The sequence below is a fragment of the Pristiophorus japonicus genome, chromosome 8 (assembly GCF_044704955.1).
Source record: "Pristiophorus japonicus isolate sPriJap1 chromosome 8, sPriJap1.hap1, whole genome shotgun sequence".
NCBI classification, from domain to species: Eukaryota; Metazoa; Chordata; class Chondrichthyes; family Pristiophoridae; genus Pristiophorus; species Pristiophorus japonicus.
Genome location: NC_091984.1, coordinates 55,746,540 through 55,818,628, shown reverse-complemented (window position 1 = coordinate 55,818,628; position 72,089 = coordinate 55,746,540).

Sequence of the window (72,089 nt, the reverse complement as noted above, 5' to 3'; positions counted from 1 at the left end):
GCCTTAGACAGACTCCTGGATGCATAGGCAACCGGTTGCAGTTTCCCGAAATCATTAGCTTGTTGCAATACACACCCGATGCCATATGACGACGCATCACATGCTACTACCAAACACTTACATGGATCATACAACACAAGCAATTTGTTAGAGCATAACAATTTTCTCGCTTTTACAAACGCATTTTCTTGGCTTTTGCCCCAAACCCAGTCATCCCCTTTTCGTTGTAAGACATGCAATGATTCTGACAGTGTGCTGAGACCCGGTAAGAAGTTACCAAAGTAGTTCAGGAGTCCCAGAAACGACCACAGCTCCGTCACGTTCTGTGGCCTCGGTGCATTCTCGATTGCCTCTGTCTTTGCGTTGATGGGCCTGATGCCGTCCACCGCAATCCTCCTTTCCAAGAACTCCACTTCAGGTGCCAGGAAAACGTACTTCGAGTGTTTTAACCTGAGCCCCACGCGGTTGAGTCGACTAAGAACCTCCTCCACGTTCTGCAGAAGCTCCACTGTGTTCTGACCTGTGGCCAAGATGTCGTCCTAGAAGACCACGGTGTGCGGGATTGACTTCAGTAAGCTTTCCATGTTTCTCTGGAATATCGCCGCCGCTGATCGAATTCCAAACGGGCATCTGTTACAAATAAAAAGACCTTTGTGTGTGTTGATGCAGGTGAGGCCCTTCGATGATTCATAGAAACATAGAAACATAGAAACATAGAAAATAGGTGCAGGAGTAGGCCATTCGGCCCTTCTAGCCTGCACCGCCATTCAATGAGTTCATGGCTGAACATGCAACTTCAGTACCCCATTCCTGCTTTCTCACCATACCCCTTGATTTCCCTAGTAGTAAGGACTTCATCTAACTCCTTTTTGGATATATTTAGTGAATTGGCCTCAACAACTTTCTGTGGTAGAGAATTCCACAGGTTCACCACTCTCTGGGTGAAGAAATTCCTCCTCATCTCGGTCCTAAATGGCTTCCCCCTTATCCTTAGACTGTGTCCCCTGGTTCTGGACTTCCCCAACATTGGGAACATTCTTCCTGCATCTAACCTGTCTAACCCCGTCAGAATTTTAAACGTTTCTATGAGGTCCCCTCTCATTCTTCTGAACTCCAGTGAATACAAGCCCAGTTGATCCAGTCTTTCTTGATAGGTCAGTCCCGCCATCCCGGGAATCAGTCTGGTGAACCTTCGCTGCACTCCCTCAATAGCAAGAATGTCCTTCCTCAGGTTAGGAGACCAAAACTGTACACAATACTCCAGGTGTGGCCTCACCAAGGCCCTGTACAATTGTAGCAACACCTCCCTGCCCCTGTACTCAAATCCCCTCGCTATGAAAGCCAACATGCCATTTGCTTTCTTAACCGCCTGCTGTACCTGCATGCCAACCTTCAATGACTGATGTACCATGACACCCAGGTCTCTTTGCACCTCCCCTTTTTCTAATCTGTCACCATTCAGATAATAGTCTGTCTCTCTGTTTTTACCACCAAAGTGGATAACCTCACATTTATCCACATTATACTTCATCTGCCATGCATTTGCCCACTCACCTAACCTATCCAAGTCGCTCTGCAGCCTCATAGCATCCTCCTCGCAGCTCACACTGCCACCCAACTTAGTGTCATCCGCAAATTTGGAGATACTACATTTAATCCCCTCGTCAAAATCATTAATGTACAGTGTAAACAGCTGGAGCCCCAGCACAGAACCTTGCGGTACCCCACTAGTCACTGCCTGCCATTCTGAAAAGTCCCCATTTACTCCTACTCTTTGCTTCCTGTCTGACAACCAGTTCGCAATCCATGTCAGCACACTACCCCCAATCCCATGTGCTTTAACTTTGCACATTAATCTCTTGTGTGGGACCTTGTCGAAAGCCTTCTGAAAGTCCAAATATACCACATCAACTGGTTCTCCCTTGTCCACTCTCCTGGAAACATCCTCAAAAAATTCCAGAAGATTTGTCAAGCATGATTTCCCTTTCACAAATCCATGCTGACTTGGACCTATCATATTATCTCTTTCCAAATGCACTGCTATGACATCCTTAATAATTGATTCCACCCACTACCGATGTCAGGCTGACCGGTCTATAATACCCTGTTTTCTCTCTCCCTCCTTTTTTAAAAAGTGGGGTTACATTGGCTACCCTCCACTCCATAGGAACTGATCCAGAGTCAATGGAATGTTGGAAAATGACTGTCAATGCATCCACTATTTCCAAGGCCACCTCCTTAAGTACTCTGGGATGCAGTCCATCAGGCCCTGGGGATTTATCAGCCTTCAATCCCATCAATTTCCCCAACACAATTTCCCGACTGATAAGGATTTCCCTCAGTTCCTCCTCCTTACTAGACCCTCTGACCCCTTTTATATCCGGAAGGTTGTTTGTGTCCTCCTCAGTGAATACCGAACCAAAGTACTTGTTCAATTGGTCCGCCATTTCTTTGTTCCCCGTTATGACTTCCCCTGATTCTGACTGCAGGGGACCTACATTTGTCTTTACTAACCTTTTTCTCTTTACATATCAATAGAAACTTTTGCAATCCGTCTTAATGTTCCCTGCAAGCTTCTTCTCGTACTCCATTTTCCCTGCCCTAATCAAACCCTTTGTCCTCCTCTGCTGAGTTCTAAATTTCTCCCAGTCCCCGGGTTCGCTGCTATTTCTGGCCAATTTGTATGCCACTTCCTTGGCTTTAATACTATCCCTGATTTCCCTTGATAGCCATGGTTGAGCCACCTTCCCTTTTTTATTTTTACGCCAGACAGGAATGTACAATTGTTGTAGTTCATCCATGCGGTCTCTAAATGTCTGCCATTGCCCATCGACAGTCAACCCCTTCAGTATCATTCGACAATCTATCCTAGCCAATTCACGCCTCATACCTTCAAAGTTACCCTTCTTTAAGTTCTGGACCATGGTCTCTGAATTAACTGTTTCATTCTCCATCCTAATGCAGAATTCCACCATATTATGGTCACTCTTCCGCAAGGGGCCTCGCACAACGAGATTGCTAATTAATCCTCTCTCATTACACAACACCCAGTCTAAGATGGCCTCCCCCCTAGTTGGTTCCTCGACATATTGGTCTAAAAAACCATCCCTTATGCACTCCAGGAAATCCTCCTCTACCGTATTGCTTCCAGTTTGGTTAACCCAATCTATGTGCATATTAAAGTCACCCATGATAACTGCTGCACCTTTATTGCACGCACCCCTAATTTCATGTTTGATGCCCTCCCCAACATCACTACTACTGTTTGGAGGTCTGTACACAACTCCCACTAACGTTTTTTGCCCTTTGGTATTCTGCAGCTCTACCCATATAGATTCCACATCATCCAAGCTAATGTCCTTCCGAACTATTGCCTTAATTTCCTCCTTAACCAGCAATGCTACCCCACCTTCTTTTCCTTTTATTCTATCTTTCCTGAATGTTGAATACCCCTGGATGTTGAGTTCCCAGCCCTGATCATCCTGGAGCCACGTCTCCGTAATCCCAATCACATCATATTTGTTAACATCTATTTGCACAGTTAATTCATCCACCTTATTGCGGATACTCCTTGCATTAAGACACAAAGCCTTCAGGCTTGTTTTTTTAACACCCTTTGTCCTTTTAGAATTTTGCTGTACAGTGGCCCTTTTTGTTCTTTGCCTTGGGTTTCTCTGCCCTCCACTTTTCCTCATCTCCTTTCTGTCTTTTGCTTTTGCCTCCTTTTTGTTTCCCTCTGTCTCCCTGCATTGGTTCCCATCCCCCTGCCATATTAGTTTAAATCCTCCCCAACAGCACTCGCAAACACTCCTCCTAGGACATTGGTTCCGGTCCTGCCCAGGTGCAGACCGTCCGGTTTGTACTGGTCCCACCTCCCCCAGAACCGGTTCCAATGCCCCAGGAATTTGAATCCCTCCCTGCTGCACCACTGTTCAAGTCACGTATTCATCTGCGCTATCCTGCGATTCCTACTCTGACTATCATGTGGCACTGGTAGCAATCCCGAGATTACTACTTTTGAGGTCCTACTTTTTAATTTAGCTCCTAGCTCCTTAAATTCGTTTCGTAGGACCTCATCCCTTTTTTTACCTATGTCGTTGGTACCAATGTGCACCACGACAACTGGCTGTTCTCTCTCCCTTTTTAGAATGTCCTGCACCTGCTCCGAGACATCCTTGATCCTTGCACCAGGGAGGCAACATACCATCCTGGAGTCTCGGTTGCGGCCGCAGAAACGCCTATCTATTCCCCTCACCATTGAATCCCCAATCACTATTGCTCTCCCACTCTTTTTCCTGCCCTCCTGTGCAGCAGTGCCAGCCATGGTGCCATGAACTTGGCTGCTGCTGCCCTCCCCTGATGAGTCATCCCCCTCAACAGTACCCAAAGCAGTGTATCTGTTTTGCAGGGGGATGACCACATGGAACTCCTGCACTACCTTCCTTGCACTGCTTTTCCTGTTGGTCGTCCATTCCCTATCTGGCTGTGGACCCTTTCCCTGCAGTATGACCAACTCGCTACATGTGATACTCACGTCATTCTCAGCATTGTGGATGCTCCAGAGTGAATCCACCCTCAGCTCCAACTCCGCAACGCGGACCGTCAGGAGCTTGAGGTGGATACACTTCCTGCAGATATAGTCGTCAGGGACACTGGTGTCGTCCCTGAATTCCCACATGGTACAGGAGGAGCATAACACCCGACCGAGCTCTCCTGCCATGACTTAACCCTTAGATACACTTAAATTGGCAACAACAATCTCCACACACCTCCTTGACGCTGCTCCCGACTGCTGCCGACGCTGGGTCCCGGACTCCCTGCTGTGCCTTTTATAGGCCTCTCCACCCACCTCCTCGACGCTGCTCCCGACTGCCGCCGACGCTGGGCCCCGGACTCCCTGCTCTGCCTTTTATAGGCCTTGCCACGCACCTCCTCGACGCTGCTCCCGACTGCCGCCGACGCTGGGCCCCGGACTCCCTGCTGTGCCTTTTATAGGCCTCTCCACGCACCTCCTCGACGCTGCTCCCGACTGCCGCCGACGCTGGGCCCCGGACTCCCTGCTGTGCCTTTTATAGGCCTCTCCACTCACCTCATCAACGCTGCTCCCGACTGCCACCAACGCTGGGCCCCGGACTCCATGCTGTACAGAGTAAATACAAGTTTATATATATAACACTTACCCCCCTCTGTCCTTACGCCCCTCTGTCCTTACCCCCTCTGTCCTTACCCCCCTCTGTCCTTACCCCCCTCTATCCTTACCCCCTCTGTCCTTACCCCCCTCTGTCCTTACGCCCCTCTGTCCTTACGCCCCTCTGTCCGTACCCCCCTCTGTCTTTACCCCCCTCTGTCCTTACCCCTGTCTGTCCTTACCCCCTCAGTTCTTACCCCCTCTGTCCTTACCCCTTCTGTCCTTACACCCCTCTGTCCTTACCCCCTCTGACCTTACCCCTGACTGTCCTTACCCCTGTCTGTCCTTACCTCCCTCTATCCTTACCTCCCCACCCGCGTCTTAACCCCCTCTGTCCTTTTCCTGCTGTGTACTCTCCAGCTGTGTCCTCTCCCGCTTTCTGCAAATTGCAGCGAATGATTGGAGTTCGCTCAGGACCACAGTTCTCTCCCATATCGCCTGCTGGTTCTGTGGCCTACTTGTGGTGGGCCAGAGGCACTTCAAGGCTGAAGGCCACTAGGGACCCTGAGCAACTGGCAGGTAAGCTTTGTAACAGTATTATTTAACATTTTATTTAAAGTATTTGCGCTGCTCGAAGTTTTTAAAAGTTATGCTGAAATGCTGCAGTCTGCATCCGGGCCCTCTTGGCTCACAGCTGCTCTTGGTCGCTCACCACAACCATCTGACATGTCCTCATTGGCAGCTCAGCAGCCTTCCACCACCGAAGCTGCAGCCTCTGGGAATGCACATTGTAGGAGCACTAGGATAGGCAAACAACCACCCAGGACAGGCACTGAAGGTTTTGCACAAGAGTGACACTTAATTCTGCAAGTTAACTATTACCCAATTATAAAGTGAGTTCTTGCATTGAACTTTTTTTCTGGATTTGGTGTTGGTGTTAAGAATTGTAGTCAGGTTAGGGTAAGACCCCTGAAGCTTGACTGCATCAATGTGATCAGGCTGTGAGGAAGGTGGTTATAAGGATGACAAAACTGTTTGGGGCTCTACCTGCAGAAGACCTGCTCCGTCATCTTCGATAAGTGCAGACGACGCACACATTGCTCCTTGGTGAAGCTAAGATAGGAAAAGTGTTCTCCGCTGTGCCCACTATGGGTATGGCCTCCTGCACAGTGCCCTCCACCTCCTGCTTCTCCCAGCTGCTGCAGCTTGTTCTTGTCTTTTTCGCTGCTCCCCCACCTCCAGCTCCACAAGCAGATCTAACAGACCAACCAGGAGTAAAATAAAATGGCCCAGAAATTGCTGTCGGAGGGTTCCTGCGGGCGGATGCCTCCGACTTTTTTTACAAAAGTACCTGGTGGTCCCGGAGGAAAGTAGACTTGTGGTCCGAGGCCTCCGTTCGCAGTCCAGTGTAGGGGCCCATGTATTCCATTAGCGTGCGTGCAGCCTGGAATCACGTGGGCCGGACCAACCAATTAAAATTGTGCAGCGAAGGTTCACCAGACTGATTCCCAGAATGGCCGGACTGACATATGAGGACAGACTGGATCAACTGGGCCTTTATACACTGGAGTTTAGGAGGATGAGAGGGGATCTCATAGAAACATACAAGATTCTGACGGGACGCGACAGGTTAGATGCGGGTAGATTATTCCTGATGTTGGGGAAGTCCAGAACCAGGGGATACAGTCTTAGGATAAGGGGTAGGCCATTTAGGACTGAGATGAGGAGAAACTTCTTCATTCAGAGAGTTGTTAACCTGTGGAATTCCCTGCCGCAGAGAGTTGTTGATGCCAGTTCATTGGATATATTCAAGAGGGAGTTAGATATGGCCCTTACGGCTAAGGGGATCAAAGGGTATGGAGAGAAAGCAGGAAAGGGATACTGAGGGAATGATCAGCCATGATCTTATTGAATGGTGGTGCAGGCTCGAAGGGCCAAATGGCCTACTCCTGCACCTATTTTCTATGTTTCTATGTTTAAAACTCCATTCACAGTAATACTGATCTCCTTTTGAATGGAGATCACTATTTCTATGAATGGGGATACCCCCCAAAACACAATAAACATTTTAAATAAATAAGAAAAACACTTCACATATTTAAAATTAATTGAAATTTAATTTAATTAAATGTTTTAATCGAGGGAAAAATAAACTTACCTTAATGGACAAGATTTTTAATATAAAAGTTATTGATTAAAATGTTATTTTGCTATCTTTTAAAACTCTTATGCTGGTAAAAGCAGGCCACATGTCTGAGCATTGATGAGCACATTTTCAGACAAATCACAGAAATATGCAGGGACTACAGAGCAGTGATAACGGGGGACCTTAATTATTCTAATAGGATATTGGTAAGGCCGCAGCTGGAGTACTGCGTGCAGTTTTGGTCACCTTACTTAAGGAAGGATATACTGGCTTTGGAGGGGGTACAGAGATGATTCACTAGGCTGATTCCGGAGATGAGGGGGTTACCTTATGATGATAGATTAAGTAGACTGGGTCTTTACTCGTTGGAGTTCAGAAGGATGAGGGGTGATCTTATAGAAACATTTAAAATAATGAAAGGGATAGACAAGATAGAGGCGGAGAGGTTGTTTCCACTGGTCGGGGAGACTAGAACTAGGGGGCACAGCCTCAAAATATGGGGGAGCCAATTTAAAACCGAGTTGAGAAGGAATTTCTTCTCCCAGAGGGTTGTGAATCTGTGGAATTCTCTGCCCAAGAAAGCAGTTGAGGCTAGCTCATTGAATGTATTCAAATCACAGATAGATACATTTTTAACCAATAAGGGAATTAAGGGTTATGGGGAGCGGGCGGGTAAGTGGAACTGAGTCCACGGCCAGATCAGCCATGATCTTATTGAATGGCGGAGCAGGCTCGAGGGGCTAGATGGCCTACTCCTGTTCCTAATTTTTATGTTCTTATGTAATATAGACTGGGATAGTAACGGGGAGGAATTCCTGAAATGTGTACAAGAGAACTTCCTTGATCAATGTGTTTCCAGCCCAATGAGCAATCTAGCAGTACTGGAGAATGGAACATGTGTCAGTGGGGTATCATTTTGGGAACAGTTATCATAATACCATCAGGTTCAGAATAGTTATGGAAAAGGACAACATAAGAACATAAGAAATAGGAGCAGGAGTAGGCTATTTGGCCCCTCGAGCCTGCTCCACCATTTAATAAGATCATGGCTGATCTGATCATGGACTCAGCTCCACTCCATGATCAAACATCTTGATCAAATATGTGCGAGGGCCATATATCTTCACTGCTGAATGGTATAGAGGGTGTGAAATTCCTAAAATGCATTCAGGAGAACTTCTTTAGCCAGTATGTAACAAACCCAACAAGGTAGGGGGCGGTTCTGGACTTGGTTTTGGGGAATGAAGAGGGGAAGGTGGAAGGGGTATCAGTGGGAGAGCATTTTGGTGCTAGTGATCAAAATTCAGTAAGATTTAGGGTAGTTATGTAAAAAGAGAAAGGGGGACCAGGAATGAAAGTTCTCAATTGGGGTAAAGCCAATTTTGCTGAGCTGAGATGGGATTTGGCCAAAGTGTTCTTGAAATGGCTACTTGATGGTAAATCAGTGTCAGAACAGTGGGAAGCATTCAAGGAAGAGATCCTGAGGGTACAGAGCAAGTATGTTCCTTTAAAAAAAAGGGTGGGGCTAACAAATCTAGAGCCCCCTGGATGTCAAGGGACATACAGGGTAAGATAAAGAAAAAAAGGAAGCTTATGACAGATACCGGGAACTCAATACTGCAGAAACTCTAGAGGAGTATAAGTGCAGGGGTGCAATTACAAAATATATTAGGAAAGCAAAGAGAGAGCATGAAAGAATGTTGGCAAGTAAAATCAGGGGAAATCCAAAGATGTTTTATAAATTAAGGGCAAGAGGATAACTAGAGAAAGAAATTAGAGACCATAAAGGAAATCTGTGCGTGGAGGCAGAAGACCTGGGTATGATTCTTAACGAATACTTTGCATCCGTTTTCACAAAAGAGAGGGGCGATGCAGACTTTGCAATGAGGGAGGAGGAATGTGAAATATTAGACAAGATAAATAGTGAGAGAGGAATTATTAAGGGGCTTACGAGCTTTGAAAATGGAGAAATCCCGAGGCCCGGATGAAATATATCCCAGGCTGTTAAGAGAAGCAAAAGAGGATATAGCAGAAGCTCGAACCATCATTTTCCAATCCTCTCTGGCTACAGGTGCAGTGCCAGGGGACTGAAGGACTGCTAATGTTGTACCTTTGTTTAAAAAGGGAGAAAGGGATAGACCAAGTAATTACAGGCCAGTCAGCCTAATTTTGGTGGTGGGAAAATTATTGGAAAAAGTCCTGAGGGACAGGATAAATCTTCATTTGAAAGACATGAATTAATCAAGGACAGTCAGCAGGGATTTGTCAAGGGAAGGTTGTGTCTGACTAAATTGATTGAATTTTTCGAGGAGGTAACCAGGAGGGTCAATGAGGGCAGTGCGTATGATGTAGTGAATGTGGATTTTAGCAAAGCTTTTGATAAAGTCCACATGGCAAACTGGTCACAGAAGTAATAGCCCATGGGATCCAGGGCAAAGTGGCAAGTTGGATCCAGAATTGGTTCAGAGGCAGGAAGCAAAGGGAAATGGTTCATGGGTGTTTTTGTGATTGGAAGGCTGTATCCAGTGGGGTTCCACAGGACTCAGTACTGGGTCCCTTGCTTTTTGTGGTATATATCAATGACTTGGGGCTAGAATCTGCACTTTTGTGATTATTGCCCAAAAATGGGCGTTATTTCTGGCGTCAGTGGTAAAAAAGGGTTTTCAGATCGCCGGCTTCTCACATTCTCAAAATACCTAGTTTTTATTTTTGAAAATAGGTGTTACCGCGAGCGATATCAAATGGGCGGTAGCATTAAATTTTTCTGGCCTGCCGTAAAGTGTGACCACCCTTAGTAACGGCATGGCAACACTGAATTCCCACGATTCTGGAGGTCAAGGGTCACCATGATATGTGCAGAAGAGGAGACAGAGAGAGCGGGAGCTTAGAGGGACTGAAGGCGTGGCTGGGTGTGGTGTGGCTGCTCTGGGAGGAAGGAGGGAGACTTTAGAGCTTCAACGCAAGTAGGCAAACAAAAATTAGCTGTTACCAGCCACATATTTGCCCGAATTTGTCCTATAATGGAGGGAGAGGAGGAGGCATCACAGCACGCTGTGGAGACTGACGCTGGAGAGAGCAGTGAGGTGGGAGAGGAGCACATTGGAGGCCCCAAAAGAGCCAGGTGGTTCTTGGACAAGCCAAATGCCTCCCTCCTGCAGGAGGTCGAGTCACGCTGGGGTGATTTAACACAGGGAAGGCGTGGGAAGCCCACCCCAAAGGCCTACCAGAGGATATGGACTGAGATAGCAGAGGTGGTCTCGTCGGCGGCCAACGAGGTGGCACCAATGCCGCAAACGAGGGAACGACCTTGTGGGATCCGCAAGAGTAAGTATTACATTGATTTACATGGACTTATGTATTTATATAATTTGATTTTTGTAACAGTCATGAGTAATTATCAGCAGATGTGAGGTCTTGCACTTTTACCGGGAATGTTTTACTTAAAGCCTGCGGTCACGCTTACATCTTTAGGTAAAGAATGATAATAATCATAATAATCATGATTACATCTGTTGGTTATGTGTTGTATCAGTCTCTGTGACAGTACCTAGTAATGATATCACGCAATGATCTCATGCCATGTCGTCCTGTCATCTTTTAAAGAAGAAGCTATCGCCAATGAGGTCCGTGCAGAGGCGAACGGGTGGGGGGCCACCAGTCCCCAGCGACATCACAGAGATGCAGGAGTGGGTGTTCACACTCATGGGGAAGCACCCCCGGACAGCCACGGATGCATCTGCAGACCCTGAAGTGATGCCACGTGAGTAAAGCTTACACCATTGCGTAATGTGAAGTCAATAGATGCCACACCAACTCATAATCCGAACAATCATATATGATAGATGATTTCTAAAAGTGTCATAGAAATAATGATGGCCTAATGAAAATCACTGCAATGCACAATGTGTTGATGGTCATGAAATGTGATGTCTGTGATGATTTTGAGAGCGGTGGTGCTTTTGTCGTGCATATGCTGTGTGTAGCGCTGGACTCATCTTGTCACCCTAGCACCCCATTTTCCTCTAATAACCTCATTTGTGTCTTGCAGCTCAGCCAGTAGCGCGGCCCCAGGCAAGACCACAGAGGCCAGAAGGTGGGGGCGTGGGGCAGGAGTCAGTGGACGATCCTACTACATCTGATGCTGAGGAGCTCCGATTGTCGCCCGTCAACCTGCTGGGTCTGTTCTCGACATATGAGAGCGCGGACTTCGAAGAACCTGAATTGCCACGCTCCAGAAGCCATTCCACCCCAAGGCCATCTAGTGGTCCTCCACTGGAGGTACCGGCCCCAAGCACCTCTCCACAGGGCACCCCATTTGTCCCTAGGACGGCACTGACCCCACGGAGGCCTCGTGGACACAGCAGGTCTGTTCCCCGAGCGCGACATGACAGCGGAGAGATGGTACAGTTGTTCAGGAGGACCGTAGACATTGGTAACCAGCTCATCGAAGCATTGGGGCATATCCCGACAGCTGGCCACCATGACTGAATACATTCCATGCATGGCGGAGTCCCTGGATGCGATAGCCAGGAACACTGCTGGCACAGGCCCTCCCAGTGGTCCCCGAGCGCGGCACTCCACCCGTAGGTTCCATACCACCACTGTGAACGACAGATTAGAGCAAGGACCAAGATCCTGCTTCTGCATCAGAGAATGTTGCCCCCGCGGCACCCCCCGCTCCTGTACCCGTGCAACCACCAAATCTGTCTTCATCCCCCCCCCACCCCATGAGGCACCGCCTGAGGAGCTCTTCGGCCAGGTGCCGTGGAGCAAGGAGGGGAAGGGGAGAAGAAGGAGGGGGGGAAAGGAAAGTGAGGTGCATGTGCGCAGGTGATGGCTGTGTTATATCTCCATCTGGGTGTTTGCAATTTGTTGCAATGTATGGGGGCTGGGGATCATGCTCCTACTTTGCCTTTGTATTCTGTATTGGTGGACATGTTGAACATGTGATTTATGTCAATGGTGGAAAAAGTGGGGTGTGGACAGGGGTTGGGTGTTATTGGCTGTGATACTTATGATTTCAGACCAATGTTGGTATTAAACTTTTGTTATTGCGCATTGTCTCAGATAGCTGGACCATTACACACTGGTGATTCCTTATCGTGAAAGGGTTTGTCGAAATCTCGACCTCAGAAAAGAATGACTCCGACACTTACAGCTCCGATGGAAGTTTCCCTTTTAATTTACTTGCTCGCAAGGGGTAGGTTTCACTCAGTCAAGGGCAAAATGAAACCTCCGCAATGGTACAGCTTCACAAGATATTTATACAGTAAAACCCAAGTTCTGGCCTCTCCCTGTGTATTGCTCTGTCTCACAGTCAGTGAATACAGATAAAGAGTTAATTACTATATCCTGGTACTGAAATGGTGTCAAGATATTTCCTTTTGTCAGGGTTATCAGAAAGCCAAACGGCCATTACTCCATGAGTCATAGGTAATGGGCTATCACCTGTCTTGTATTGTATCAGGATTATCCAATTTCCTGGTCAGTTTACCTGTTTGCTTCAAATGGATGAGGTAAAGGAAAGAGATAATGGCTAGAAGATAAGGGTGGGGTGACATGGAACTCCTGTAGTGTAGACAATAGGAGAGCACCATTGGGGGTTACTTGTCTCAGCATGACTTGTCTCCTAGCTGTCTGATAACCATCAGCCATCTAACAGCAGGTTTAGCTGTTTAAAATAAGCTGGCTGCTAAAATGCAGAAAGTTCTGGAAGGGCCAGGACTCCATTTTAATCAAAAGGCACACAAATACCGTTTGGTATCAGCTTAGATAAAAATACATTTCCACATTCCCCCATTTTGTCCTTCACAAGGACAACTCAATCCATTCTGATCTTGTACAGTCTCTCCATTTCCATTTCTACACAAGAGCCTTCAGCAGTTGTTGCTACCATAACTCTAGCCGTGGTCTCGGTAGGTAACATAGTTTCTCCAACCCTGGCACAGCAACACTTAATGACGACAAATAATAGATACAGGGCGAAGACTATCAGCAGGAATATGATCAAACCCTGTACCACAGATTTCCCCAGGGCTCCCAACCATCCTGATGCCCAACCCCACAAGGTGATACCGTCCTGGCCAACTGTCTGTTTATACTCTATTACCTTTTTCCTGATGTTTTCAGCTAGACTGCCGATATCTTCTGATTTATCTGGGATATATGTACAGCATTCTTCACCTATTAATGCGCATGTCCCTCCCTCCTTGGCTAGGAGATAATCTAAGGCCATACGATTTTGGAGAGCCACTGTTCGAATAGCTACCATTTCGTCATTTATCCCTTCAAAGGCTTGGGAAGTTGCGTTGGCTACTGATTCTACTAAGTTAGCCAGTTCCCGTAACTGCCATTCGGTCGATGCTATTCCATAGGATGGCACCATTACCTTGAATATTCCGTTTAGCCACGTTAAATCCCGTTTAAATCTGTGGCTTCCATAGGCCTCCCTTAGAGTCCTTACTGATCTGATAAGGGGTACCACATATCCTAAGTAACAGGACCCTGTCCAGTTGGCTGGTAACCATGGGTAGGCTTTATGGCCACAAATAAAGTAGGTGCAATTATAGGACGTCAGCTCCTGGTCCTTTTGTCTCATTACTCACTAGGCATATTATACCCTCAGGATTTCTTATTCTGGGAGTAATGCTTAGGAAGGGAGGCTGATGGTTATTATCATAATTGGGCTGGTACCATCCCTGGAAGGCTGTAAGTTTATACCCTGCCGACCTCCATTCTGTTTGCTCCTTCGTTTCTGGCCCCTTAGTTAGGTTTGTCCTGTTTTGCACTGTCAACCATTCTACCATTTCTGATTCGTTAAAGGGGACAGATCTCAGGGGAATACCCCCCCTGGAGTGGACAGGTACATGGGAACATATCCAACAACTCGACAAGTTTCTTTCTTGAGCATACTTATGACTCAGTGCCATAAATACGTTTACGTGCAATTCCCTTCGGTGGCGGGTCTGTACCCCTGGTGTAATCAATAATGTGAAGTAAAACCCTGTCAAGCCCAGCACCATCAGTCCCCATAGTCCATACAGTTCCTTATTCAGTCTTCCTTTTTCTGTTCCTCTGATTCCTTCGTCCCTTCCTCCTGGTCGGGTGCCCGTTTGCAATGGGATGCGTGGATCCATGTTGGTCTTTCCTTTACCTTGATTGCAGTATTGGTCGCCAGCAAGACCTGGTATGGTCCTTCGAATCTTGGCTGTAGACTGCTTTTCCTTTTAAAAATCTTGATGTAAACGAATTCCCCTGGCTCCAGGTTATGACACTTCCCTTCCGCTGGCTTGACTTGGGCTTCCTTTACCTGTGAATGAAAGCTGGAAATACATTTGGTTAGTGCAATACAATAATTCAACATATTTTCCTCCATTTTGTGGATGTCCATCTGTTTTGCAGTAAATGGTGCTGTAAACGGTAGTCGTTGGGGACGTCCCATAACTATCTCATGTGGTGACAGGCCTGTTGTTCTGTTGGTTGCAGATCGCATTACCATCAAAGCTAAGGGCAGCAGTTCTGTCCATTTCAGTCCAGTGTCATTGCATAGTTTTGCCAGCTTATTTTTAAGCATTCCATTATATCTTTCAACAAGTCCAGCTGATTGTGGATGATAACTGCAATGAAAACGTTAATTAATCTGTAAAGCTTTACACATTTCTCTTATGACAGTTCCCGTGAAATGTTACCCGTTATCACTGGAAAGCTTAGCAGGGATTCCGAAGCGCGGTACAATTTCTTTTAACAAACATTTAGCAACAGTAGTGGCATCGGCCTTTTTACATGGAAAGGCTTCAATCCATCTAGAGAACACATCTACAATAACTAATACATACTTGAATCCCATACACATAGGTAATTCAATAAAATCCATTTGTAAATGTACAAAAGGCCCCACTGGATTTGGGTGGGAGGCAGATTCTACTTTTTCCGTCTTACCCGGATTCATTGTCTGACAGGTAACACAATTTTCACAGATTTGTTTTGCAATTGCCGAAATACCTGGTGCATACCAAGTTGCCAAAATATAATCTGCCAATCCCCCTTTGCCTGCATGTGTGAATGTATGAACACATCGGGCAATCCATGGAAGTAAGGATCTAGGGGCCACCACGCGGCCGTCATGGTGAACCCATATTCCTTCTGGATTTTTATAACATTGATCCTTCGTCCAGGTCACCACCTCCTCCGTACTGGCCTGTGTCTGAAAGGCCAGCACATCATTAATAGTGGGTGGCGGGTCTGAGCAATTATTTTTCCTTAGTGGGAACAATGACACCTGCATCCCCCCTTTTGACAGAGCTGCTGACTTAGCTGCATTATCAGCTCTGGCATTCCCAAGTGCCACCTCATTCGACTGGCCTGTATGTGCTTGGCATTTGATAATGGCAAGTTTTAAGGGGCATTGAATGGCTCGCAGGAGATTTTCCACTTGTTCTGCATTTTTGATAGGGGTTCCTGAAGAAGTCAGGTACCCGCGAATCTTCCAAATTTGTCCATAGTCATGTGATACCCCAAAAGCATACCTGGAGTCAGTGTAGATATTAACTGTGTGTCCTTCAGCCAGAATACAGGCTCGAGTTAACGCAAACAATTCGGCTTGTTGGGCTGAAAAGGAGTCTGGAAGAGAGGCTGTTTCAACAACATTAAACTGAGTTACAATTGCATAAGCCGCTCTAGGTTGGCCCCTATCATTTCGTAAGGCTGATCTGTGAACATAGTACACTAGCTCAGGGTTACACATTGGTACATCTGTTAGATTGATACGTGGTTTAGTCACTAATTCGGTTACCATTTCACATGAATGGGGTTCACCGTCGTCTTCCGTGGGGAGTAGGGTGGCTGGATTTAAGGTAGTACATCTTTTGATGACAAGGTTCGGATTTGATAACAGTTCGACCTCGTATTTGGTGGTTCTTGCGGAGGTTAGGTGTTGGGTGGCACATTTAGTAAGTAAAATCTCGACAGAGTGTGGGATATATAAAATGGTCTGATGATTTAGAGTTATTGTCTGAGCCTGTTGCATAGCATAATAAGCTGCTGCCAACGAAGGAAGACATCCTGGTAGTCCGCGTCCCACTGGGTCTAGTTGGGTACTGAAATATGCTACCGGTCGCTGCCTGTCCCCATGTAACTGAGTCAAAACAGATTGTGCAAAACCCGACTTGTGATGCACAAATAAGTTGAATAGCTTAGTGTAATCTGGTAATCCCAAGGCTGGTGCTGAAGTGAGGGACTGCTTAAGGTTCTGGAAAGCATTCCGGGATACTTCATTCCACATCCTTTAAGCATTGTGAGAATATTTGTGTGGGCTTCTGAACTGGACAAATCTGTGTGTTACACGGACTTCTCATTTATGCTTATGGTGATTCACAGATCACAGAATGTAAAGTACTTGTTTTCTAATTTTATTAAAAGGCTTCCAAACCCAAGATTTTTCCAATACACCCAAAATGTTGATCAAGAGATCACCTGAAATATCTCAAAATCCCAATTCAACTATTGTACTGCCACTCTTTATCCAAAAAAATCCTCCTACTGAGTTAGAAACTTTTGTACCAAGATTTTACACCAAGGACAATGAGAGTGTCCTCCCCCAGCCTGCACCTCGAGAGACCCACAAAGGCTTTTTTAAAAAAAAAAGGCATTACAACTTTTAACCACCGGGACCATGTCTCAACAACCTATCCTTTGTGCATTTCCCAGCTCCGTAACCTCTCATCCGAATAAATCCACACCTGCGCTTCTAACTTAAAATGTCTTAAACTTCCCACATACAGGACAACACTATGAAGGGTTAAAAAAAAACTTCACTTTGTTTGAAAAAGTGGATGGAGCTAAAACAAACAGGCAGTTCCACAACCTTTCCAAACAGGCTTCCAGACACAAGGAAAAAAAGACAGAAGCACTCTCATTCAAAGACAAGACATTCACGCACTCTCATTGAAAGACAAGACATTCACAAGTCTCTCTCCATTCAATAAAGCTTTTTTCTTTTGCTAGCTTCATTTTTTTTTTTTGAATCCATAAGTCACTATCAGGTTCTCTTTTTTTTTTAATTTAATTTACTTCCTCTGTTAATTTTACATGGGCTTGAAGAATCGGAACCCAGGCCTTTTCTATTACTTTCCTTTTTTTTTACCTGGATTTCTGTTTATAAGACATTCCTCTAGACAAGTTGTTCTCTCTAAATTAAATGAACCATCGGGTGGAAATGGCCTGTTTTCACCCTTAGTCCACTTTACTGGTTTTTGTTTCTTTGGTCAATTGAAGACTGACCACAATTCTGGAGCATGACATAGGCTGGTGTGCCTTTTGTGGTGTTTTAACTTGCTCCGGCACCCATTCTGGATGATTAAGATTTTCCCACAGTTTCTGATCTCACAATCCTTTCGGCCAACCGAGTTCTCTACGCCCACTTCTCCTGGCCGTTACGTGGCCTGAAAAGGCTCTTAATTCGGGCTCAGTCTGGGTGTGTGAGATATGTTGGCACGAACCAACCGTAGTTGATCAATCAGTTACTTAATCAATCCTTGTGGTTTTTTTTTTTTCGAATCACAATTTTCCCTAGTGACTCTTCCCGTTTCTCTAATGGCAATGACTCACAAAGGTATTGCACCCAACAGTAATACAAGGACAACAAACAATATTCCCGTGAGTACACAAATCATAACCTCTAAACAAATTCTCAGTCTGCGTTGTACGCCACTACAGACCGAGTCCTTAACTTATCCTAATAACAGCTGATAAAACTTAAGGTTCCGTACCCAAACTCTTTGATCGATTGCGCTCTTTTTTTTAATAGTCTTATCACATAAGAACCCCTTCCGAATTAAAAACAATAAAAATCTTATCACATAAGAACCTTCGATTGATTATTAGCGCTTTCTTTTTTCTTTTCTTTTAATAGTCGTATCACATAAGAACCCCTTCCGAATTAAAAACAATAAAAATCTTATCATATAAGAACCTGGAACCCTTTTCGATCGACTAGCGCTTCCTTACCTACTGAAACCTTCCCCGGGCTGTCTCGAGATTTTTTTTCCAGAACCTGTTCTCTTCTGCTGGCGAGCTGAGAAAGAAATGGTTATAAAAAAAAATACCTTTAATCTTTAAATGCCGAGTCTTGTAGATGCAGTACCTCAGCTGTGGACAACAGATTACATCTGCGATTCAACAGTGAAGAAAACCTCTTGTGAGCAAAGGCTCACCTTGTTTGGCCACTGAAGCCTTTCACTGGAGAGGCACTATGCCTGTATCCGTTTTACTCACAGAACAGAGAGTATGCATCTCGGTGGAACCTCCAATAACTGTCGAAATCTCGACCTCAGAAAAGAATGACTCCGACACTTACAGCTCCGATGGAAGTTTCCCTTTTAATTTACTTGCTCGCAAGGGGTAGGTTTCACTCAGTCAAGGGCAAAATGAAACCTCCGCAATGGTACAGCTTCACAAGATATTTATACAGTAAAACCCAAGTTCTGGCCTCTCCCTGTGTATTGCTCTGTCTCACAGTCAGTGAATACAGATAAAGAGTTAATTACTATATCCTGGTACTGAAATGGTGTCAAGATATTTCCTTTTGTCAGGGTTATCAGAAAGCCAAACGGCCATTACTCCATGAGTCATAGGTAATGGGCTATCACCTGTCTTGTATTGTATCAGGATTATCCAATTTCCTGGTCAGTTTACCTGTTTGCTTCAAATGGATGAGGTAAAGGAAAGAGATAATGGCTAGAAGATAAGGGTGGGGTGACATGGAACTCCTGTAGTGTAGACAATAGGAGAGCACCATTGGGGGTTACTTGTCTCAGCATGACTTGTCTCCTAGCTGTCTGATAACCATCAGCCATCTAACAGCAGGTTTAGCTGTTTAAAATAAGCTGGCTGCTAAAATGCAGAAAGTTCTGGAAGGGCCAGGACTCCATTTTAATCAAAAGGCACACAAATACCGTTTGGTATCAGCTTAGATAAAAATACATTTCCACAGGTTAAATACAACTGAACATCAATCAACGTAATCTTTAACTTGCACCAAGGTAATGGGCACCATTGATGTCTGAGCTGCACACACACAGGAGTGTGTCAGCATTGTCACTCAGTCAAATCTTTCCAATATCAGCGGCTCACTTAAAAGTGGGATTTAACAAATGCCAGCCACATCGCTAGTGTTCGTTCCAGTTAGTTCCACTCTTTGTGGGCGATTTTTTTGAGCGAGCGATATTCTGGGCGATATTTGTGCGAGGTGGTGACATTGACGATGGACGATCTCCATGGCTGCTAGTTTGGGGTAAATATGCTCTTTATGACAAAAAGCCGGGCGTTAATATTGAATCTTGGCGTTAATTCTGTGCGGAAAGTAAAGCTGGCCGATATTATGGGCGTTGAATTCACCCATTCTGCTGATTTCGCCCCAAAAAAGTGGGCAGGTGGTGATATTTTTTCACAGCGTTAAGCCCATTGGGAAAGTAACACTCGGCAATAAGTCTCTTAAAAAAGCCCGTCAGTTTCCATTTTGTGCCAGAATGGGCGATATATGGGCGTTACACATCATTTCAGCGGTAAAATGGGCATTAAGTTGGCGTTAAGCATGAAAAAAAAATGGAGGTTCTAGCCCTTGGACTTTAAATGTTGGGGGTATGATTAATAAGTTTGCAGATGACACTAAAATAGGCTGTGTGGTTGATAATGAAGAAGAAAGTTGTGGACTGCAAGAAGATATCAATATACTGGTCAGGTGGGCAGAACAGTGGCAAATGGAATTCAATCTGGATAAATATAAGGTAATGCATTTGGGAATTTCTAACAAGGCAAGGGAATACACGTTAAATGTTACAACACTGGTAAGTGTAGTGGAACAAGGGGACCTTGGAGTGCAGGTCTACAGATCCTGAAGGTAGCAGGCCAGGTAGATAAGGTGGCTAAGAAGCATATGGAATACTTGCCTTTATAAGTCAAGGCATGGAATACAAGAGCAAGGAGGTTATACTTGAACTTTATAAAATACTGGTTAGGCCGCAGCTGGAGTACTGTGTGCAGGTTGGTGGAAGACCTTTGCCTTATGGATGTTTAGTGTAAGGCCCATGCTTTCGTACACCTCGGTGAAGATGTTGACGATGACTTGGAGTTCAGCCTCTGAATGCAAGCATCGTCCGCATACTATAATTCGACGACAGGGGATGGGACGGTCTTGGATCTGGCCTGAAGGCGGTGATAGTTGAACAGATTCCCACTGGTTCTATAGTTTAGTTCCACTCCAGCGGGGAACTTGTCGATTGTGAGGTGGAGCATTGCAGCGAGGAAGATCGATAAGAGGGTTGGCTTGATGACGCAGCCCTGCTTGACCCCAGTCCGGATGTTGATTGGGTCTGTGGTGGATGCATTGATCAGGATCACGGCTTGCATGCCCCCCAGTCATCAAGATCCATGGCGCGGCCCTGGACAACGTGGACCACTTTCCATACCTCGGGAGCCTACTATCAGCAAGGGCAGACATCGACGATGAGGTTCAACACCACCTCCGGTGCGCCAGCACAGCCTTTGGCCACCTGAGGAGGAGAGTGTTCGAAGATCAGGCCTTCAAATTTGCACCAAGCTTATGGTCTACACGGCTGTAGTGATACCCGGCCTTCTGTATGGCTCAGAGATGTGGACCATATACAGTAGACACCTCAAGTTGCTGGAGAAATACCACCAACGATGTCTCGGCAAGATCCTGCAAATCACCTGGGAAGACAGATGCACCAACATCAGTGTTCTCGATCAGGCTAACATCCCCAGCATCGAAGCACTGACCACACTTGACCAGCTCCGTTAGGCGGGCCACATTGTTCACATGCCCGACACAAGCACTCTACTCGTAACTCCTACATGGCAGGTGAGCCCCAGGTGGGCAGAGGAAACATTTCAAGGACATCCTCAAAGCCTCCTTGATTAAGTGCAGCATCCCCACCAACACCTGGGAGTCCCTGGTCAAAGACCGCCCTAAGTGGAGGAAGAGCATCCGGGAGGGCGCTGAGCACCTCGAGTCTCGTCGCCGAGAGCATGCAGAAATCAAGCGCAGGCAGCGGAAGGAGCATGCGGCAAACCAGACTCCCCACCCACCCTTTCCTCTAACGACTCTCTTGAACTCAGTCTGTCCCACCTGTGACAGAGATTGACTGTTCAGTCACCAGAGAACTCACTTTTAGAGTGGAAGCAATTCTTCCTCGATTTCGAGGGACTGCCTATGATGATGACTGTGTGCAGTTCTGGCCACAACATTACAGGAAAGATGTGATTGCACTGGATAGGGTGCAGAGGAGATTTACAAGAATGTTGCCTGGACTGGAGAATTTTGGCTTTGAGGAAAGATTGGAGATGCTGGATCTGTTTTCTTTGGAACAGAGGAGGCTGAGGGGAGACCTGTTTGAGATGTTTAAAATTATGAGGGGCCTGGATAGACTGGATAGGAAGGACCTGTTTCCCTTGGCAGAGGAGTCAACAACCAGGGAGCATAGATTTAAAGTAATTGGGACAGATTCAGGCAAGATATGATGGGAAATTTCTTCATCCAGATGGTGGTGGGGGTCTGGAACTCACTGCCTGAAAGGGTGGTAGAGGCAGAATCCCTCACCACATTTAAAAGATACTTGGATGCGCATTTAAAGTACCGTAACCTACAGGGCTACGGACCAAGAGCTGGAAAGTGGGATTAGGCTGGATAGCTCTTACACGGCGGCATGGACACGATGGGCCGAAATGGCCTCCTTCCATGCTGTAAATTTCTACGATTCTATGATTCTACGATACTCTTCCTAGTAATCACTTTAACCAATTATGGTAATGATTCTTCACTCTTACCTTCTGATTCAATTTCACACTTTTCTCTATCACTCTACCTCTGATACTGGGTTTGGCCAGCCATTTACTATATAATCATACACTTTTGACATAACTGGGTCACGTTTGGTTGCTCTACCAATCTCTTCAGCTGTGACTGGCAACTCATCAACGTATGAAAAATAGAACACTTCTTCCCTATTGGGTGTAACTTGTGATGGGAATGACAACCTGGACATAGCATCAGCATTACCATCTGACTTACGTACAACAAAAATGGGTGTAGTTCAATTACTTGATCTATCTTAGAGATAATGTTCTCAGTTTCTAATCTTTTGAGTTCTTGCTCAAATTGCTCCTTGAGTGCCTATGGTACAGGATATGGCTTGCAGTAAACTGGGCTTGCATCCTTCTGCACTCTGACACTCGCCTTGAAGCCTTGAATCGGACTGCCTGTTTTGCAGAACACCTTCGGATACTGCTTGATGACATCACCTTCCGATGCAAATTTCGTTTCCACATGAAAAATCTCATTCCAATCCAGCTTCAGTGATCTCAACCAATTTCTACCTATCAAGGCAGGCTTGACTCCTGCCACTACTATGAGAAGCAAGCTCTGAAACTGATCCTTGTATTTCACCGGTATGGTGATATGTCCTACAACAAGGATTTGCTCTGCTGAGTAGCCTCGCAGTTCCATCTTTGATTCCTCCAGTGGAAAATCACCCAATGTCGAGATATAGCGATTCCGGTACTATGCTCACAAATGCACCAGTGTTGATTTCCATGGGTATCCTGGTTCCTGCAACGTCCACTTGGATGACGATATTTTGTGAATCGCTGTTAGCTACCTCATGCTCCTGATGATGTGCATCTCCAGAACCTCCTCATCCTGCTGCTTCTCTTCAATTCTATGTAGTGTCTGGTGATTTCTACTTCCAGCACTGAATTTGGTTTACTCTTACGTCTAGTTTTCTTGCAATAGAAACACTCTGCCTTCACATATTGACAGCTTTGAGCACGATTTCAATGTATTATTACCTTGGCCAGTTGCTGAGGCCTTGGGGCCCAACTGCCTTTTACTTTTAACCTGCAGGTGATTCACCTCAGTTGTCTGACGACTGGGAATGGTGCGAAATTCTCAGGAGTATTGGTCGGCCATATCCGTCAACATAGCTGTCTGACGAGCTAAATCAAAAGTCAAGTTAGGGGTTGTCAACAACTTCCTTCTGATTGCTTAATTTTTCATCCCAAAAACAAAGTGGTCACACAATGTAAGTTTCCGAAATGACAGTGAATTTTTTAAAGCTACAATGTACTCACTGATACCCTCGTCAACTAATTGATCTCGTTTTCCAAAACGATAACTTACAGCAATTTCCAGGGACTCAGGATGGTAATGCTGTTAGAATCTCCATCAGTAGTGTGGGAACAAATACATTTTTCAGGGTTTCATACACCTTTGGGCCTGCTTCAGTCAAGAAAATAGCCTGTTTCCTTTCTAAAACCATCCGATTACGGGTTTCATCATCGGAGACTTCGACGATACTATTTGCAGTTTTAAACATTTCTAGCCACTCCACATATGCTCCAAAAGTCCTTTGGTCATGATGGAACTCATCCAATTGCCCCGTTATTCCCATAGACGCAGCTACCTGGACTCTGGAAATGTCAACAGTTCAGCCAAGGTGTGTTTGAAATTTACCTTGAATTTTTCTCTGTTCTCTAAAACAAATAACTTCTCAAGGTCTCTCTGTCGGTTGACTGGATTATCCACCAACAAAAATTTCAGCTAAGGAATCAATTATCCTATCCTCTTTGTCAATGTGAGTTATTCTTACGGCATCACTAAGAAACACAGTACACAAGATGGCTCCAATACAGAAAAACTGTCATCATGTGACTTTGCCACATGACCCTTTTATTGTATTTACATCAGTAGTTGCATTACCACAGTAGTCTGCTAGGTGGAGCAGTAGTCCATTAGGGGAAGCTCCATTACAAGAGGGTGCAGAAGAGATTTACTAGGATGTTATCAGGGATGAGGGACTACAGTTATGTAGAGAGATTGAAGAAGCTGGGTTTGTTCTCCTTAAACCAGGGAAGGTTAAGATGAGATTTTATAGAGGTGTTCAAAATAATGAACAGTTCTGATACAGTAAATATGAAGAAACTGTTTTCAGTAGCAGAAGGGTCGGTAACCAGAGGACCCAGGTACAAGATGATAGGGAAAAGAACCAGAGGTGACATGAGGAAACATTTTATTATAGTGAGTTGTTATGATCTGGAATGTACTGCCAGAAGTGGTGGTGGAAGCAGATTCAATAGTAACATTGAAAAGAGATTTTGCTAAATACTTGGAAGGAAAAACTTAATGGGACTATGGGGACAGAGCACGAAGGAGAGTGGGATTAATTGGATAGCTCTACCAAAGAGCTGGCACAGACATGATGGACTGGATAGCTACGTCTCTGCTGTATCATTCTATGATTCTATGATATATCCTGCTTGCTTTCATTAGGGAAGAGATATGACTCGTCTAAAACATAGTTGTGAATGCTGCAAAAGCTTTCGGATAGTAAGAGTTAATGCTGTTGCTCAAGAGTGGACTTGCCATTGAAGAATACAAAGTTCTACATTGATTCTTTGCTTCTTTTGGGAGGGGGGAGAATGGTAAACTTCAGTTGTCCTTGCTCACAAGTTAGCGTGACAGTTAGGCTATACTTTATTGTCTCCAGAGAATCAGCCTCACATCAAATGGAAACAGTAAGGTTTGTTTAAAATCACTCTTTGCCAGTGGTACAGAAGGCAGAAAGTAAATGTCTGGTCCTGAATGCTGATACCTTTGCCGTCAAGAAGACGTTGATAGATATGGGGCATTGGCCCAAACCTTCTATAGGAGAGTTCATTTTAGGACACTGCATAAATCGGGCCAAATACTTTCAGATCTACAATGTGTCTATTTGTTGATATCCCTAGGCTGTATTTCAAAAAGTCAGTTCCCTAGAGCTTCTTGTTATGCTTGACTCAACTTTCCTTTCAGACAAGGTAATAGAAGATTATGTTAAAAAATGCATTAAAACTTAAAGAGAATGTTAAAAGTTTTCATCTATTCTTTTTGCTTTCTCCCATATTTGTCTACAGATGGTTCCCATGACACCATTCCCTTCTATATACAGTGACCCATAGATTCCTCTGTAGTTTTTGAGATTAGTAAGTCATTCTACTTATTACTTATTTATCAGTTTCCCTAGTGTTATTGCAGTAGAGCTGTCAGGAATGTGACCTACACATATATCTTTCACTTTGTTTGATATGGACAGATCTTAAGCAGGAAAAATAAACCAGTAGCCGAATGGGTTTTGATGTCCAGACATCATTTGTGTTGCATAATTCAAACCAATGAACTGGGACTGAGACGCAAGTATCGTTAGGGGGGAGGGAGGAGGGGTGGAAGAGAAGTTAGCACTGACCTGAGCAAGCTACGAGCTGGCTAAAACTAGTAGTTTCATAATTCTATGATTTTCAGAAGTGTCCATCAATTATGAATGCTGATTCCATGGTTGGATGATCTTAGTGCTTACAGATATCTTCCTGTGAGTGCTATTGTAATCGCTCCACCATTGGCGGCCGTGCCTTTAGCTGCCTCGGCCCTAAATTCTGGAATTCTCTTCCTAAACCTCTCCGCTTCCCTACCTCTTTCTCCTCCTTTAAGATGCTCCTTAAAATCTACCTCTTTGAACAAACCTTTGGTCATCAGCCCTAATATCTGCTTATGTGCCTCAGTGTCAACTTTGTTTGATAACCCTCCTGTGAAGTGCCTTGAGATGTTTTACTACATTAAAGGTGCTATAGAATACAAGTTGTTGTTGTTGTTGTTGTAATAGAACTGATTTTCCGGTAATTAGCACTGGTGGATCGCTTAATCTCCGAGCACTAATCTTAGAAAATAGAGACGGAAATCCATAATGCTGGGTCTCTGACTCCTTCCGTGTACTGTTGTTGTGCGACGCAAGGTTCTGTCATAACAGAATCTGTGGACACCAATGGCCAGATATTTCTCGTTCTTGTAATTGGGGCACACCTTCATCGTGGTGGAACTTCTGTCCCTGATCACAACCGATTCTTTTGCCTGAAGGTTACTTAAATATTTTTAACAGCCTCCCCAACCTATACCAGGGAGTGCTCCAGGAGTGGGACAGAGATTTGATTAAAAGTTTTGGTTTTTGAACTATAGGTTGCATAATCGATCCCCCTCCATTACCATAACAATACTGGACATCATGGACAAACGAACATCCTTTGTACCCAGTATTGCTACGGTCAAATAATAGAAAATACTTCAGATGAAGTATTTATGTTATTTGAATATAAGTACAATATGCCTGCCCATATATCAGTCGACATATTGTATGTCACTCACCTCGTTCCAACCTGGCCTCTTCTATGCTCTCCTACTCCTCCTCTTCACAGCTTAGGAACAGAGGGATTCCCATTGGGAAATCCATTGCCTGGTCCAAAAATTTAGCAGTTGAATTTCAGTTACTCCCCATTTGTAGGCGGTAACCGAGGCGAGGCGGGACTTCCTGCACTCGGCGCGGAAATCCCGTCCTGGCTATGAAATTCCGGTTACCGTCCCTCATAGGAAGTGGAGCGCAATGTTGCACACTCCACTTCCTTTTGGGGCGAGATCGGGGGCCCTACTCGGGAATATCACAGAGCCCTACATGGCCTCTCTGCATAGCGCTGATGCATTTCAACGCCCCTCCCATAAGAACATAAGAACATTACATAGGAGTAGGCCATTTGACCCCTTGAACCTGCTCCACCATTCAATAAAATCATGACTGATCTGAACTTGGCCTCAACTCCACTTTCCTGCCTGCTCCCCATAACCCTTCATTCAAAAATCTGTCTATCTCCACCTTAAATATATTCAATGACCCAACCTCCACAGCTCCTTGGGGTAGAGAATTCCAAAGATTCATAACCCTCTGAGAGAAGAGATTCCTCCTCATCTCCGTTTGGGGATCCCTTATTCTGAAACTATGCCTCCTAGTTCTAGATTCCCCCACGAGGGGAAATATCCTCTCTGCATCTACCCTGTCAAGCCCCCTCAGAATATTATATGTTTCAATAATATCACACCTCATTCTTCTGAACTCCAATGAGCATAGGCTCAACCTGCTCAAACTTTCTTCATAAGACAACCCGTTCATCTCAGGAATCAACCTCGTGAACCTTCTCTGAACTGCTTCCAACGTAAGTATATCCCTCCCTACATACGGAGACCAAAACTGTATGCAGCACTCCAGGTGTGGTCTCTCCACACCCTGTACAGTTGTAGCAAGACTTCCCTACTTTTACAAGATGAGGAGAAATTTCTTCTCTCAGAGGGTTGTGGATCAGCGGTGTGGAAACTGGGACGTTGAATAAACTTAAGACAGAAATAGACAGTTTCTTAAACGATAAGAGAATAAGGGGTTATGGGGAGCGAGCAGGGAAATGGACCCGAGTCCATGATCGGATCAGCCATGATCATATTAAATGGCGGAGCAGGCTCGAGGGGCCGCATGGCCTACTCCTGCTCCTATTTCTTATATTCTTTTGTTCTTATACTCTATCCTCCTTGCATTAAAGGCCAACATTCCATTTGCCTTCCTAATTACTTGCTGTACCTGCATGCTAACTTTTTGTGTTTCGTGCATGAGGACCCCCAGATCCCTCTGTACCGCAGAATGTTGTAGTCTCTTCATTTAAATAATAATTAACTTTTTTATTTTTCCTACTAAAGTGGATAATTTCACATTTTCCCGCATTATACTCCATCTGCAAAATGTTTTCCCACTCACTTAACCTATCTATATCCCTTTGCAGATTCTTTGTGCCCTCCTCACAACTTGCTTTCCCATCTATCTTTGTATCATCAGCAAATTTGGCTTCTACACTCGCTCCCTTCATTCAAGTCATTAATATAGATTGTAAATAGTTGAGGCCCCAGCACTGATCCCTGCAGCACCCCAGTAGTTACAGTTTGCCAACCTGAAAATGACCCATTTATCCCGACTCTCTGTTTTCTGTTAGTTAGCCAATCTTCTACCCATGCTAATATATTACCCCAACCCCGTGAGTTTTGTGCACTAACCTTTTATGTGGCAACTTATCGAATGCCTTCTGGAAATCTAAATACACTACCTCTACTGGTTCCCCTTTATCCACCCTGCTCGTTACATCCTCAAGGAACTCTAGTAAATTTGTCAAACACTATTTCCCTTTCATAAAATTATGTTGACTCTGCTTGATTGTATGATGATTTGCTAAATGTCCTGCTCCTACTTCCTTACTAATGAATTCCAGCATTTTCCCAATGACAGATATTAGGCTAACTGGTCTATAGCTTCCTGCTTTCTGTCTCTCTTCTTTCTTGAATAGGGTCATTACATTTGAAGTTTTCCAATCTGCTGGGACCTCTCCAGAATCCAGGGGGATTTTTGTAGATTACAACCAATGCATCCACTATCTCTGCAACCACTTCTTTTAAGACCCTAGGATGCAGGCCATCACGTCCAGGTGATTTGTCCACCTTTAGTCCCATTAGTTTGTCTAGTACTTTTTCTCTAGTAATAGTGATTGTTTTAACTTCCTCCCTCCTTATAGTCCCTTGATTATCTATTATTATTGGGATGCTTTTAGTGTCTTTCTACAAAATATTTGTTCAAAGTCTCTGCTATTTCCCCGTTTTCCATTTTTAATTCCCCAATCTCATCCTCTAAGGGACCAACATTTACTTTAGATACTCTTTTCCTTTTTATGTACCTGTAGAAGCTCGTATATCTGTTTTTATATTACTTGCTAGTTTAGTCTCATGGGGCTGGATTTTCGGCTTTGCTGATTTCAGGACGGTAATGGCGGCAGGGCGGTAAAGTTTGCGTCCAGGAATAGTTTGTACCTCAGTCAATAAAATTGGGCAGCTGGGCCCTGAGTGTGGGGCGGAGCGCTAAGGGAGGTGTTGCACACCTCTCTTAGGGCACTAGGCTGGTTGAGCATGCGAAAATCCCGAGCTAAACAGCCGGCCTGGGAACACTCAGAGAGGCCTGGGGAGGAAAAAAACCTGAAATAATAACACCAAAAACATTCCCAACACATAGCCCATGCCACCACAACATAAATCACAAAAAGATAATAAAAGTAAAAACAATCACACTCACCTAAGGTCGACAATACTTACCTCACCGCAGCCGGTATAGGTTGGACTGCCTGTTTTCACAAGCGGTCCCAGCAGCGCTATGGGTCAGGCGGGACTCAAACATCGAGCTGGTGTTGCAACCAGAGGCATTGCATGCTGGCTCGCCTCTTCTGGGCAGTAATGCTCCATGCCCCGGCAGGGCGCAGGAGGCTGGCCGCCCACCCACAAGAGCTCACCGCTGCCATTGCTACCACTCTGAGGCAAAAACAGAGACAGACAGAAGTGGAAAATTTGCTGGTTTCTAAAGATTTCCCAATCCTCTGGGCTACCACTAATCTTCACAACATTGTATGCCTTTTCTTTCAATTTGATACCATCCTTAACTTCCTTAGTTAGCCACGGATGATTCATCCTTCTTGTAGAGTCTTTCTTTCTCACTGGAATATATCTTTGCTTGGAGTTATGAAATATCCCCTTCCGGTAAAGGGGAGGGATGCTACAAACTCTGCAGGCCCTTTGAAGGCCCCCACTAGGCCACTAGAGCTAAGGGTTGCCATGGCCCATGAAAGAAGCGGTGAACAGTCCTACCGGTAAGGGGAGGGAAAATAAAAAATGACGGCATGTGGCGCAGTGCACCTTCCCTTTAAGGTGTGCCATGCGATGGATGACCGGCCCGGTTCACGACCCGCAAGGCTGGCTCAGGCATCGCCTGAGGCGGTCTAATGAGACACTGGCCAATTTCTACCATGGGGCGAGAGGGGGTCGCTGCGCACGGAGATGATGTCATCGTCGGAGGCGCAGTGGCCCGGGGTGCTACAAGTGGGGTGTAGCACCACTGGATTCACGCCTGCGCTAACTCCCGTGCAATTTCATAGGAATAGTAGCACCCCCGGGCAAAAACAATTTTGCGCCCCGTTAGTGCCCCCCGAGGCACTAACTAGAGGAGCAGAACAGGGGAATTTCGGACCCTTACTTTCTCAAGTATACACAAATTCTATCAGGAGAAGTCTTTTAGGGAAGTTACAGAGGACGAACCAACCAAAAATCGCTGAAGGCAAAGTTTCCGCAAGTTTGCCATTCCTAGAGTGTCAGTGTAGTCAGAGGTCAGCTTTGAGATGGACATTGGGAGAATGTTAGCGACAACCACCTGGCCCGATTTGCCAAAACCGGGCGGACTCTTGACAATTGCTACTGCAGACTGGTGGGTTTCCAGAAGGAGAATGTCAGTGCAACTTTTCTGGCTGGCATGACTGTAATAGCCATACCTCCCAATTTTACTGGTTTCAACACCCTAACACCCTGTGAAAACAGGCAAGAAAAGAAAAGAAAATTCAGCCCAATGTCGAATGGAAAACCATTTTGGCAGGTTTTACAGATGCAGGTTGTTCAAGATGTTCAAAAGTCATTCAGTAAAGCGCTTTGAAAATGGAACCAGCTGAGCCCAATTCACTGTCACTTTGAGCTTCGAAAGATAAATACAAAATCTAATTTCAAAATCCTACATACATCTCCGAGTCATTGCTTCATACTTAATTATACTATATTATAGCCTGATCATACAAAGAATTGGCTCTTGTGTGGCAGATTAAGGCTATTTGGGTGGTAAATACGGGTGTTTGCACATAATTGCCACCCAAGTGTAATCAGTGACAAACAACTTCATGTTTTTGATTTATTGCCGGAAGGTTAGATGTAATTATGTTAATGAGCTTAACGCTGAGAAATGAAAAGAATCACCTGACCTTTGCGAATGTATCATAAGTGATTTCCATTGCCAGTAACAGAAGCAAAATGACACCCAAATTCTCATTAAGATGTAAGCCATGATTTAAGGAACATGAACATCACAATTCAGGTGAGAGTATTAAAAGGAACAAAGCAAATTGACTCAAAAACTATTTTTCTACAGCAAATGGGTGTTGAAATGTATGGGGAAACATTTTCTTGACTTCTTCCCTTGTGGAATATTCATGTCTCAGATCCAAAGGTCATGAAAAAGGGGCAACAAAGGAAAACTTCCAGCTTGAGAAATACCCCAAAACCAATAGTTGCTCAACTGAATTCTAAAAGGTGTTTCTTCTCAACCTCACAATGTCCAGGTGCCAAAACTCTTCCATCGTACCCTGCCAAAGACACTTCCAATACGTCTACAATCTCACAACCAACCAAACAATTCTAAGTGTACCTCCAGGTTCCAATGAGTGAACATGAAGCTGCACATACATTTCAAAAACATGCAACTCCCCAAACATGAAGGTGGGTTCAGCCTTCCCAAGCTCAGGCACCACGACTGGGGATACGGACTGGCATGTGGCCAACTCATACAACCTCTGAAAGTACCGCTTCCCCTCCTCACAGCCTGCTGAGAAACAGCCACAGTGGCAACAATGCCATCAGCTCGAAAAGAAACCTGTGCCTGGCTAAAACGTTTGCCTCTTGATCCTCTTCACAATCTAGAGTAATGGAGAACTCCAAAAATGTATTCACCAAAGGTAAATTCTGAACCTAGCATGAAACAGGCATAACGAGGCTAAATCACATTTTTGACTGGGGCCAGATTATCCCCTTCCAAAAATGTGATGAACAATTCTTAGCTCCTTAAACATGACCAGTATGGTTACCTACAAATTTAACACTTTCATAACAACCACAGGGATGAAACATTTGTGGGACATATGTCCTCGAAATGTCTAATATGCAGACGTTGCCTGGAGCTCTGGAAGCACCAGGAAATCTGGTACCTTTTCCTGGAAGCCTACTCTACCCAGTGATTCCCATCTAGGTACATAGCCTGCCTCTGAGGGCAGTAAAGATGTGTTAACTGGGAATGTGGTCAAACTATCAATTTCAATGTGTTTTAGACTGATTTTCCTGCCCCAGGGACCCTACAGACCCTCTGGTCGGCTCCAGGTCCAGATTCAGATCCAGGACATGCCATAGTGCCATGAAGCACCAATACTGTGGTGCCCAGTCATCATTCCTCTTGGAAAATGAAGCGGTCGGGTAGGAATGCCTCTTTTCTCTCATAAGCATGTCAGTAATTGGCCTGTGCCTACTGCAGGTGGAGGCCCAGCTGTGACCTCTCATCCCCGGAAGCCTTGAAAATCTTGGGGCATCCTGAAAGGGGTGATGACTGGCAAAATGGGTAGCTTCAGTCTTTTTTTCCGACCTTTGTGTCAGGAAATATGAGCATTCAATGGGGACAAGGCTCCGGAAAAGGTGCCCTTTGATGAATTATACCATGATCTAATGATATGTAGGCATACTGCAAACCAGTGAGTTTATGATTAAATCATGCTCTTATGGTGAGAGAGCCCAATAACTTCTCCAAACTCTTGTTCTTCTTAGGCAGTCCCCCAGAGTCGAGGATGTTGTGTATCTGTAAAGCATGCACTTCCATGTTCCGCCACCAGGGAGCTCATCCCTTGAAGTCCCAAGGGATCCCAGCATCCTTTGGGAGCACTTTATATAAGCTGGCCCCTAAGATCTGTTCCTCACTCTGGAGTGTCTTATTAAAGACTGAGGTCACTGTTACTTTAACCTCCCTGTGTGCAGCCTCATCTGTGTTAGGAACACAATAACTGGCGACGAGAATACGAATCCAAAGCAAAGATGCAGCAAACTGTGGGCATCCTGGAGAAGTTCTCGGAGGGTGATGACTGGGAAGTCTATCTCGAACGGCTAGGCCAGTACTTTGTAGCCAACGAGCTGGACAGAGAAGGAAGCGCTGCAAAAAGGAGAGCGATCCTCCTCACAGTCTGCGGGGTACCGACCTACAGCCTCATGAAGAATCTTCTGGCTCCAGTGAAACCCACAGATAAGTCATATGAGGAGCTGTGTACACTGGTTCGAGAGCATCTTAACCCGAGGGAGAGTGTGCTGATGGCGAAGTATCGGTTCAACACGTGCCAGCGGTCTGAAGGTCAGGAAGTGGCGAGCTACTTTGCCGAGCTAAGGCGACTTGCAGGACAATGTGAGTTTGATGGCTACCTGGAGCAAATGCTCAGAGACTTTTTTGTGCTCGGAATTGACCATGAGACCATCCTATGAAAACTTTTGACTGTAGAGACACCGACCCTCAGTAAGGCCATTGCGATAGCACAGGCGGTTATGTCCACCAGTGATAACACCAAATAAATCTATCAGCACACAAGTGCTAGCAATGTTCATAAATTAACTGGAACTGTGTTTGCGAGCAGAAATGTACAGGGCAGAACCCACGAGTCTGCAACTGCCAGCAGGACACAGGTGACCCAGATGACTCAGAGTCCCCAACAAAGGTTGAATGCAAGGCAATTCACACTTTGTTGGCGTTGTGGAGACTTCCATTCAGCCTATTCATGCCGCTTCAAAGGGTATGTTTGCAAGAGCTGTGGAACAATGGGGCACCTCCAACGAGCTTGCAAACGAGCTGCAAGCTCTGCAAAACCTGCTAACCACCACATGGCAGAGGAAGATCGGTCCATGGTGGATCAAAGCAATTTTGAGCATCAGAGAGAGGAGGCAGATGCTGAAGTACATGGGGTGCACACATTTTCGACGAAATGTCCACCTATAATGCTAAATGTAAAATTGAATGCCTTACCTACAGCCATGGAACTGGACACTGGCGCTAGCCAATCCATAATGAGTAAAAAGATGTTTGAGAGACTAGGCTGCAACAATGCATTCAGACCAGCCCTGAGCCGCATCCACACAAAACTGAGAACGTACACCAAAGAGCTTATCACTGTCCTGGGCAGAGCCATGCTCAAGGTCACCTACGAGGGCACGGTGCACAAACTGCCACTCTGGATTGTCCCGGGTGATGGCCCCACACTGCTTGGAAGGAGCTGGCTGTGGCTGAAGAGGTCAAAATGCGTCTTCATGGCAACAGAGGTGGAGTTTTTGGGGATAAAGATCGCGGCGGACGGCATTCGGCCCATAGACGCTAAGACAGAGGCTATCAGGAACGCGCCCAGGCCACAGAACGTCGCGGAGCTGTGGTTGTTCCTGGGACTCCTAAACTATTTTGGTAACTTCCTACCGGGGTTAAGCACACTTTTAGAGCCCCAACATGTGTTATTGCGCAAAGGTCTGGGTATGGAAAAAAAACAAGTAATTGCTTTTGAGAAAGCCAGAAACATTTTATGCTCCAACAAGCTGCTTGTATTGTATAACCCATGTAAAAGACTTGTGCTAGCATGTGACGCGTCGTCGTATGGAATTGGGTGTGTATTACAACAAGCTAATGTTGCGGGGAAGTTGCAACCTGTCGCCTATGCTTCCAGGAGTTTGTCTAAGGCCGAGAGGGCCCATGGTATGATTGAGAAAGAGGCATTAGCGTGTGTTCAGGGTAAAGAAAATGCATCAGTACCTGTTTGGCCTCAAATTTCTGCTGGAAACGGACCACAAGCCCCTCACATCCCTGTTCACTGAAAACAAGGGGATAAATACTAATGCCTCAGCCCACATACAAAGGTGGGCACTCGCGCTATCAGCGTATAACTATACCATTCGCCATAGGCCAGGCACCGAGAACTATGCAGATGCTCTCAGTCGGCTACCATTGCCCACCACGGGGGTGGAAATGGCGCAGCCTGCAACTTGTTGATGGTGGCGCAGCCCGCAGACTTGTTGATGGTCATGGAAGCGTTTGAAAATGATAAATCACCTGTCACGGCCCGCCAGATTAGGACTTGGACCAGCCAAGATCCTCTGCTGTCCCTAGTAAAAAGCTGTGTACTGCATGGGAGCTGGGCCAGCATCCCCATTGAAATGCAAGAGCCAATCAAGCCGTTCCAGTGGCGAAAGGACAAGCTGTCCATTCAGGCAGACTGCCTGTTGTGGGGTAACCACGTAGTGCTACCAAAAAAGGGCAGGGAGACGTTCATCTCGGATCTCCACAGCACACACCCGGGTATAGTCATGATGAAAGCGATAACCAGATCCCACGTGTGGTGGCCCAGTATCGACTCTGACTTAGAATCCTGTGTATGGCAATACAGCGTATGTGCTCAGTTGAGCAACACGCCCAGAGAGGCACCACTAAGTTTGTGGTCCTGGCCCTCCAGACCATGGTCGAGGAACCATGTCGACTATGCGGGCCCGTTTCTCGGTAAAATGTTCCTGATGGTGGTGGATGCTTTTTCAAAATGGATTGAATGTGAAATAATGTCGGGAAGCACCGCCACCACCACTGTTGCCACCCACGGCCTGCCTGACATACTGGTCAGTGACAACGGGCCATGTTTCACCAGTGCCGAATTTAAAGAATTCATGACCCGCAATGGGATCAAACATGTCACCTTGGCCCCGTTTAAACCAGCCTCGAATGGGCAGGCAGAGCGGGCAGTACAAACCATCAAACAGAGCCTTAAACGAGTCACAGAAAGCTCACTCCAAACCCGCCTGTCCCGAGTACTGCTCAGTTACCGCACGAGACCCCACTCGCTCACAGGGATGCCCCCGGCTGAGCTACTCATGAAAAGGACACTTAAAACCAGTCTCTCACTGGTTCACCCCAACCTGCATGATCAGGTAAATGATGGTCGCATCACTGTGTCACGGGAAATTGATCTGAATGACCCTGTGTATGTGCTAAACTATGGACATGGTCCCAAGTGGATCGTGGGTACGGTAATAGCTAGAGTAGGGAGTAGGGTGTTTGTAGTCAAACTAGACAATGGACTAATTTGCAGAAAGCACCTGGAGCAAACAAAGCTGTGGTTCACAGACTGCCCTGAACAACCCACAGCAGACACCACCTTTTTCGAGCCCACAACACACACCCAAAGGATCAATGACACCACACCGGACCAGGAAATCGAACCCATCACGCCCAACAGCCCGGCAAGACCAGGCTTACCTAGCAGCCCTGCAGGGCCAACAACACGCCAGCCCAGCGAGGGCACAGCCAACACACCAGAACAGACATTTGTACCGAGGCGATCCACCAGGGAAAGAAAGGCTCCCGACCACCTCACCTTGTAAATAGTTTTCACTTTGACTTTGTGGGGGGAGGGGAGTGATGTTGTGTATCTGTAAAGCATGCACTCCCATGTTCCGCCACCAGGGAGCGCATCCCCTGAAGTCCCAAGGGACCCCAGCATCCCTTGGGAGCACTGTATATAAGCCGGCCCCTAAGGCCTGTTCCTCACTCTGGAGTGTCTTAATAAAGACTGAGGTCACTGTTACTTTAATCTCCCTGTGTGCAGTCTCAACTGTGTTAGGAACACAATAGAGGATGACTTGCTTCCACACTAAAATGAGTTCTAAGATTACTGATGAGACCAATGAGGGATCTACAGTCTCTGTCACAGGTGGTTGGAGGGACGGGTGGGTGTGGTATTTGATTTGTCGTACACTCTTTCCGATGTTTATACTTGGCTTTCGCGTGTTCCTGGTGAAGAGAGTCGAAGTGTTCGGCGCCTTTGCGAAAGCTTCTCCTCCACTTTGAGCGATCTTAGGCCAGGGATTTCCAAGAGTCGGTGGGGATGTTGCATTTTTTCAAGGAGGTTTTGAGGGTGTCCTTGAAGCATTTTCTCTGCACTCCTTGGACTCGCTTGCCGTGACGTAGCTCGGAGTAGAGTGCTTGTTTCAGGAGTCTAGTATTGGGCATGTGGCCCGTCCATTGCAGCTGATCGAGCAGGTAAACTCATTGGAGTTTGGAAGAATGAGTGGTGATCTAATTGAAACATATAAGATTCTGAGGGGGCTTGACAGGGTTGATGCGGTTTCCCCTCATGGGGGAATCTAGAACTAGGGGACATAGTTTCAGAATAAAGGGTCGCCCATTTAAAACAGAAATGCGGAGGAATTTCTTCTCTCAGTGAATCTTTGGAATTCTCTACCACAGGCAGCTGCGGAGACTGGGTCTTTGAATATATTTAAGGTGGTGATAGACAAGTTTTTGAATGATAGGGAGCGGGTGGGAAAGTGGAGCTGAGGCCAGGATCAGCCATGATCTTATTGAATGGCGGGGCATGTACGAAGGGCCAAATGGCCTACTCCTGCTCCTATTTCTTATGTTTTTATGTTCTTATGGTCAATGCCTCGATGCTGGGGATGTTGGCCTGAGAGAGAACGTTGACATTGGTGCACCTATCTTGCCAATGAATTTTCAGGATTTTGCGGAGGCAGCTTTGGTGGTACTTCTCCAGTGCTTTGAGGTGCCTACTGTACATAGTCCATGTCTCTGAAGCATATAGGAGGGTGGGTATCACTGCTGCTCTGTAGACCATGAGCTTGGTGCCAGGTTTGAGATCCTGGTCGTTGAATACTCTTTTCCTCAGGCGAACAACCGCTGCACTGGCACACTGAAGGCGGTGTTGGACTTCGTCATCGATGTCTGTCCTTGCTGATAGTAGGCTCCCAAGGTATGGGAAGTGGTCCACATTGTCCAAGGTCTCTTCATGGATCTTGGTAATTGGAGAGTGGTACTGTTTGGCGGGGGCAGGTTGGTAGAGAACCTTTATCTTACTGATGTTTAATGTGAGGCGCAGACTCTCGTATGCTGCAGTGAAGGTGTTGACGATGGTTTGGAGTTCTGACTCCGAGTATGCACAAATGTAAGTGTCATCTGCATATTGTAATTCAATGACAGAGGTTGGAACAACCCTGGATCTGGACTGGAAGCGTCGGAGGTTGAACAATTTCCCACTTGTCCTGTAGATTAGCTCCACTCCAGCGGGGAGCTTGTTAAAGGTGAGAGGAAGCATTGCAGCGAGGAAAATTGAGAAGAGCTTTGGTGCGATGACACAGCCTTGCTTGACCCCGGTCTGCACTTGTATTGGGTCTGTCGTGGATCCGTTGGTAAGAATCACGGCCTGCATGTCATCGTGAAGCAGGCAGAGGATGGTGCCAAATTTTTGAGGACAGCTGAATTTGAGAAGGACACTCCATATCCCTCACGGTTGACAGTCGAAGGTCTTTGTGAGGTCAAAGAAAGCCATGTACAGAGGTTGATGCTGCTCCCTACATTTTTCTTGGATTTGCCGCATGATGAAGATCATGTCTGTTGTGCCCCTTCATGGGCGGAATGCGCATTGCGACTCTGGGAGGAGCTCTTCAGTCACTGGGAGGAGACGATTGAGAAGGATTCTTGCGATGATTTTCCTGCGGCAGACAGCAGGGAAACTCCTCTCTAACATGACACAAACCGACATGGTTACATTCCCATAATTCTTATAGTCTGTGGCAATGAAGGAACAATTAACCGCAATAATGGAAGGTATGTACAAATACACAGATGAAAAAGGGAAGGCTGCATATATATAATTATAAATTGTAAAAGATGCGTGGGAGTGTGTTTAAGGGTGTAACATATGCTTGGGGCTTGAATTGGGTTTTATAAACCACACAAACATTTCTTTTATAGTTTATGATGCTATCTGGATTATTTGAATGTTGCAGTTTTCTAACAGATCCCAGACAATTTAAAGGAAATGGCCTTTTCCTTTCAGCCAAAGTTTAAAAACAGGGAGGAAACTCTATGGCTAATATGCCCTATATTATGTTATTTTTCAATTAATCTTGGCTAAAAACACAATTCATGTGAAAATAATGGGGGAAAAATTGTGTAAGTCAACAGAATTGCTGGTATCACCGGCAAATCGAGTTAACGGCCGTTGAAAATGGCCACAGCAATACCATTGAAAAATTGGCACTGGGGGTTGGTGATGTGGAGCGCAGCGCTAACTTATCATGCAACGCTCTCCTGGTGGAATTAATAGAGGCCTCTGACCCAAAGTTCCTGTCCACAGTCAGCATTGCTGCTTCTTACAAGCCTGTGGGAGAGATGCTGTAGAGTTCACAAGACATTGCGGGCAATTAAAGGGGCTATGAATTAAAGGGGCAATGCATTCAGAAATAATAACAATTACAATGCAGTGATAAAATGAAGCTTTCAGCCCTTACTACCTTTCAATAAAAAAAATTACCATTAAACAGAAGTCCCGAAAGGGATTCTTCAGCACTTAAAGCTGAATTCCCTTCCGAACCTCAGAAAATGGGAAAGATGTTTCAGCACTAACATAAATGGCTCAGCAAGCCAGGGAAGGGGAACCTAGGTTCTTGCAAGCAGCACTCCAGCTTTGTGCAGGGGGTCAGCACTGCAAAAGAGGTCTTCTACACACAGGGACCAGGAGGCCCTCCGGAAAGAACGATGTGGGACCACATCACCGAGGCTTTCATTGCAGCAGTGTCACCCCCGCCACTTGGTTTCAGTGCCCAAGGAAGCTTCATGACCTCAGACCACTGGTCAAGGTCAGTGAATGCATCTTCAAAAGCCTTCTCCTATCAACTGCAGCACTAGCCCCATACACTTCTTAAGGCACGACTGCCGCCACAATCACTCACCTACCAATAATCTGTACCAAACACCAGGCACATCTCCCATTCCTAGACTAACCTCACCCCCTTGGAGGAGACGTTGCAGGCCATTCTTGTCAGGGGTATGGACAGTGGCGGGCTGAAAGGATACAAGATGCTGGTATCCTCATACATTATCCTCCTTCTTGCATGTGCCTCTTGCATTCCCACCTCCCCCTCACCACAACTCCATCCTTGTGCCTTCCTCATTTCACACACCCAAGAAATGCAACCTGCCCAACCAGTGGATGACCAAGAAGATGGAGAGGAGAATGAAGAAGAAGAAGAAGATTGATTTGACACTAAATCCACTAGCGAGGCCATTTGTAGTGTCCCCCACTGAAAGTCAACAGCCTTTCACCAGCCATGCCACTGGAGGAGCACTGCATGGTATCAGTAGGATAGGCAAAGGCACACACAAGACAGTCACTAAGAGAATGCATACGGGTGATCAGTTGAATTCTTGATGTCATATTGGATAGATAGATGCATAAAGTTGATTGGAAAGTTTGCTTTGTGGTGGCCTTTATTTCAGCATCATGGCCAAGAAGATGCTGTGATGGTCAGTAACAGAGGGAAGGTAAGATGTGGAACAAATATTGAAAGGGGAATTGTGGTTGTGGTCACTGGGACGCAGATGGATGATTCCATCCCGAATATCCTGGTCTCAAAGGGGTTACCTGGGTTGCAACCTTGCATCTGCTTCATCCTCTTCTGCTTCTCTGGATTAAATGCCAGTTGCCACTGTTCTGCCCACCTGACCAGTTGATTGATAACTTCCTGCAGTTCACAGCTTTCTTCTTCATTATCAACCACACAGCCGATTTTAGTATCATCTGCAAACTTCTTAATCATACCCACTATATTCAAGTCTAGATCATTGATGTATATCACAAAAAGCAAGGGACCTTGTACTGAGTCCTGCAGAACCCCACTGGAAACAACCTTCCAGTTGCAAAAACATCCAGCAACCATTACACTTTGCTTCCTGCCTCTGAGACAATTTTGGATCCAACTTGCCACTTTGCCCTGGATTCCATGGGCTTTTACTTTTGTGACCAGTGTGCCATGTGGGACCTAATTAAAATCTTTGCTAAAATCCTTATACATTACATCATACGCTTTGCCTTCATCAACAATCCTGGTTGCCTCCTCGAAAATTTCGATCAAGTTAGTCAGACATGACCCTCCTTTAACAAATCCATGCTGACTGTCCTTGCTTAATCTGTGTTTTTCTAAGTGAAGATTTATCCTATCCATCAGGATTTTTTCCAATAATTTTCCTACCACTGAAGTTAGGTTGACTGGCCTGTTTGTGGACTTAAAAAAGTATTAACTAAACATCAAAGTTATTCAACTTTATTCACCTTTAAATAAGCTTAAACTAAATTCTTCAACACAGGCTGAGCCAGCCAGCCAGCCCAGACTGCTGCCATCCATGCCGAGATGGTGTAGTCTGAAACCGAGCCCTTTAGGCCCAGAACTGCTTGAGGTCATCTTGCAAGACCATCTGCAGTCTCCTCAATTGAAGGTCAGCAGCCTTCCATTAACCATGTTGCAACCAATGGGTGATTTTAAATTTCATATTGATTGGACAAGTCAAACTGGCCAAGGTAGCCTTGATGAAGAGTTCATAGAGTGTATCCAGGCTGGTTTCCTTGAACAGTACATTGTAGAACCAACCAGGGAGCAGGCTATTCTGGATCTGGTAATGTGTAATGAGACAGGATTAATAAATGATCTCATAGTAAATGATCCTCTAGGAAAGAGTGATCATAGCAATGTTGAATTTCAAATTCAGTTGGAGGGTGAGAAATTTGGAACTCAAACCAGTCTCCTGATTTTAAATAAAGGCAATTACAAAGGTATGAAGGCAGAGTTGGCTAAAGTGGCCTGGGAAAATAGATTAAAGGGTAAGACGGTTGATAAGCATTGGCAGACACTTAAGGAGATATTTCATAACTTTCAACAAAAATATATTCCAGTGAGAAGGAAAGACTTTAAGAGAAGGGAATAGCATCTGTGAATAACTAAGGATAAAGGATGGTATGAATCTGAAAACAATGACATACAAAGTGGCCAAGATTAGTGGGAGGACAGAGGATTGGGACATTTTTAAAAACCAGCAAAGGATGACTAAAAAAATAATAGAGGGAAGGTAGATTATGAGAGTAAACTAGCAAGAAATATAAAAACAGATAATAAGAGCTTCTGCAGGTATATAAAAAGGAAGAGAATAGCTAAAGTAAACAGTTTGTCTCTTAGAGGATGAGACTGGGGAATTAATAATGGGGAACAGAGAAATGGCAGAGACTTTGAACAAATATTTTGTATCGGTCTTCATGGCAGAAGACACTAAAAACATCCCAATAATTGATAATCAAGAGGCTATAAGGAAGGAGGAAATTAATACAATCACTAAAGAAAAAATACTCAGTAAAATAATAGGATTAAAGGTGGTCAAGTCTCCTGGACCTGATGGCTTGCATCCCAGGGTCTTAAAAGAAATGGCTGCAGAGATAGTCGATGCATTGGTTGTAATCTACCAAAGTTCCCTGGATCCTGGAGAGGTCCCAGCAGATTGGAAAACCGCAAATGTAACACCCCTATTTAAAAAAGGAGGCAGACAGAAAGCAGGAAACTATAGACCAGTTAGCCTAACGTCTGTCGTCGGGAAAATGCTGGAGTCCATTATTAAAGAAGCAGTAGCAGGACATTTGGAAAAGCATAACATAGTCAAGCAGAGCCAGCATGGTTTTATGAAAGGGAAATCATGTTTGACAAATTTGCTGGAGTTCTTTGAGGATGTAACAAGCAGGGTGGATAAAGGGGAACCAGTGGATGTGGTATATTTGGATTTCCAGAAGGCATTCGATAAGGTTACTGCACAAGATAAAAGTTCACGGGGTTGAGGGTAATATATTAGCATAGATAGAGGATTGGCTAACTAACAGAAAGCAGAGAGTCAGGATAAATGGGTCATTTTCCGGTTGGCAAACTGTAACTAGTATGGTGCCACAGGGGTCAGTGCTGGGGCCTCAACTATTTACAATCTATATTAATGACTTAGATGAAGGGACTGAGTGTAATGTAACCAAGTTTGCTGATGATACAATGATAGGTGGGAAAGCAAGTTGTGAGGAGGACACAAAGAATTTGCAAACGGGTATCGACAGGCTAAGTGAGTGGGCAAAAATTTGGCAAATGGAGTATAACGTGAGAAAGTGTGAGGTTATCCACTTTGGCAGGAAAGATAAAAAAGCAAATTATTATTTAAATGGAGAGAGATTACAAAATGTTGCAGTACAGAGGGACCTGGGGGTCCCTGTGCATGAAGCACAAAAGGTTAGTATGCAGGTACAGCAAGTAATCAAAAAGGCAAATGAAATGTTGGCCTTTATTGCAAGAGAGATGGAGTATAAAAGCAGGGAAGTACTGCTGCAACTGGACAGGGTATTGGTGAGGCTACACCCAGAGTACTGCGTACAGTTTTGGTCTTATTTAAGGAGGGATGTACTTGCATTGGAGGCAGTTCAGAGAAGGTTCACTAGTTTGATTCCTGAGATGAGGGGGTTGACTTATGAAGAAAGGTTGAGTAGGTTGGGCCTATACTCATTGGAGTTTTGAAGAATGAGAAGGGATCTATTGAAAGATATAAGATTCTGAGGGGGCTCGACAAGGTAGATGCTGAGAGGATGTTTCCACTCATGGGGGAATCTAGATCTAGAGGACATAGCTTAAGAATAAGGGGTTGCCCATTTAGAACTGAAATGAGGAGGAATTTCTTCTCTCAGAGGATTCGTACATCTGTAGAATTCTCTGCCCCAGAGAGCAGTGGAGGTTGGGTTATTGAGTATATTTAAGGTGGAGATAGACAGATTTTTGAATGATAAGGGAGTCAAGTGTTATGGGGAGCGGGCAAGGAAGTGGAGCTGTGCCCAAGATCAGATCAGCCATGATCTTATTGAATGGCGGAACAGGCTCGAGGGGCCAAATGGCCTACTCCTGCTCCTAGTTCCTACGTTCCTATGTTACTAATGTGGAAGCACCTCATAGGAGCACTAAGATAGGTAAATGCTTATGGAAGATAGGCAATAAGGGAAAGCCCAAGGGAGGTTCATTTTTTTTTGTTTGTAGAATGTAATGATTGAATTTACAAATTTCAATTGGAATATGCATTTCCTGGTGGTTTTTATTTTTGTGGTATTGGAAAGAGGACAGACAATATGATGATCAGTGATAGAGGAAAGGTAAGGATGGCAGCAGTCTGGGCTGGCTGGCTGATGGGCAACAGTAAGGGCACTAGTGGAGTGACAGGGGTGGGAGTTGGAATGCAGTCATCCTGAAAGAGGACAGCAAGTTCCTGTTCCATGGAACCACTGCCACTCTCACGGGGCAGTAAAGCAGAAACTCTGATGATTTGTTGAATAGATTGATGGACTGTAGGGACTGTTGGTGAATGGGAGGTGTGGTTGAGGTTACTGGTATTGCTAATGTATAATCTGATCACATAGAGCCTGGGCAGAAAGCGGGTCTACGTTGTAGCCATCTTTCCTCTTCCTGTTCCTCCACTTCCCATTGCACTTCCTCCACCTCCTCCTTCTCCTCCTCTTCCTCGTGCTCCTGCTCCTCAGCTTCACGCCTGATAGGTGGTGGCAAGGGCTGTTCCTCCATAATGGCCAGGTTGTGCAGCATGCAGCACGCTACCCCAAATCTTGATATCCGCTCAGTTGAGTACTGCGGGGCTCCTCCAGAGCGGTCCAGACAGCGGAAGTATTGCTTGAGGGCACCGATGGTGTGCTCTGTAATGTTCCTTAAGGCAACATGGCTCTCATTGGAAGCCTGCTGACCAGAATCATGAGCCATGTCATGAGAGGATCACCCTTGTTGCTCTGTAGCTAGCCTTTGACTTGCCATAGTCCAACAAATACAACTGGCTCAGAGGACCACCGCAGAATGAATGAATTATGACTGCTGACAGGATAGCAGGCATTCACCTGCATGATGGACTGCCTTTCATTGAATACCAGCTTCACATTGAAGGAGTGGAATTGCTTTTGGTTCAGGAAAAAGGCCGAGTTTGCATGAGTCACATGTAAGGCAATATGCATGCTGTCAAAGGCCCCCTGCACCATGGGGAAGCCTGCAAACTGTGCAAACGCATCTTTTCGCTCCACTTGCTTGTCTCTGGGAAGAGGAAATGAAGGACCGTAATTTGTGGCCCCTATGGGTGTGTAAGAGGTGCGCACGCACCCATAGGGGCCGCGCAATTTCCAGGTTTAGGCATGACAAATCCTCCTCATCCGCAGGAAAAGGGTCTTCACGGGCTATTTGCCCAACTTCCGGCCAGCACATTCCCATGAAATTCTTACACCTGGTAAAAGCAGTCATAAGGCCTGCTTTTACCAGTGTAAGAGTTTAAAAAAACATTAAAATATGTATTTTTTTAATCATTTAAACATTAAAACATGTGTACGATTAGACAAAGTTAGTTTTAGCCCCTTTAAAACAGTTACATTTATTTTTCAAAAAATTACATTTTTATTTTAACTGTAATTGTATTTGAAATAATTTTAAATATGTAATATTTTTTTATTTATTTGTTATGTAAAATGTAGTTTTGATGTGATCTCCATTCATGCTTATGGGGATTGGAATAAGTATGAATGGGGATCTCCTTCTTTGATTGGTGGGGCCAGCCCACTTGATCCTACGCCCAGGCATAGAGGCCCTGGAGCGCAAGTCTCTGTGGATCTGGAGGCAGAAGGTTCATTCAGATGGCTAGAACCTCCACTTTTGTGATTATCGCCCAAAAATGGGCGTTATTTCCGGCTTGGGCATTAAAAAAGGGTTTTCAGATTGCCGACTTCTCGCCCATTCTTAAAATACCTAGTTTCCATTTTTGAAAATGGCCGTTATCGTGAGCGATATCAAATGGACAGGAGCGTTAAATTTTTTTGACCTGCCGTAAAGTGTGGCCGTCCTTAGCAAAGGCATGGCGACGCTTGATTCCCGTGATGCAGGAGGTCAAGGGTCAGCATGACATGCGCAGAAGAGGAGGCAGAGAGAGAGGGAGCTCAGAGGCACTGAAAGCGTGTGTGGCTGTGGTGTGTGCTTGTCTGGCTGTTGTGGGAGGCATGACGGAGATTCACCAGCAGCAAAAAGTCTACTAAGCACCAAGAACATAGTTAACACCGAGTTTTTGTCCAACAAATAAGATATAACATGGAAGGGATGGAGGAGGCCCTGGAGCTGGTAGCCAGGAATACTGGTGGCAGAGGGCTTCCAGTGGTCCCGGAGCGTGGCACTGCACCCCAAGGTGCCGCACCCCCATTGCCAACCACACATGAGAGCCAGCAGCAACATCTTGCTTCTGGCTCGGAGCACGTTCCCACCTCGGGACCGTCCTCTCCTGTATCTGTCCAAGCAGCGTTTCGGCCGTCACCGCACCCCCCACCCATGAAGCATCACCTGAGAAGCTCCTTGGCCAGGCGGCTTGGAGTCAGGAGGGGAAGGGGAAGGGGTAGGGGAGGAAAAGTTGGGGGGGGGGGCGCGGGGGAAGGATTGGTTTGTATAGAAATACTGATGATTTCAGACTAATGTTTGGTTTAAATGTTTTTTTTTAACAAAACCTTGTAGCACATTGGCTCAGATAGCTGCACCATTACATGCTGGTGATTCCTTAACATCAAAGGGTATAATTACACGTAACTTCAATCAACTTAAACTTTAACTGTCACCAAGGTGATGCCCACCATTGATGTATGACCTGCACACCCAGCAGTGTGTCAGCCTTGTAAATAACACCAACGTTCTTTCAGGCAAAGCGATCATTGATGAGCTCCTGACATAAGACTCTTGCAGTTATCATGCCACCATGGGCCCTTTCATGCGGTCTACAGGGGGATGGGGGCATGGCTTCAACGTCAGCCTGATTGTCTGGGCTGATCTCAGCATCTGCCTCCTTGTCCTCCTCTTCCTCTCTCTGGTGAGGTGGACTGTCAGACTCATCAGGCAATTCTTGTCCCCTCTTGATAGCCAAGTTATGCAGCATGGAGCACACCACCACGAATTGAGTTACCTGCTCAGGGTGGTATTGGAGCTCGCCCCCTGAGTGTTCCAGGCATCTAAAGCACTGCTTGAGCACTCCAATGGTTTTCTCCACGATATTGCGAGTTGCTCTGTGGCTCTCATTGTATCGCCTCTCCGCTTCAGTGTGGGTGTCATGCAGGGAAGTCATCAGCCAGGTGGCGAGGCCATATCCTTTGTCACCAAGCATCCAGCATTGACCTTGTGGCTGATTGTTAAACAAGTCAGATACAGTGCTCTCACGCAGGATGTGAGCATCATGGATGCTGCCTGTAAATTGAGCATTCACTGCCAGTATAATTTGCTGGTGGTCGACAACCAGTTGGACATTCAGGGAGTGGAATCCCTTGCGGTTCCTGAATACCTCAGCATCCTGAAAAGGTGCCCGCATCGCGATGTGCGTACAGTATATTGCTCCCTGCACCTTGGGGAAGTTTGCAATTCTGGAGAATCCTAGAGCGCTCTCACTCTGTGCCTCCCTGGTCATAGGGAAGCTGATCAAGTCCCTCCTGCATGCATACAGGGCTTCAGTGACCTGTCTAATGCAGCGATGTATGGCATGCTGAGAAAGTCTGCAAATGTTGCCAGCTGTAGCCTGAAAAGAACCCGAGGCGTAGAACGACAGTGCCGCGGTGACTTTGACCTCGACGGACAGTGAAGTACTGATGGTGCTGGCAGGCTGCAGATCTGCCCTTATCAGCTGGCATACCTCAGTGATAATCTCTTTGTGGAAGCACAGCCTCCTAAGGCAGGTGGTGTCAGGCAAGTCGAGGTAAGAATGCTTCTCCTTGTTCTTGCGGGGGGGTGTAACGTCTGGTCCTCCTCATCTGTCTGTCACTTCTTATATTGGGCACATAATGCAGTAGAGCGTTCCTTCGGTGATGTCGAGTCTGCTGCATGTATTTGGTCACCAAGAGAGGGTGAGAAAGGACAGGCCCCATTGTAGTAGCTCTCTGCTTTCCACCGATTGGTCACAAACAAGGAATGTCCCGACGAAGACACCTCTTCAATTCTAATCGGTCACAGTATGGTCAAGGTGTTTTTACAGATGTTCACATCAACTCCAACGACCTGCAGAGTGCATCCGAACTCCGCTGAGGTTGAAGCACAGCAGCATTTTAAAGGACGAGACATGTAAACTAGAACATGGCGTCCATAACGCTGTGATTAGTTCTGGTTAGTTCCACTTTTTGTGTGCATTTTTTTGGACGAGCAATATTGTGGGCGATACGTGTGCGCGGTGGTGAAATTGACGCTGGGCGATCTTATGGCCGCTACTTTCGATAAGTATGCTGTTTACGACAAAAGAAAGTGGGCGGGTGTTAATAATTCCGTGCGAAAAGTAATGCTGGGTGATATTATGGGCATTGAATTCGACGATTCTGCTGATTCCACCCAAAAACAGTGGGCGAGCGGTAATATTTTTCTCGCCGTTAAGCACATGGGGAAAGTAACGCTCGGCGATAAGTTTCCGAAAAATGCCCGCCAGTTTCCATTTTTTGTCAAAATGGCCGATATATGGGTATTATACGTCATATCGGCAGTAAAATGGGCGTTAAGTGGGCATTAAGCATGCAAAAAAAGTAGAGGTTCTAGCCCAGAGACTTTTTGCTAGTCAGAGGCATCTGCCGGCAGGAAGCCTCCAATCGCAAATTCAGCCCTGAGATTAATCCATTTTTTTTTATATAGAGAACTTCAGTGACCTCCCTTATTTCATCTCACTGCTCTGCTTGCTGCCGTAGATCAATAGGTGCATGCGCGCAAGCCACTTTAGCAAGATGGCGTCCTGCGCGCTTCCTACCAAACGTGTGACTGCGCATCCCAGACCCCATTTTTGAGCCTTAAGTGGCCACGTAGCATCTAAAAAATGGGTGCTACATTGCCCAATGTAGTCCCCATAATCTGCTGGTCAGTTTGGGAATAGTTGTCAAACCTATAGGTGAAGCTACATTTGCTGAGAGAGCACAGTTTGAGTCCTTTCCACTAATATGTAGAGGTAACCTCAGTTGTGGTTTCTGGTGCTATACATATTGAAAAAAAAAGGCCCAGAAATTGGGCCAACCATTTGCACTGCAATCCCGCAAAAAAATGGTGGCTGCAGCTCTAACGACTGTTTCTGGTACGGGACTCGTTAGCCACCATTTTGGTGCGGTGTCAGTGCTGCCGGTATCAGCGCTGGCCCTGGAGATGCAAATATGGAGAGTGTGGCGTTGCCTGTCGACTTAACTTCATTGAACTTGGACCTTTATGTTGAGTTTAGCAGTTGGGTACTAAGCTTGCTTTGAAAAGCGAGCGTGCAGCAGATTGACAGAGAAATTTTCAGCACTTCTTAAATGGACAAACACGTCTTTCAGGTAAGCTTGCATTTAAGATTTTGGACTGGATTTTGAAGTACAACTTATTGAAGTACTGGCTTGGTGCAATATATGTTAAAAGTTTTAAAATTATGCAGGGAGTGCAGGAAGTGCTGCTGAACGCTTGCAAGGCCTCAGATGGTAAAGGAAGGCCTCTGAGAATTCAGAAAATGTTGGAAATACTCAGCAGGTCAGGCAGCATCCATAGAGGGAGAAACAGATAATGTTTCAGGTCAAGATACTGCCGGACTTTTATGCTTTTATTTCAGATTTCCAGCATTTGCTCGCAGAGTGAAGAGAAAGAAGCAGAAGAGGAAGAGGCAGAAGAAAGGATGCAACCCAGACAGCCCCTTTCTGGCTGGGATAGCCAGGATGCAATCATCTCCATGTGGTACCAGTGACAACAACCTAATTCCCCTTTCACCATTTTGCCCCACACCTTACCTTCCCTCTATTGCTGATCATCACAGCATCCTCTTGGCCACGATACTGAAATAAAAGCCACCACAAAGCAAACTTTCCAATCCAACTTTATACAATTATCCATCCAATATGACACCAAGAAATCAACTCATCACCCATATGCATTCCCTGTCTGTGACTGGGTGTACCTTTCCCTATCCTACTGATGTCATGCAGTGCTCCCCCAGTGGCTACAGCATGGCTGGGGGAAGGTTGCTGACTTTCAATGGGGGATACTGCAAATGGCCTTGCAGGATGACCTCAAGAAGGAGTGTCAAATCGAGTGATGGTGTTTCTTCTTCTTCTCTCTCCTCTCCCTCTTCTTGGTTAACCATTGGCCGGACAGGCTGCATTTCTTGGGTGTGTGAAATGAGGAAGACACAAGGGTGGAGTTGTGGTGAGGGGAGGCTGGGAAAGCAAGAGGTACATGCGAGAAGGAGGATAACATATGAGGATACCAACATCTTGTATCCTTTTAATCCCGCCACTGGCCAAGGACTCAAACATGCTCCTACCAAGAATGGCCTGCACCGACTCCTCCATGGAGGGAGATGAAGCTAGGAATGGAAGGTGTGCCTCTTATTTGGTACAGATTGTTGGTAATGATTGGGAAGGGTAGTCATGCAGTAAGAAGTGTGTGAGGCTAGTGGTGCAGTTGGTAGGAGACAGCTTTTGAAGATGCATTCACTGTCCTTGACCACTGGTCTGAGGTTATGAAGCTTCTTTGGGCATTGGAGCCAGGTCATGGGGGCGACACTGCTGGCAGTGACGGCCTCAATTATGTGGTCCCACATTGTTCTTTCTTGAGGGCCTCCTGGCCTCTTTGGGTAGAGGACTTCTCTTGCCGTGTTGACCCCCTGCATAAACCTGGAATGCTGTGTTAGAGACCCAGGGCGCTCCTTCCCTGGCTTGCTGAGCCATTTGTGTTAGTGCTAATAAAATTTAAGTGTGGAAGGCAATTCAGTTTTAAGAGCTGAAGGCTCCCATTTGTGAATTCTATTGAATTTTAATTTTTTTCAGAAGGCGGTTGAGTTGTAAGGGCTAAAAACTGCCTATTTTTAAATGATTTTTATTTTTTTCATTTTAGAAGGCAGTCTCCCTTTAAGGGACTGCACTGTTTTCAAAATGACAGCCCTGCTTTAAGGGAAGGCTGTTCTTGCTGCAATGATGCTGCGGCCACGCTACATTGGGGCCTCCTGCTGGGACTAGAGAGAGTCGGCACAGGCTTGACGGGCCAAATGGCCTTCTTTCGTGGCGATAGATTCTATGACTGTACCGCCATGAAAACGGCTTTTCATGGAAGATTAGCTGTGGGCTAATGTTACTGAGCAACCAGCACCAATTTACCGGAAGCCAAGCTTGTCAATCAGACTGGCTTCCAAGAAGGGAACTTGTTGGAAAAAAAAGGATAAAACTCCACGGCATGCGGGTCACGACCAAAGCTCCCCACCCCCAACCCTGCATACGCAACCCAACCCTGTCTGTGTAAATCTGTGGAATTCTCTGCCCAGGGAAGCAGTTGAGGCTAGCTCATTGAATGTACTCAAATCACAGATAGATAAATTTTTAACCAATAAGGGAATTAAGGGGTATGGGGAGCGGGCGGGTAAGTGGAGCTGAGTCCACGGCCAGATCAGCCATGATCTTTTTGAATGGCGGAGCAGGCTTGAGGGGCTAGATGGCCTACTCCTGTTCCTAATTCTTATGTTCTTATGTTCTTATTATGTTCTGTCAATGTCTTTTGAGTTACAATTCTTCCCGGGTTTACTCCAAATTCTTGATTTTTTACCTTAGTTACTTGCAAGTTTCTTATCAAAATGTTCTTACATGGCATGTGTATAGGGCATCAAAACCTAATCTTGCTTGATTGATATGCAACTTTATATTTAGAGTTACAGTGTAAATGATACAATGGTTCTTTGACATAGGTGAAGCTGATTCAAACTTCAATCATCCTGTTATCCATCCGCCTACACTAAAATAGGCCTCCAAATATTTTCCCTAGAACTCCAGATATTCTTTAATTAATTTTTAGTACCAGTCAGTACCAAAAATGTATAATTTCCAGGTTAATAGACTGCAGGTGGAATCTTTGGGCCCAAATTTCCCTAACCTCTTTTTCTGGCGCCCTCACTCGATCTGCGCTGCTTTTGGCTGCCTCCAAGTGCAGCGAAAAAAGACCTCCGTACTTTGGCCAGCCTCTCCTTCGCTGTGGCGCAGCATGGCCCAATGGATTTGGGGCGGAGCCAGGTCCCAGCGGTGAAAACAGTGCCGAGACCTCTGCACATGCGCGCTAGAGTCTGCGCGCATGTGCAGTAGCTCCTGGCAGGCCGTTTCTGCAAATGCGCGCTGCAGGCTGTGTGGGAGGGGCCGAAGCAGGTCGTCCCTAGCCCTGGCCGAATGGGCTCCCTCATCGGCGGCCTGCTGCCTTCCCTAGGTAGGAGTTCTATTTTTTATTTGTTATTTACTGATTGATTTTGGTGCTTTAAGTGCGGGGCTCCTTCTATTTTTTTTATTTTTTATTTATTGATTGCTTATTACTTTGGTCTTGGTGCTTTAGGGGCAGGGTTCCTTCTATTTTAATTGTTAATTAATTGCTTATTACTTTTTGTGCTTTGTTTGGTGCTTGCTGGTGCTTTAAATGTAGTTACTTGCGCTGATTCCTTAACTGTAAGAAAGGACTTTCTGTGCGGACAAAAGTGGACACATACGCTGCCCTAAGTTAGTTTAGTACAACTTTTTTCTGGCCAAATTGGCATAAATGGTGTAAGTGGCTGGGAACACCCCCTTTTGAAAAAAAAACTGACCGAACAAAAAACCTAACTAACTCACTTACATTGGCACAAATTAAATGGCCATATTTGCAACTAAAAAGATACACCAGAAAAATTAAGTTACACCAAAAAAAAATGGTGCAACTCATGGGGAAATTTGGGCCATACCTCTTTAATGTTAACTACCTTGAGTAATGACTAACGTTACCACCAATTAGTAGCTATAATGCCCCCTTCTTAAAGGGGCACAACCCATATCTGGTAAAACTCTGCACCAATTGAGAGAGCAACAAGTCAGTCTGGTTCCAGAGCTTAAGCTATGTAAAGACTCAAGTGAAGATCATAAACCCACACAAGAACCTCCCATGTTAACTGATATTAAGGCAGAAGAAGCTGTACATCTTTTTCAGACCAAGTCCAAAGAACTTCAGGAAAAAGAGAGAATAATTCAAGATATGAAAATTGCATTAACTGAACAGGATCAAACCCAAGCTGAGCAAGATGAAGTGCTTGAGGCCAGGTTGAAAGAGATTGATGAATTAAGTCACAGATAGATAAATTAACTTAAACAAAAAACTTTCAAAGGAAACTTAACAAATCAAATTTAAATACAATTCCTGGTGAGGAAGCACTTCAGTCCATCTGGTGTTCACTGGTCGAAGAAGGCCTCAAGCATGCTGGTGGACACTGTGCTCCATCTCCAGGTACACCCGGGTGTGAACATAGCCATGGAAGAGAGGCAGTCAGTTGGGCCATGCGACCCCCCCCCACCCGACTGCCTGCTGCCTGGACCTATTAATGGCCACCTAGGCCAAGCCCAGGTGCAGTCCTTCGAGGAGTTCCTCCGACTTACCGGCTCCCCTTCACACCGTCATGTCAAAGATCAGGAGCGTGGTTCTGAAGTGCAGCCAAAAATAGTGGAAGAGGGGCTGCAACCTCTCACACTCCATGTATGTATGGAATACCAGGCTGCAGAAATTGCAGGCGGCTTGGGAGTCCGTGAACCTACTTAAAAATGTATTGTACGGGACTGCTCTGTGCAACACTCTCCACAGCAAATCCCCAATGAAAAAGGGAGGGACCTGGGTGTAGCGAGCTCTCTACTGGGGATCCCCACCTCCTCCGGATGGCAAGGTGGTATGCCAAGGCATGTCCGGTTGGCAAACAAGGACAAAGAAATGGAGAGTGTCCAGGAGCAGCCTATACAGGAAACCCCTCTGCGCAGAATGGAATGCATGGAGGGAATTCCCGAGAGATGGCACAAGTTGTGAGGTGCCGGTTCCTGAGGGAGATTTCAGGGCCTGGCGCCAACGAGAAATTCCGTCTGAACAGGGGTCAGCTCAGACGGGATCACTCGACATGCTTGAGCCTCCTCGACACACCTAGTGGAGTCAGGGACAAGTGCCTCTTTTGGCATCTGGATCGCTTTGGCCAGAGACCGGATGCCGTGCCAGGACACACACTGAGCCAGTTCTTATAGTGATCTCCAGCCCACTCCTCCTCCATTCAGTATGTCCCTGACTCTTGTCACCTTGTCGGCTAGAGCACTCTCCTCCGTCAGCCACCTGAGTCCACGCTCGTAGAGATGCGGATTCTTGAGCATGTGGAATCTACCTTCTCAGAATGCAGATTAGACAGAGAATTGAGTCCTTTGTCTACATTGTGTTCTGCTTCTTTAGAAGACTGGAGTCAGAACTCTATATTTGAACCCCTGCACATCCATATCGCCAAATAATACTTAGTTACACCAGATACCAATGTTGGTATGTAATTAAGTGTTAAGAGTGTGCAAGCATTCATTTTGAACACAAAAATGTGTGTGTTTGGTGATCAAAGTTCAGCTTCACGTCATCCCACTGTGGTACCTGAACCAGGCAGATCCACAGGACTCCAGGGCAATGTTGATGATTGACGAGCCAGCCAGACACACCTGGAGGTGATAGATCCTGGGGCACTGGATTCTTGCAACTCAACTACAGATAATCCAGCAAGGAAAAGCCCTTAAAAGGCAAGGTAATCCTAGCTGGACAAGCAGCAGGAAACTCTGTATAGGCCAGCTATGCAGTTTTAGCCAGTTAAACATGCATGTTAATCTTCTGCTTTTCGTAGGGCCATAGGGCTAGATTTTACACTTCTTTTGTAACTTGTCAGCTTCTTTGTTGCATTAAACTGAGACGCATGTTACAATCAAATCGTCGTGGGCGGTAAAAATGGGTTTTCAGATTGTCGGCTTCTCGCCCATTCTCAAAGCACCTTGTCTCCAATTGAAATTGGGCACTGCCGCGAGCGATATGAAATGGGCAGTAGCGTTAAATCTCGCTGACCTTCTGCCGTAAAGTGTCACCATCCTTAGCAATGGCATTGCAACGCTCGATTCCCGTGATTCAGGAGGTCAAGGGTCATCATGACATGCACAGAAGAGGAGACAGAGAGAGAGGGAGCTGAGAGGGACTGAAGGCATGTGTGGGTGTGGTGTGGCTGCTTTGGGAGAAAGGAGGGAGACTTTAGAGCTTTAGAGCAAATAGGGAAACAAAAATTAGCTGTTACCAGCCACATATTTGCCTGAATTTGGTCTATAATGGAGGGAGAGGAGGAGGCATCACAGCACGCTGTGGAGACTGACGCTGGAGAGAGCAGTGAGGTGGGAGAGGAGCACATTGGAGGGCGCAAAAGAGTGAGGAGATTCTCAGACGAGCCAAATGGCTCCCTCCTGCAGTAAGTCGCGTTATGCTGAGATGATTTGACACAGGGAGGGTGTGGGAAGCCCACTCCAAAGACTTACCAGAAGATATGGACCGAGATAGCAGAGGTGGTCTTGTCGGTCGGTGACCAACGAGATGCGTGAGGGCAACCAATAATGCAAACGATGGAATGATCTTGTGGGATCCGCAAGAGTAAGTCTTACATTTATTTACATGTACTTATGTATTTATATAATTTCATTTGTAAGAGTCATGAGTGACTATCAGCTGATGTGAGGTCTTTCACTTTTACCGGGAATGTTTTACTCAAAGCATGTGGTCACGCTGCACGTCTTAAGGGAAATAATGATAATTATCATAATAATCATGATTACATCTGTCGGTTATGTGTTGTATCAGTCTCTGTGACAGTACCTAGCAATGATATCATGCAATGATCTCATGCCATGTTGTCCTGTTACCTTTTACAGAAGAAGCTATCAATGATGAGGTCCGTGCAGAGGCGAACTTGTGCGGAGCCACCAGTCCCAAGCGACATCACTGAGATGGAGGAGCAAGTGCTCGCACTCGTGGGGAAGCACCCCTGGCAGCCACGCAAGCATCTGCAAACTCTGAAGTGATGCCACGTGAGTAAAGCTTACACAATTGCGTGATGTAAAGTCAATAGATGCCACACCCACTCATATCCGAACAATCATATATGATAGATGATTTCTAAAATTGTCCTAGAAATAATGCTGACTTAACGACAATCATTGCAATGCAAATTTGTTGATGGTCATGAAATGTGATGTCTGTGATGATTTTGATAGCGGTTTGCATATGCTGTGTGTAGCACTGGACTCACCTTGTGACCCTAGCACCCCCTTCTCCTCTAATAACCTCATTTGTGTTTTGCAGCTCAGCCAGCAGCGAGGCCCCAGGCAAGACCACAAGAGGCCAGAAGGTGGGGGCATGGGGCCAGACTCTCTGGACGATCCTATAGCTGGTGCTGAGAAGCTCCAATTGTCGCCTGTCAATCCGCTGGGTCTGTTCTCCACGGATGAGAGCGCTGACTTCGAGGAACCTCCATTGCCATGCTCCAGAAGCCATTCCACCCTAAGGCCATCTAGTGCTCCACTCTGGAGGTATCGGCCCCAAGCACCTCGCCACAGGGCACCCTATTTGTCCTCAGAATGGCGCCGACCCTGCGGAGGCTTCATGGACGTGGCAGGTCTGGTCCACGAGTGCCACATGAGAGCGAAGAAATGGTACAGTTGTCCAGGAGGACTGTAGACATTGGAGACCAGCTCATCGAAGCATTGGGGGGCATATCCTGACACTGGCCTAAGCAGAAATGGAGTAACTATCAGTTGGGAAAAGTTCCCTAAATGGCCAGAATTGGCGTAGGTGGCTGGTTACGCCCCCTTTTGAGGAAAAAAAAACATACCTTAAAAAAAAAGTAACTAAATGAGTTACGCTGGTGCAAATTGATTGGGGAAACTGGGGATTTTTAAGTTAGGCCAGAAAAAGCAGCCTGCTCCAAAAAAACGCGCAAATCACTGGGGAAAATTGAGCCCAATGAAACTAGCAGTGCAAACAGAAATTAATGTCCCAACTTAACCAAGGGCATGCATAAGTGAAAGAATTAATTCAGTGGCCTGCTTCATTTATTTTAATTGTAAATTATTTTCTAATTAAGTAGAGGTATTTCCATTTGAAGATTTCAATTTGCATTCCCTCTGAGTGTTGAATATTGGCCTGTATTTTCTGCTTCTACACGCTTGATGCAAATGGGGAAATTCCAGACTCCAAGCCCATGATTTTCCAATCGTTAAAATTAATGGGCCGAAAATCATGGGCTGGCTGTGTACAATTTCTTCATTTGTGCTCTTGGTATGTGCCAAGAATTCTGAAGCAGAAAATATGGAGTATTATGCTATGCAAAGAGTTTATTACAGAGAAGGGAAATTGCAGCAGGCCTTTAATGCACCTCCCAGCCACTTGTTTTTCATTAACGGCCTGCGACATGAGGCTGGTAAACCAGAGTTGAATGCTGCACCAAGTGTGGGGGAAATGGCAGTGGACTTGAAGAACAGAGGGAGAAACCAGTGGTGCATCTTGGAACTGGCTCTTCTGAGGCTGGTAATTAGTATCATTGATGTTTCAGAGCAGAATTTCTGGTTTCAATTCACAGAAGTGGGGATTGCAGTGAAGGAAACCTGAAATCTCACTATCCATGGCTCATTAGAGGTACTTCAAGTCATTGTGGTATGCATATCAGATGTTTTGGAGGCCCGCAGGATAATCAGGAAGTAATTGGCTGCATTTTGGTCTTGTGAGGAATACATGGAGATTGTGGCTTTACACAAGATTGGAGGATGTTGTAAGACTCAAAAAACCCAGTTATAATGCTTTCATTAATATAGTCACCTTCTTGATCTTGTATATCATGTGACCTCAATGGAGAAGCTGGAAACAATGGGAGTGCAAGGCTTAATTTTTAATTTTGTTCAGAATGTGTCTTCCAGAACCAAGATCCATTCATGGGAGACTCATGGAATTTATTTATCTCAAAAAAGAAATGAGGCAAGGTTGTTAGCCAGTGTCAGCCATCTAATTCAATGGATGGTACTTCCAACTTCAGCAGGGGTTTTAATACATCAGGTAAGTGGATCGGCCACCCGTTACATACCTTGCCTGATTTTCCATTCTGTTGACCTCCAATCCACATCCCCACCTGTGTTGAAATCAAGATTCATCACAAATTCTTCGACTCCAACTCAATCTTTCCCAGGCCTCAAACTGTGGAAGTTCTTAACTTCCTCAGTCATTCCTTCCTGTGAAAATCTTCAGGGTTTCAAATCCCAAGCTTAGCATCAGCTTGTCACCACTTCCTGTCTTACCTTATCTTCTGTTTAACTGTTTTCAATTTTGATAGCATATTTTGCTTTGCCCTTCACATTGAACATAAGAACATAAGAACATAAGAATTAGGAACAGGAGTAGGCCATCTAGCCCCTCGAGCCTGCTCCGTCATTCAACAAGATCAAGGCTGATCTGGCCGTGGACTCAGCTCCACTTACCCGCCCGCTCCCCATAACCCTTAATTCCCTTATTGGTTAAAAATCTATCTATCTGTGATTTGAATACATTCACTGAGCTAGCCTCAACTGCTTCCTTGGGCAGAGAATTCCACAGATTCACAACCTTCTGGGAGAAGAAATTCCTTCTCAACTCGTTTTAAATTGGCTCCCCTGTATTTTGAGGCTGTGCCCCCTAGTTCTAGTTTCCCCGACCAGTGGAAACAACCTCTCTGCCTCTATCTTGTCTATCCCTTTCATTATTTTAAATATTTCTATAAGATCACCCCTCATCCTTCTGAATCCAACGAGTAAAGACCCAGTCTACTCAATCCATCATCATAAGGTAACCCCTCATCTCCGGAATCAGCCTAGTGAATCGTCTCTGTACTCGCTCCAAGGCTAGTATATCCTTCCTTAATTTAAGGTGACCAAAACTGCATGCAGTACTCCAGGTGCAGCCTCACCAATACCCTGTACAGTTGCAGCAGGACCTCCCTGCTTTTGTACTCCATCCTTCTCGCAATGAAGGCCAACATTCCATTCGCTTTCCTGATTACCTGCTACACCTGCAAACTAACTTTTTGGGATTCATGCACAAGGACCCCCAGGTCCCTCTGCACCGCAGCATGTTGTAATTTCTCCCCATTCAAATAATATTCCCTTTTACTGTTTTTTTTCCCAAGGTGGATGACCTCACATTTTCCAACATTGTATTCCATCTGCCAAACCTTAGCCCATTCGCTTAACCTATCCAACTCTCTTTGCAGCCTCTCTGTGTCCTCTGCACAACTCGCTTTCCCACTAATCTTTGTGTCATATGCAAATTTTGTTACACTACACTCTGTCCCCTCTTCCAGGTCATCTATGTATTTTGTAAACAGTTATGGCCCCAGCACCGATCCCTGTGGCACACCACTAACCACCGATTTCCAACCCGAAAAGGACCCATTTATCCCGACTCTCTGCTTTCTGTTAGCCAGCCAATTCTCGATCCATGCTAATACATTTCCTCTGACTCCGCGGACCTTTATCTTCTGCAGTAACCTTTTGTGTGGCACCTTATCGAATGCCTTTTGGAAATCTAAATATACCACATCCATCGGTACACCTCTATCCACCATGCTTGTTATATCCTCAAAGAATTCCAGTAAATTAGTTAAACATGATTTCCCCTTCATGAATCCATGTTGCGTCTGCTTGATTGCAGTATTCCTATCTAGATGTCCCGCTATTTCTTCCTTAATGATAGCTTCAAGCATTTTCCCCACTACAGATGTTAAACAAACTGGCCTATAGTTACCTGCCTTTTGTCTGCCCCCTTTTTTAAACAGAGATGTTACATTAGCTGCTTTCCAATCCGCTGGTACCTCCCCAAAATCCAGAGAATTTTGGTAGATTATAACGAATGCATCTGCTATAACTTCCGCCATCTCTTTTAATACCCTGGGATGCATTTCATCAGGACCAGGGGACTTGTCTACCTTGAGTCCCATTAGCCTGTCCAGCACTACCCCTCTGGTGATAGTGATTATCTCAAGGTCCTCCCTTCCCATATTCCCATGACCAGCAATTTTTGGCATGGTTTTTGTGTCTTCCACTGTGAACACCGATGCAAAATAATTGTTTAAGGTCTCAGCCATTTCCACATTTCCCATTATTTAGTTCCCCTTCTCATCTTCTAAGGGGCCAACATTTACTTTAGTCACTCCTTTCCATTTTATATATCGGTAAAAGCTTTTACTATCCGTTTTTATGTTTTGCACAAGTTTACTTTCGTAATCTATCTTTCCTTTCTTTATTGCTTTCTTAGTCATTCTTTGCTGTAATTTAAAATTTTCCCAATCTTCTATTTTCCCACTAACCTTGGCCACCTTACACGCATTGGTTTTTAATTTGATACTCTCCTTTATTTCCTTGTTTATGCACGGCTGGTTATCCCTTCTCTTACCGCCCTTCTTTTTCACTGGAATATATTTTTGTTGAGCACTATGAAAGAGCTCCTTAAAAGTCCTCCACTGTTCCTCAATTGTGCCACCGTTTAGTCTGTGTTTCCAGTCTACTTTAGCAAACTCTGCCCTCATCCCACTGTAGTCCCCTTTGCACGCTCATTTGAGACACTACTTCCTCACCCTCAATCTGTATTACAAATTCAACCATACTGTGATCACTCATTCCGAGAGGATCTTTTACTAGGAGATCGTTTATTATTCCTGTCTCATTACACAGGACCAGATCTAAGAAAGCTTGCTCCCTTGTAGGTTCTGTAACATACTGTTCTAAGAAACAATCCCGTATGCATTCTATGAATTCCTCCTCAAGGCTACCCCGTGCGATTTGATTTGACCAATCAATATGTATGTTAAAATCCCCCATGATTACTGCTGTTCCTTTTTCACATGCCTCCATTATTCCCTTGATTATTGTCCACCCCACCGTGAAGTTATTATTTGGGGGCCTATAAACTATACCCACCAGTGACTTTTTCCCCTTACTATCTCTAATCTCCACCCACAATGATTCAACATTTTGTTCATTAGAGCCAATATCGTCTCTCACAACTGCGCTGATATCATCCTTTATTAACAGAGCTACCCCACCTCCTTTCTCTTCTTGTCTATCTTTCCGAATTGTGAGATACCCCTGTATGTTTAATTCCCAGTCTTGGCCACCCTGCAACCACGTTTCTGTAATGGCCACCAAATCATACCCGTTTGTAATCATTTGTGCCGTCAACTCATTTACTTTATTTCGAATGCTGCGTGCGTTTAGGTAGAGTGTTTTAATACTAGTTTTTAAACCATGATGTTTAGTTTTGTCCCCTCCTGCAGCCCCTTTATATTCATACATATTGTCCCTTCCTCTCACCTTGTGGTTTACACTTACCCCAGTGCTACTCTGCTCAGTCGCCTCCTGCCTTTTGCATTCTTTCTTGGGCTCCTGTTCACCTGAGCTCTCACCCACTCTAACTAGCTCAGAGCCCTCTCCTGGGTTCCGAATACTCCTCGCATTGAGGCACCGAGCTTTCATGCTTGCCTTTTTATTACACTTTGACCCTTTAGAATTTTGCTGTACAGTGGCCCTTTTTGTTTTTTGCCTTGGGTTTCTCTGCCCTCCACTTTTACTCATCTCCTTCCTGTCTTTTGCTTTTGTCTCCATTTTGTTCCCCTCTGTCTCCCTGCATAGGTTCCCATCCCCCTGCCATATTAGTTTAACTCCTCCCCAATAGCACTAGCAAACACTCCCCCTAGGGCATTGGTTCCGGTCCTGCCCAGGTGCAGACCGTCCGGTTTGTACTGGTCCCACCTCCCCCAGAACTGGTTCCAATGCCCCAGGAATTTGAATGCCTCCCTGCTGCACCACTGCTCAAGCCACATATTCATCTGAGCTATCCTGCGATTCCTACTCTGACTAGCACGTGGCACTGGTAGCAATCCCGAGATTACTACTTTTGAGGTCCTACATTTTAATTTAGCTCCTAGCTCCTTGTTTAAAGCAATATACACTATAAAATGCATTTAATAGTCCTAAATCATATTGAGGATTCTTGCTAATATAGTTCCATCAATTCTCTTTCTCTGAGTTTTTGGCAAATGCCCCGTTAAAGTAAATTATAGCAATTTGAACATTTTATTTGGATTCACTTAGTCTCTGAAATTTACTGTGATCATTTGTCAAATACTACCCATGTAGGTTAAGCAATGCCTCTAGTTCAAAATTCTCATCCTTATTTTCAACCCTCTCCATGGCCTCGCCCCTCCCTATCTCTGTAATATTCTCCAGCCCCACAACCCTCTGAGATTACTGCGCTCCTATAATTCTGCCCTTTTGAGCATCCCTAATTATATTCACTTAACCATTGGTGACCGTGCCTTCTGTTGCCTAGGCCCCAAGCTCTGGAACTCCCTGCCTAAACCTATCCGTTTCTCTACCTCTCTTTCCTCCTTCAAGACACTCCTTAAAACATACCTCTTTGACCAAGCTTTTAGTCACTTGCGCTAATTTCTACTTATGTGACTCGGTGTCAAATTTGTAAAAATCTCATAATACTGCTGTGAAGGGCCTTGGGACGCTTCACTACGTTAAGGGCGCTATATAAATACAAGTTGTTGTTGTTGTTGTAGGTTAAATATTACTGCCCTTGTTGGTGTCAGTCACCAGCATAATGAAACACAGATAGATATCTTAATTGTAGTTACTAAATAAATCCCCTTAATCTATTCCTTCCCACTCCTGGTGCTAAAGTGCATCTAGTATCTTAAAGCTAGCACTGTAATTATAACACTAAAAACTTACATTTATATAGCGGCTTTAACATACTGAGACGTCCCAAGGAGCGTTATCAGACAAAATTTGACACCAAGTCACCTAAGGAGATATTAGGACAGGTGACCAGAAGCTTGGTCAAAGAGGTAGGTTTTAAGGAGCGTCTTAAAGGAGGAAAGAGAGGTAGTGAGGCGAAGAGGTTCAGGGAGGGAATTCCAAAACTGAGGGCCTAGACAGCTGAAGGCACGGCTGCCAATGGTGGGGCGAATAAAATCGGGATGAATAAAGGGCCAGAATTGGAGGAACACAGAGTTCTCGGCTGGAGGAGGTAAGAAAGATAGGAAAGGGGCAAGGCCATGGAGGGATTTGAAATCAAGGATGCAAATTTTAAATTTGATACACAGATTCTATACTTTTTAGATCTTGCCTTTCTTTTCCCTTTAAACTTAAATATATCTTAATATAAACCAAGACAGTTCAATACAAGTGATAGGTTTTAAAATAAATTCTGCTTGTTGTTGAGTTGCCATCAATCAGTCAGCATGAGGATAGGCTTCTCCATCTTTATCAGGGGCCAGAAAATATGGCCCCAATACATACGGGGAGGGTGAGGCCGAAAATGGACGAAGAACCTGGCAAGGCCAGGGCTGCAGATGTCCTGCCGATCTTAACAGCAGGAGCACATTAACATCTTGTAGCTGAGTGTGCAACCCAGCAGCCAGCCAAATAGGCAGGAGGTCACAGCTCAAGGCCCTTAGGGATGGTTCCCAGCAATAGGGAGGGAAGGCAATCGAGGCTGGATGAGGTGGCCTGTGATCGGGGTTGGGGGCAGCAAGGCCTGCGATCGGGGTTGAAGGCAGCAAGGCCTGCGATCGGGGTTGGGGGCAGCAAGGCCTGCGATCGGGGTTGGGGGCAGCAAGGCCTGCGATCAGGGTTGGGGGAAGCAAGGCCTGAAATCGGGGTTGGGGGCAGCAAGGCCTGCGATCGGGGTTGAAGGCAGCAAGGCCTGCGATCGGGGTTGGGGGCAGCAAGGCCTGCGATCAGGGTTGGGGGCAGAAGGCCTGCGATCAGGGTTGGGGGCAGAAGGCCTGCGATCGGGGTTGGGGGAAGCAAGGCCTGCAATCGGGGTTGGGGGCAGCAAGGCCTGCGATCGGGGTTGAGGGCAGAAAGGCCTGCGATCGGGGTTGGGGGCAGCAAGGCCTGCGATCAGGGTTGGGGGCAGCAAGGCCTGCGATCGGGGTTGGGGGCAGCAAGGCCTGCGATCGGGGTTGGGGGCGGCGAGGCCTGCGATCGGGGTTGGGGGGGGCGAGGCCTGCGATCGGGTTGGGGGCAGCGAGGCCTGCGATCGGGGTTGGGGGCAGCGAGGCCTGCGATCGGGGTTGGGGGCGGCGAGGCCTGCTATTAGAGTGAGGGAGGCTGGAAATTGGAGCCGGGGAATCAACTGGCGATCGGAACTCGGGGTGGCCGAAGACTTCCTTGAGAGGTCTGGGGGGAGCTCTCCTGCTCCTCCTGGTCCACAAGGCGTGCTGAAAGAGACGCTTACTTTGGGGAGCCAGTAGGTCTCACCAATTCACTGCTGAGTTTCCGGACCCCTGGGAAAACACATGCAGCAGCAGGAGGCCAACTTAAATGTGTTAATTTACCGTCCCATCTCTCCACGGACACTTGGACGTCCCAATAGCTGCCACCATAAAAAAGGTGGTGGTTGCGTGCGCAGTGGGTAGGGGCTGTGTACTGCATATTTAACTGCCCCCCGACTTTCTCCCGCCACAATTTTGAGACCTATCTTTTATTCTTATACATGTAGGCACCTTGTATTCAATAAAAACCATGGTTAAAAACCCTCTGTCTGTCGCGTTTGTGCAGAGAACCTGCATTATTTGAGTGCATTTATTCTTACTGAAACCTATATGAAATTTTTATTCGTATATTTTTTGAAAATGCTGTGTCACTAAAGTTAAGCTGGCATTCAAAACTAATAATTTTAAAGCTTGCAGATAACTTGTAAAGTACATAGAGAATTCTATTTAACTTTTATTTCCCTCACCCCCAACGTATCTCCTTCTCCTACTTCTACACCATTCCCCTCTGATCAGGCTGCTACAATCTGCTAAGATCTCTATGGAAGTCTTCAATGCTGCTTCAGAATCAAGCTGCCAAGAGGTCCTGAGTAACACAGGAAGAAATCTGCCATGGCAATGTTTCCTTCCTTCCAGACAAGCCAGGCAAGCCTGGCAAAATTCATTCTCTCAGGAAGCATGAGTGAATATCATTCAGATTTGGCATTCAAAGTAGGTCTCAAAATAGGGAGTTCCATTTTTTTTAAACTGTACAAACAAACAAAAGATAGCATTATATTATTGTTCACAGTCACAAGTGGATACCTTAAACACCAGAAGCAAAGTAAAGAGTTCTTTGATTCCAATTTGGAGTTGAGCTAGAGTCTGAGGAGGCAGTTGCTCCTTCTGAACTCAGCTGAAGAACCTTGCAAGTCATAGAATTTTACCCTGAACAAATCACAGCGCACTCAAAAATACATCACATAAAACTCTGACTATTAAGCTTGTCATGCTAGGCCTGGCCATAAAATGTAAAGCCATTTAACCAAAGAGTAATAATGCTTAGTTATGAATCAAGGTTAGCGCTCAGGAAATGAATGTGTTACTTTGCGTGAGGCTAAAACAAGAACAAAAGCTGTCTTAACTCTTTAATAGTCAATTCAAAGTGCAGCATGGCTCATTGGATTCCACATAACAGTCTTGGATCAGAATACCTGAAGAACCACAGGAATCCTGCAGTCAGTATATCCTACATTTGCTTTAGCATTTAGCAGCAGTTAGTAGAGATGTTGTAACAGTTTTGTTCTGTCCATTGGAAGCTAGATAGATTACTTATGTTATTTTCAGAGTGCTTCATGAATCATCCTCTGAATAGCTTTGTTACAAATTTACAAAGAACAGATTTAAACATTTAGAAAATGTTGATCTTTAGTCTGAATTCTTTAGGGAAAGTTCTAGCTGCTGCTTGACATTTAGAAGGAGTGTTGTTTTGCCTCTGTAACCTGGATTTGAATCTAGTTAATAGTGATATTATGGCCCAAAATTTCCACAAAGAAAAAACATGCCCTTAACTTACCTGGACGCCCGTTTTTTTAACGCCCCTCAGTGCTGAAAATTTAAAGTAGTATTTTCGCACCCTCTGGCGCCGGTGCTACTTGATTCAACTCTCCGGGGCGGAGCCTCCAACGTACGCTGAAATGCCACAGCGCATGCGAGGAAAAAAAGGTCCCATCTGCACATGCGCAGTGCAAAGTATTAAAAAAAAGCACACGTGGGGACTGTGTGGATCATCATTGAGAATCCATTGGTGGCAGAGGTAGTTTCGCAAGTAGGAAATACAGCTTCGATCACGAGATGGCTGCAATGGAAGGGTGCGGAGAAGGCGAAAGCCAGGGACGGAGAAGGGGAAACCGTAAGGGCAAAGAGATTTCGTGGGGATGAAATTGAGCACCTGGTAGAGTTAATCGAGAGTAGATGGGGAGTTCTTGAGAATAAGGGGAGCTTTGGAAAAAATAAGCTTAAATTGTATGCACTCGCAGAAGTTTGGGACCAGGTCGCAGTGGAGTTTAATGGAATGTCCATGACCCCGAGAACCAACACGTAGCTGAAAAAGAAGTGGCAGGACCTCGGACAAGCAGTAACTGTAAGTAATACGTTAAACTTACATTTATTTAGGCTTTAAAATATATGTTTATTTATGCACTGCAGTAACATCTGTAAATGTGATCCGTGTGCGTGTGTATGCGTGTGTGTGTGCGCACATGTGTTCATAAGGACCCTCTCTTTAAAAAGTTGCACTTGCACCTTTGCAGAAGATGGTGTCACAGATCAACCATGAACAGCCAAAACTGGAGGAGGTCCGGCAAGTAGCCTCCAACTAACAGCCCTGGAGCAGAGGATAGCATCAATGATTAAATGCTACAGAAGAAGACCAAGAATGAATGCGCAAGTTGGGCCCAGTTTTCCATTAGAGGGTAAGTCCTGCAAATTGCACAGTCTGGGTTGGCTGAATGTTACGTACTATGTGTGCTTCCTACGCTTCTCCTTCCTCAATGCTGCTAACCAAGCATCTATTTTTTGTTTCTCAGAGGGTGAACATCAGGAGGAGACCAAAGGTGCACCTGAAGCTGAAGGCGAGAATGTTCAAGAAAACGGCATGCCAGATATTACAACTCAGGACAATGATGGGCAGCTAGAAGTCATGGACGACGTGATGGTCACCCTGGACTTGGAGGTGCTGAACCCCTCCAAGTCCTTTCATGAGCGAATCAAGTGAGAGGAATTTTCTAGGTGTGATGTCTGAGGCTGCGGGTACAAGTGTATCGCAAGCCATACCTGCGAGATGTCGTAGGAGGACGAACTCCAGACCTGATCCAGAAACAATGGTCTCTGAGAACTTAGGACATCTTGTGGGGATGAGCAGGGAGAACATCGAGCAATCTCGATTGCTCCTGAAAGCCTTTGGTGGGATGAGGTCAGAGTTGGGGAGACTTTCGGGACGGATGGATGTGGTTGCATTGGCAATAGCGGGGCTCACCCAAACTGTCCTTAATACGAGGAGCACTTTCCACTCTACAAATTCAATGGTTGATCCTGAGGATAAGGTTGACGACAAAGAGGTACCTGGGCATCCTGCCATGCCACATTTTGGCGCTGTCCCTGTCATAGCCCAGCATCAAGAAACGCTGCGCCGGAAAAGGAACAGACTACACCTGGGGGTACAAGGGGAAGGAAGCAGAAATCTGCAACTACGGGCATGTGCAGGGGTGGAAGCATCTACTGGGGCAGGATTGGCGCACAGCACTAATGAAGAGGATAGAATAATTGTTTTTTGGTTGATTTCGTTGTTTGTAAAGTTTGCCACGGCTCTGAATAAAGTTTTGAAGATTTAAACATAAGTAAAGTCACGCTAATCACAACTGTGCTGTACAAATGTTTAATAAACATTTTAATTTTGGACTTTTAACCTGGCTCCTGCACTTCATTTTTTAATGCTGCACTAATAAATATTGCAGGATAACCGGACTGAAAATGTAAAAAGTGCATCACCCTTGCAACCTATTGGTTTAAATGATACAGGGGCAGGTTCCAGTACTAAGGTGTTCATGGATGCTGCCTTGTTCTGGGTCACGGATGCATGTAACGAAGTACCATGATGCATGTATCAGTGACCCTCACCCAGTCTGGATCCATGAACAATTTAGTCTTATTGTCCACCTAAGTACTCCACCACTCCCAAACTCCAGTTAAACATTCAAGATTTGTGGTGGAAATATTTAATAAACATAAGGTTATGTCCATCTAAGCACTCCAACACTCCTTTAAAATGTAAAAGGTTGGTGGAGGGAATATTTAGTAGCCATTATGTGATGCCCACCTAAACACTCCCAACACTCCCTTGCAACATAAAACATTTCTGGCGGTAACATTTACTATAAATTATATATTTTCCACTTAGGCACTCCAACACTCCAACCTTCGGCATGGGCTAGCAGTGGGCCTTGTGGGAAGAGGACCTTTGGCCTGGGCTAGCAGGGGCTCCAGTCTAGGAGAGTGGGGAGAAGGCTGCACTGCATTGCAGAAGAAGAAGAGGAGGATTGGTATGGTGATTATGCATTTTTGGAACTTTTTAATATTTTCCTTGGACTTTTTGGATTATTTTGGGCCGTGAGGACATATATGGAACAATGTAAGGATTTAACATTTTTTTTTTGCCATCATTCTTTTTTCATTGCAGAATCATCAGTATGGGTGAGTTTTTATTTATTGTATAGTTATATCTGTTTATAGTTTAAATTTTGTCTTAAACTGTAAGGTAAGTTAAATTGTAAACTAAATGGAAGTCCCTTCGGCCAGGGATAGCAGTGGGCCAGCGCGGATTCTCTAACTGCAGGTAGGGATTTTGCTTACGGTGTTTCTAGGGTCTGTGCGCCAGTTTAAACATTTTTTTAGGTGGGCTAAGTTTGCCTTACGTGTAAAAATGGCGCGGAACCTTCTTTTACAGGTACACCAGCGGCAGAATGTATGGCGCCAAACATTCTGGCGCTGGTAGTAGATGCCGGTGCCGCAACACTGGGGAATATTTGGAGTAAGTTTTGGCGCCAAAAAATTCACTGGCTGCCGAAAAAATGGTGCCCAGTGATGGCCCCTCAGCTGACCTTGTGAAAAATAGTAATCTCACTTAAAGGAAACCACAAGATAGTCAATCTGAGAAATGAAAAATTTACACTGGTGTAGCTCTTCTGAAATTGGTGCTTAGATTGTTGATATATATTAGAGGGTGCTATACTCTGCATGTGACCTGTGTTTTCCCTAACCTGGCAATGTATGATTCTAACAATATGTACGTAGCTTAATGAGTACAAAGGTTCAACTCCAAACAACTATAAGTAATAGTGCCATTAAAAGCAGTCTGCATGGTTCGTCATCATTCTACTTTGTATTTTGCTTTCTGGCTACAAAATGTAAATCGTGCCAAATTGCTATGACATCTTTGTCATTCATTTTGAGCAAATACCATATAAAGGACAATACGAACATTGGCCCTCAATTAACAATAATGTATCCTATGAATCATTAACCCATTTTTAACATCAAGTTTATAAGAGAGCATAAAGCTGTCTACTGACATTTCTTAACACTGAATTATTGCAGTACCAGGAGACTATGCTAAGTCTTTCCTTATGGTGTAGTTCATCGGTGTTTGAGCAGTTCAGCCTACATTGTCTCCATCACCCATCAGGGAACTAGATATCAAGCATATCTACAGGTGAAGGAAATGTGACCCCTCCTTCCCTGAATCTTTCTGCAATTTGGACATGACTATGCATGCCTTTGAGATTGACATGATCATTTAGAGGATGTTAGTGAACTAGTAGGACTTCAAAGAAGAACTCCAGACCATTTTCAGAAATGATCATTTTCAATAATTTACTCACAACTGTTTAGCACAACAGACTATATAATACTGAGAAATCAATTTTTGCAACACTGGACTTTTTCACTACTAGTATATTCTGGATAAGACACCATTCGTATGGTCTGTATTTATAATCAGATGCAAAGATTACTCAACATAATTTCTTATGCGTATAACATACACCAAGTCCTAAGCAGTAATGATAGAGCATTTTTATGTTCTTTTGACCTATTCATTCTACTATATAGAATAGGTTAATGACTTACAGTCAACTGACATTGGAGGAGTGATTTTAATTCCCCCCTGCCCAGCGGGAATGGGGTGATAATGGGGTTAAAATCACATCAGAGGACTTTCTGCTCTGCTTCCATTTGATTCCTGCCCTGCCACCACCCTAACCACACAGTTTTTTAGGCATCTGAAGTGCAAGTCTGAAGCAGGCAGGATCTTCATTACTACTGTGGAGTCATATGTCATTAGGACCCTTGTGCAATTTTAACATGCAAAAAGGGAAGACCTGTCCAGCACTTGAATCACTGTGTAAAACCTGGTAGGATTGGTTTCCAAATGACGATTGGAAGCAGCATTTAAAAGGGCACTCACCTGCGGGCACTCCGTTTGCTACAGCACTCTTTGAATTTCCACAGCAAAGTTTGCTTTGAGATTGCTTATTTTCTACATTTAATCTGCTTCTACATCCTCAATAATCACAGAGCTTATGATGAGTGCCATTCTTAGCACTTTTGTTTGGTTCCATAAAAAGGACATGGAGGCTACAGGAGAGGCAGTTGGACTTCTTAGGAGACCACGCGAGAGCAGGTGGTGGTGGAGGGGTTGGGCTGCATGAAGAAGGCCTTACCCAGCCCATAGCATCTAGAGTCACTTTCATGGAATTGCCTGAGGTGCATGCATGAGGAGGCTGCACTCTCCAGACAGACTTACATAGACAGACCACTGCAATCCCCTGGAAAACGGGAACCACCACGTCAAAATTAACAAGCAAGAGGACATCATGAAAGTGAAAGGTGAAATTCAGGCGATTTTTTCCATGTAAAACTGGTGCTGTGCGATCCAATTTCTCGCCTCTTAAATTTAATTCCACAATGCAGTGGTCTGCAAACCTGCTTAAAGAGTGGTTTATGGACTCATGGAACATTTGGCTTTACTGATGTATGACTGCAACTGTTAATATGCTAACAGCTACACAGTTTTCATGTAATATTATGGGTTCAACCATTTAAACAATACTAACAAGGAAAATTAATGATATGCGAAATGTAGGAAAGGTACAATCGAAGTTTGGGTTAAGTGAACTTTCTCCTATTACTGTCTTAACCATTAATTTAGAAAGGTATTTAGAACTGGAACCAACAGCTTTCCAATTATTAAAGGTCAATCCAATGGCATGAGAGAGATGGGTTTGGTACCAAATGACACTATCTGTAATTACCAGGATTATAGAAAATGACATGGTAATTACAACTAACATAAAGTCACAAGTAAACTCTGTATAATTAGCAATTTTCAAATGAGCTTTCATGCCATTTTTAAAATGTCCAACTAATCAATCATTTTCAGTTCTATGCAGTCCCTTCTAAATTAATTCTTGTCTTATTTATGCCACATTATCACCTTTGTTTATTACCCAAGTACCACACCATACACTCTCACCATAAAAACAGTAACTATAAATGCATACATTTATGCTTTTGACATATAAAAACGTAATCATGATATTTAATCAAGAAACGCACAGCTGATAGTATTGTATGTGTTCACTGACCCACTAGAACAGTCTCATTAAATTCATAGCCTGGGAGAGTGAAATATAGAAGAGTCTTTGAGCATAATTCATCTCCTATGAATGGCTATATTATGTTCACAAAGCTAGGCCAAATTTCAGTACTGTGACCAGACCTGGTTCAGTAGATTTGAATCTTTTTCATGTTTCAGAGGTGGGGTTGATGTTACCTTAGGCTTCCACTTTGATTACTAAGTGACTGTAGCTGGGACTAACCAATTTAATGAGGTTATGTTATTACTCATGCTGTGTGGCCATCTGGAAAAGGTTTGCAACCAGCACATTCCTTGCCAAGGGCCACCTGTAAAACATTAAGTCCCCGCCTGTACTCGAAATATGAGATGGAAATGTTTGGGCTACATAATGTTAGATGTGAAAAATTATTGGAGAAGACAGGAAAGAATTCATATATTTTTAAAAAAATGCATTGCAAAGGTCATGTAAACAAGAGTTGAAAGTTCAGAGCCAAGATCTTTCAAACCATGACATGCTGAATCACATAACCACATATCTGTAGACTGTTATGACTTTCTTAACATATGGGTCTCTAATTACATGTAGTTTTGTCACTAGGAGAGCAGAGTGTTAAAGGTTTGACCAGAGTGCATTAACACAAGGTAACCAGAAGAAAAGGAAGGGCTCTTTTTCTCAAATATTAAGTCAATAAATACAAAAAATGTGAAAGTTAAGAATATGAAAATAGAGAAACAAAAAACACAATAGAAAATAGGAAATAAAGATCAAGAAAATAAAGAAAGAAGCAAATATAGAGAAGGAGGAAAGATGAGGATGTTTAAGTTTGAGTTTATGTTGTTTCTGATTGTATTACTCATGTTTTGCCTTGGGTTGCACAGAAAGGTAGAAAGCAATTAGCTACTGATCCTGATCCAGTGGCAGTGTGGAGACCTGATTCATTGAGAAAACCTAATTGAAAGGAAGTTATATTCAAATTCAATGCACTATGATGGGGA